The 72,089-nt window shown below is 38.1% G+C and overlaps 2 protein-coding genes across 2 annotated transcripts; one reads left to right on the forward strand and one right to left on the reverse strand.

Annotated features, from left to right (window-relative positions):
• The first annotated feature begins 1,181 nt into the window (after positions 1–1,181).
• LOC141343225 (uncharacterized) lies at positions 1,182–4,967 on the forward strand. The gene is made up of 9 exons (XM_073847825.1): positions 1,182–1,305; positions 1,716–1,994; positions 2,266–2,661; positions 2,975–3,134; positions 3,239–3,471; positions 3,583–4,003; positions 4,205–4,268; positions 4,314–4,473; positions 4,638–4,967. Exons 1-9 carry the CDS (start codon positions 1,182–1,184, stop codon positions 4,856–4,858), a joined length of 2,058 nt encoding a protein of 685 aa, XP_073703926.1. The 3' UTR covers positions 4,859–4,967.
• A 23,049-nt stretch (positions 4,968–28,016) lies between these two features.
• ptprb (protein tyrosine phosphatase receptor type b) lies at positions 28,017–57,803 on the reverse strand. The gene is made up of 30 exons (XM_073847251.1): positions 57,364–57,803; positions 56,918–57,206; positions 52,669–52,932; positions 51,698–51,961; positions 49,531–49,800; positions 48,870–49,142; positions 48,394–48,660; positions 47,442–47,702; positions 47,050–47,313; positions 42,417–42,680; positions 42,033–42,296; positions 41,627–41,896; positions 38,985–39,248; positions 38,596–38,844; positions 37,928–38,197; positions 36,659–36,937; positions 36,186–36,335; positions 35,826–36,087; positions 33,513–33,619; positions 32,170–32,275; positions 32,010–32,090; positions 31,295–31,376; positions 31,029–31,119; positions 30,812–30,888; positions 29,923–30,057; positions 29,715–29,837; positions 29,186–29,349; positions 28,957–29,092; positions 28,498–28,607; positions 28,017–28,405 (listed from the first exon to the last, which is right to left on the reverse strand). The coding sequence occupies exons 1-29, from the start codon at positions 57,415–57,417 to the stop codon at positions 28,500–28,502; spliced, it is 5,688 nt and encodes a 1,895-aa protein (XP_073703352.1). The 5' UTR covers positions 57,418–57,803; the 3' UTR covers positions 28,017–28,405; positions 28,498–28,499.
• Between the last annotated feature and the right edge of the window lie 14,286 nt (positions 57,804–72,089).

Here is a 72,089-nt window from a genome sequence, read left to right on the forward strand (position 1 = left end):
AGCTAATATATGAACTGAAGTTTAATGACATTTGTAAGCATTTAAACGTACATTAACAAATAAACTTAATTTTTCAAATCATTGTAAAATTTCTGTTAAAATCATTTGTGGATTTTTAAAACGCATTGAAAGATTAATGACATTTGTAACCATTAACTAATGATACATTAAACATATTATGTTTGTGAATGATTCATTAATAAAGCTTTTAATCATTGTAAAAAATGTAAAAAGATGTAAAAAAAAAAAAAAAAAAAAGCATTATCATATGAAAAAAATGTGTATGACATTTGTAAGCATTTCAATATACATTAAATCGCGATCTATTGAACATTTGGTAATGTTTAATTGGAAGAATTAGTTAACATTAACAAGCACATTATCTCATATTTACAGTATAGATATGTGAATATATATTAAGTAATGGTAAGTTAAACATTGTATAATGTGTGGTAGTGTTATCAAAAAAAAAGGAAAACAAAACTGGCGTAGTTATATCACCAAAGGTTGTTATATTTTGTTGTAGATCTTTAATCCGTTATGCCTCCTTGCAAGCATGCCCGAATTTGTGCGCAAACGGAAAGGTCCTATCTTTCCAAAACCATTGTGAGTAAATGCGTTACGTTTATTGAGGAATTCGAGCTGTCTGGCTTATCACAAAATGCAGAACGCAAAACAAATGCGTGTAGGCTGAACATAATTAACGTTTTTTACATGTATTCTCTTAGAAATATGTGTAAAGCAGTAATGCGTTTATTATTCAATTTAACACAAATTAATCACTATAAGATCGAGCAATCGGTGATAACCGTAATACCTAATGTCCGGTCTTCTGACCAACCATATGCTTCTGAGTTTCGCCGCTTGTAGTAAACATTCCGTTTCTATGGCAACTGTGGAACTTCAAGGATACGCGCCATTTAATTGTTTTCGAACACTTGCAGTATCTCTGAAGTTCAGTGATATTCCGAGCGAAAGCGAAGAGTCACGGAGCAAAGACTTGAGTCAATACAGATACAGTCTATATTCAGCGTGTAGAAATACATAGTTTATAGAGAGAATCTGTAAAGTCAGTCTCACACACAGTGTGTATTAGTAATAGTTCGACAGCTGTACATCTGATAATATCAGATACAGTTTGACAACAATATCTGACAGTACTAAACAGTACATCAGACGTCATGTCTACACAGAAGAGAGCTGAGCAGCTGAAGGCTGACATTAGCAGCACCATCTCAGTGAATGGGAAAGATCAGGGCAGCATGGATAATTCTTCTACAACCAATGAGAAGACCTGCCCAAAAGGTGAATGTCAAAAGAAATACATTACAGTTGATGCAAACACCGATGTGCAAAAATATAGCGTATTTATTAAATATGTAAAAGATCCATTCATACAACAAATCTAATGTGTGCCACAGAGCAACTATTGCATGTTGACTCTGTTAAAGTCACCAATGTCAAACAGGAGAACATTAGCACAATCCTCTTAGTTAGATGGATTATTTATGTTTAATCTGTGGTTAGCGATGTTTCTAATAGCTTATTATTTGTTATTCTTCCTTTACCTGAAAACACTAAAGTGAGGAAGAGCAACAAAACCTGTGCATTCTTCCGAAGAACATGGAAGGCTTTCAAAAACTCCTTCCAGAAAAACAGAGTGGAGCCTATTGGGATCTCAGCACAGCCTGATCCAGAGCCACCTTGTGTCCCAGGTCCTAAACCAAAACCCGAAGTGGATCTGGTTGATGCAGATCAGTTGTGTGTCCCAGCTCCAAACAGACTTCAACCAGAACTTCAAGTGGATCTGGTTGATGAAGAGCAATTGTGTATCCCAGGTCCAAGTGGTCCTGAACATCAAGTGACAACAAATTCCACACAAAAGAGAGATGTGCAGCTGAAGGCTGACATCAGCAGCACCATCTCAGTGAATGGGCAAGATCAGGGCAGCATGAATAGTTCTTCTGCAACCAATGAGAAGACCTGCCCAAAAGGTGAATGTCAACAGAAACACATTACAGTAGACGCAAACACCAATGTGCAATAATATAGCATGTTTATTAAATATGTAAATGATCCATTCATACAACACATCTAATGTGTGCCACAGAGCAACAATTGTATGTTGACTTTATTAAATAAAGTCACCAATGTCAAACAGCGGAACATTAGCACAATCCTAGAAGTTCGATGGATTATTCATGGTTAGCGATGTTTCTAATAGCTCATTACTTGTTTTTCTTCTTATATCTGAAAATTCTAAAGTGGGGAAGAGCAACAAAACCTGTGCATTCTTCCAAAGACCATGGAAGGCTTCAAAAAAATACTTCCAGAAAAACAGAGTGGAGGCTATTGGGATCTCAGCACAGCCTGATCCAGAGCCACCTTGTGTCCCAGGTCCTAAACCAAAATCCGAAGTGGATCTGGTTGATGCAGATCAGCTGTGTGTCCCAGCTCCAAACAGGCTTCAACCAGAACTTCAAGTGGATCTGGTTGATGAAGAGCAATTGTGTATCCCAGGTCCAAGTGGTCCTGAACATCAAGTGACAACAAAGTCCACACAAAAGAGAGATGTGCAGCTGAAGGCTGACATCATTAGCACCATCTCAGAGAATGAGAATGATCAGAGTGGCATGACCACTGAGACGACCGGCCCAAAAGGTGAATGAAAACAGACCATTTGAAATACATTACTGTGAGATATCATATTTATATTTATTCTGTAGTTAGAAGTGTTTCTAAGCTTATTTTTTGTTTTTTCTTCTTTTATCTGAAACAACTACAGTGAGGAAGAGCAAAACAATCTGTGCATTCTTCCGAAGAAGATGGAAGACTGTGAAAAAATCCTTCCAGAAAAACAGAGTGGAGCCTATTGGGATTTCAGCAGAGCCTGTTCCAGAGCCATTGTGTACCCTAGGTCCTGAAGCAGAACCTGAAGTGGATCTGGTTGAGGCAGAACAATTGTGTGTTGCAGGTCCAAGTGCTCCTGAACCTCAAGTGACAACAGAGTTGTCAGCGTTAAACGACCATTTAACCACTCTAAACATTTTCCGACTGGAGCGCCGCATGTGCAAATGTAGAGTGCAGTGGACACCTGTCACTGAGGTCTGGCCCAATGTCTTCATTGGAAATGAGTAAGTGCAACACACTACTACCCATATGAACAAGAGTTGATTTATAATTCTACATTGTAAATTCTTAATGCAAGACTAATCTAGGCTGTTGTGTTTTTGTGCAGAGAGACAGCGATGGACCGAATCAAACTGAGGGAGATGGGTATTACCCACATCCTGAACACTGTGGCATATAAGGAATATCTCGAAGGAAAGATCGACATAAGAGCGGATTATTACATAGAAATGAATATCACGTACAACGGTGTGCTTGTAATGGATAAACACAGGTTTGACATCAGCAAGGACTTATTCCCAGCTTCAGAATTCATCCACAAGGCCCTGAGTAACACAGAAAGTAAGAGCTGACACACACAAACACACAATATATCATCCATCATTTATTGTACTGTGACAAACTGTGTATGGATGAATTTGTTTTGAGTGTTTTTCTTTTTTATGTCCCCAGATAAGTTGTTAGTGCACTGCATAGATGGTGTCAGCCGCTCCGCCACATTTGTTTTGGCATACCTGATGATCCACCATGAAATGTTATTAGAGGATGCCATTGACCATGTCATAGACAAGAGATGGGTCAGGCCAAGCAGGAACTTCTTGAGGCAGCTAATAGCCCTCAATTCGAACCTCATAACACAGCGGAAACAACAAATGGAAAACAAAGAGGACCCAGAAGCACAGCTTGTTCCAGAGTTATGGTGTGAGCCAGGTCCAAGCAGACCTAAACCCGAACCTCAAGTGCGGAAAGAGCTTTTAGTGTTAGAAAATCATGTCCCTCAAAGCGTCCTTCAACTTCGGGATCGCCTGGATGAATGTATATTGGACTGGACACCTGTCACTGAGGTCTGGCCCAAAATCTACATTGGAAATGAGTAAGTCTAAAACACACTGACTGCCACATTTATGACATATAATACCAAACCTTGTGTTAATATAACAATGTAATGCAGCAGTATGAACACGAGTCAAACACACTAGTTATATTTCTCTCACTGTCAGAGTTGTTTAAAAATTCTACATTGTGAATCCACTTATAATGAAATACTAATTTAATCTATTGTGTTCTTTTGCAGAGAGACAGCAAGAAACCGAGCCAAACTGAAAGGGATGGGTATTAACCACATCCTGAATGCTGCAGCAGTGGATAAGAGCTTGAATGTCTTGTTTGAAATGCCAAGCAAGAAAAGCCTAAAAGGAAAGGTTAATACAGGGGTGACATATTACCAAGGCAGGAACATCAACTACTACGAGGTGCCTGCAGTGGACAAATGCTCGTTTAACATCAGCGATTACTTCTTCCCAGCTGCACAGTTCATCCACCAGGCCCTGAGTAACCCAAAGAGTAAGAGCTGATGCGCGCACACACACACACACACACACACACACACACACACACACACACACTTTTTATATTTGCTTTTCATTGATCAAGTGTCCTACACAGTGACAAGCTATCTAGGAAATTACTTTGCTTTGACTGTATTTCTGGTTTCTTTATTTCCACAGATAAGGTGTTGGTGCACTGCAAAATGGGTATCAGTCGCTCTGCCACACTTGTTCTGGCATACCTGATGATCCACCATAACATGATGGTAGAGGATGCCATTGACCATGTCTTAGAGGTGAAATGGATCAGGCCCAACACAGGCTTCTTGAAGCAACTGACAATTCTCAATTCAGACCTCAAAAGTCGGCGATTACTGCAGTTAAAACAAGAGTACAGTTAAAAACAAAAGAAAAAAGCATAGGTAAAAAACATACAAGCAAAAAAACCCAAAAACAAATGTGGAGTAGCATTACGTTACTAAAACAACAGAAATGCTAGTACTCTGTTTTAATACTGTAATTCTTAGATTTTTGTGTTTCCGCGAGTGCAGTGGGTTAGCATTCCATTGGCCGGTTAGCTTGCCATTCACGTTTCTATTTATTGCGTATACTACTGTTTTCTTTTTTCTCCTGCTCCATTGTTTCTCCCCCTGATCTGTTCTTCAGGAATTAATCAAACAACAGTGGTAAGTTGGAACCATAATGCAATCACATTGAGTAATGGCTTCTTCTCCTGAAATTGTTGTTTGCACCACTTGCCACATGTAAAGCGTGATGACGTCACCGACCAGGAAGCTTAAAAGCACGTTCGGTGAGAACAGCACCAGCTTTCTGCCATTCAGCAAGCGCTCTATGCGTGTGTGTGTGTGTGTGTGTCACTCTGTTTTTATGTGCCAGTTTGCACAGCTTTTATTTGAGAGTGTCACTATGTCCTTCAATTAAGCAGCAGCATTTCATTCTGTGTCACTGTGTTACGCTTGTGACAGATGCGTCCCTCACTGGCTGGAGAGCGGTCATGAGTGGCTGCTCAGCCCGCGGCCTTTGGCCCTGCACTCTCACCCAGCACTTTCGCGAAGTGTGTGGATGCAGCTCTGGCTCCTCTGCGATTCCAGGGCATCTGCATGCTCAACTACATCAACGGTTAGTTGATGTTGGCTCAATTTGAGCAGTTGGCAGTTCAACATCGAGGTGTTGTTCTGTCTTGGAAGTGTTGGGGTTAAGACTAATAACGCCAAGAGAAGTGTGCTTTCTCCATTTAGAGGACCACTTATCTGGGCGTGGTGTGAGATTTGTCCACAATGCAGGCACAAATGTCTCCTGCTCGTATCGACTCGATCCGCACCGCGGTCGCGAGGGTGAAAGAGGGCTAGTCACTCACTGCGAAGCAGTTCCAGAAACTGCTGGGTCTATGGCAGCTGTGTCCAAGGTGATATATTTTGGCCTGCTGTACATAAGACACCTACAGTGGTGGCTCAAGACCATCTTGGCCCAGTGTGGGGAGCTCTTTGTTGCCGTGGCATGCTTGCAACAGATGCGTCCCTCACTGGTTGAGGAGCGGTCATGAGTGGCCGCTCAGCCCTTGGTTTACGGAGGGGTCATCATCTCATGTGGCACTCTTTGCCTGGAGATGTTGGCCGTGTTTCAGGCTCTGAGACACTTTCTCCCAGACCTAAGAGATCACCATGTGTTGGCGCGCACCGACAACACAGCGGTGGCCTCTTACATCAACCACCAGGGAAGTCTGCGTTCGCACCCCTTGCACAGCTGGCGCACCAGATCCCTGTGTGGTCCCAGGGGAACTCCTCCACCGAGAGCAGTTCACATCCCTGGGCATCTCAACTTGGGAGCAGACATCCTGTCGAGGCAGGGGCCGGGGCCCGGGGAATTAATGCTTCACCCCTATGCGGTGAAGCAGATTTGGAGAGCACTTTGTCTCTCTGAGTCATCCAACCCTCCTGGCTGAGGCTACATCTGTACGCCCCCGATTGTTCTGCTCCTGGGAGTTCTGGCGAGAGTGTGCCAGGACGAGGTCCACAGCCCCGTACTGGCCAGGCCGAGTTTGGTTCTCGGACCTGATTTCCCTTCTTGGCGGCTCTCCACAGAGTTTCCGTCAGGAGGGATCTCCTCTTACAGGCAGGGGTGATTCCTCACCCCCGCCCGGAGCTTGGAAGCTGTGGGTGTGGCCTCTGAGGGGGCCCAGCTCATAGCTTCCGGTCTCTCAACCGAGGTTGTGGAGACCATTCTCCTTCCAGAACTCCCTCTACGAGGAAACTGTATGCCTTGAAGTGGAGACTCTTCACTTATTGGTGCGGAGACCGCCAGCTCAACCCAGTTAACTGCCCGGTTGGTACAGTGCTGGAGTTCCTGCAGGCCACCTCTTCGCAGGGTTGACCCACTCCACCCTGAAGGTTTACGTGGCGGTTATTTCGGCTTACCACACCCCTCTCGGTGGCTCTCAGTGGGCAGACACCCTCTAGTTACATGTTTCCTCTGCGGTGAGCTGAGGTTGAGGCCTCCAGTATGCTCTCGCGTCCCTACGTGGGACCTGGCTGTGGTGCTAGAGGCTATGTGTGAGCCTCCCCTTGAACCTTTCCCAAGAGGGTTGGGGACCTTTAGGCCCTCTCTGTGGCCCTTTCCTTTTTGACTTTGTGCCTGGTATGGCCAAAGCATTTCGGTATCCCAATGCGGGATACCTCCATATGGTCCCCACCTTTGCACCACGCCTTGTCGTTTTGCAGGCTTTTCATCCTCCTCCCTTTCGGGAGCCTGGCCATCAGAAGCTTATTTGTGTGTGTCCAGTGTGAGCACTGGGCGCATACATTCACAGAACTACTCTGTGGAGGAAGGCTGACCAACTTTTGGTCTGTTTTGGCCCTCCTAGGAGAGGCAATCCTGCTAGCCTTCCATAAGCCGGTGGATTTTGGATGCCATCTCGGTAGCCCTTGAGTCCTCTGGTCTCCCCTCACCCTGGGAGCCAAGGCTCACTCTACCCATTCAGTATCTGCCTTGAAGCTTTCTTCTCGGGACTTTCCCTGGAGGAGATTTGTAACACTGCGGGTTGGTCCATGCCCGTAACCTTCGCTAGGTTCTACAGCCTAGATTCCGAGCCTCCTGGCTCCTTCGTTCTCTCGCCCTAATTCTGGGCAGGGACACTTCTTCAGTATGGTGGAGTGGGCATCTCGTTCCCAAAGCGTTTTGACGCAGCTCGAAATTCCTGGAAGGGAACGCCTCAGGTTACGTATGTAACCCTAGTTCCCTGAAGAGAACGAGACACTGCGTCTCGAGGCCATACTTCCGGCATCCCTGCAGCGCTTGCTTCATTCGAAAGCTAGTGCTGTTCTCACCGAACGTGCTTTTAAGCTTCCTGGTCGGTGACGTCACACAATTCCATTGGACGGATTACACACGTGATTCAGAGCGTGGTCACTTTGGTTCCCAAAGCGTCACTAATCATAACCTAGATGTGCTCTGTTTGACAGAAACCTGGCTAAAACCAGATGATTACATTATTTTAAATGAGTCCATCCCCCAAGATTACTGTTATAAACATGAGCTGCGTCTAAAAGCTAACATTATCCAGAGAAACAAGTGTTAATGATAAATCTCCCGTGACGTTTGTACTGGCTACTTTTTACAGGCCACCAGGACACCATACAGACTTTAATAAAGAATTTGCTGATTTTCTATCCGAGCAGTGTTGTTTTTGACAACCATCTTAGATTTAGTCTTAGTCTTCGTCTTTTGGACTAAAATGCTTCTTAGTTTTAGTCAAATTTTAGTCACTTCTATATGTGATAGTTTTAGTCCAATTTTAGTCGACAAGAAGTCAGAAAGGTTTTAGTCTAGTTTTAGTCGACGAAAAGTCAAAAAGGTTTTAATCTAGTTTTAGTCAAAAAAAGGGGAAAAAGTAGTATTTTAACAAATTAATGTAGGTCAGTAAGTATTTTGCTGCTGGGTAGTGTCACTTATAAGTTCTGAAAATAGCAGATCTATAGTTCAACACAATGTGAGCTTCCGGATCGACTATTTTCACCAATAATTACAATGATGAAGGAATGTTTTAGAACATAAAAGACAAACAAGGATGGTATGCTAAAACGGCTTGCCATACTAGTATAGCAAAGAGTATTTAATGCAAAAACGGCTTGCCATAGCGTCAGATACTTTTTAAGTTTTTATTGGCATGCACAATAAGCAGAAATGTCATGCATTTTAAATGTCTGACGGACCACCCACTAACATTTTCGTCTATTCTCGTCTCGTCAATGAAAACTCACACACGTCTCGTCATGTTTTAGTCATCAACGAGCCATGTTTATCTCGTCATCGTCTCGTTATTGTCATGAAAAAAAGTGGCGTCAACGAAATGATTTCGTCATCATCATCGTTGATGAAAACAACACTGTATCCGAGTTAGTGTTGGCCGCAGATAAAGTATTAGTAGTGGGTGATTTTAACATCTATGTTGATAATGAAAAAGATGCATTAGGAACAGCATTTATAGACATTCGGAACTCTTTTGGGGTTAGAAAACATGTGTCAGGACCTACTCATTGTCAAAATCATACTCTAGATTTAATACTGTCACATGGAATTGATGTTACAGTTTTTTTCAATCGCTAACAAGCGCTTACCCATACTTCAGATACTTTTTCTAAACTCTTAACACAGACTCACACCTACAAAACACAATTGGCCAAATGGATAATTTTCTTCTCAAAAATACATTTTGTTAAATATATACTAACTCTTCATTTCAAAATAGAACACATCTTTCTCTGCACACACTAACTTTACCAAAACACTGGAAACCTGACTCAAAATGAAATTATTCTGTCAAAGAATAACACTTGTTTTCACTTCAAAAGGTACATGCAGTCAATCAAAGTACACCAGGTTTCAAAATACTGGCTATTGTCAGTGGTGGAGGTAACGAATTACAACTACTCACGTTACTGTAATTACAGTTTTTTCCAATTGCTAACACACTAAAATGACATACACAGCACAATTATTTAAACTGACACACAGAGAGCAAAACTTCTTCTCAAGTCTCCAAAAGTCTAAACACATTTTCTGCTTTACACACATTTTGCAATTCAAAATGACACTTTTTAAATGCACTGAAAACAGTTCTCTGCATAAGACACAACAATCTGACATAAAGTCACATGCTTGCCATTTCAAAACCCTGCTATTCAAAATGACACTGCATGAGCTAATTGGCCAATTACATGTGCCACCTATCCAAACACCTCAATGGTTAATTGTGAACACTTCAATCAGGATGTAAGCACTATAAAAAGACCACAGCTGAGAACTTTTTGGTAACACTTTCTATGAAGCCCCTATTTATAACACATTATAAGGGTATTTCTAAGGCATTATAATAAATGCATAATGCATTATAAAAAACCTTATAATATGTTATACTATCTCATGAATAATCATACAGTTTTTTCCAATTGCTAACACACAATTTTTCAAACTGGTCTGGTTTTATCAAAATACTTAACACAATTCACAAAACCACACACCCAAACTGCAAAATACCTCATATATCCTGTAAAATGAAGCACTGCAACCGAAACTACACATAGCATTATCAAAATCAAACTTTTGCATGAAATGGCACACACTTCATTCATATTACCAGATTTTTGCCTAACCAACTACACACTCTTGGGCATAATGAAAAGCACCCCCATCTTTAGTATGCTTTGCCATAATACTAAAATATGTACCAGATTGTTCACATGCACAGAAATATGCAGATAAACACACATCCTGTTGCAACATTTTTTTATTTTATTTTTTTTCACTACAGTAAACAAGTCAGTGCAACATATGCACAGCAGATATATTTACATGGGACTGAACAAAAATATTCGGTAACACTTTCTATGAAGCCCTTATTTATAATACATTATAAGGGTATTCTTAAGACATTATAATGAATGCATAATGCATTATAAAAAAAACTTATAATATGTTATATCATCTCATGAGTATTCATAAGAACAGTTTTAATGTATTATAATTTGTACTTTTTTGTGGTTATAGCTTTTAAGAGAATGATTACCTCCTCATAGTTATAACATATTATAAGTCTCATATCTTGCCATGTTTCTCATGTCACTTTACTTAAAGCATACAAAGACCACTTATAAGTAATTATAATATTTCCCAAAGAACCCTAAGATCAGGTATCAGTTTAGATAAATGTGTAATATGAACAGTTTGATGATTTTGATGGTACCCTTCAGACAGCTTTTGATAACTGCAACTGCATGTCAGCTAGCAGTAATTGTTATTATGCTGAATATATGCTAACACTAAATTTCGATGTTTCCCCAAAAGACAAACTATTATGTTATATTATAAGTAACTTTGCAAGTACATGAACATTCTACCTAGCCCAACCATAACCTAAGCCTACTAATACTCTAAGGAGTGTTGGTTGGCATGTAGTTAGAAAGTTTAAGCTTATAGTCAATAGACTTAGGGGACCATCAAAATAAAGCGTAATATAATGTAAAAAAATAAATGTAATATGATATAGTCCATTATAAATTAAAAAGATTTAATATGCCGTTCATTGTGTGTTATAAATGATCATAATCTTAAAAGTTATAACCTCAAATACTCAAGTATTATAATGTATTATAATTGTTATTATGATTATTCATGAGATAGTATAACATATTATAAGGTTTCTTATAATGCATTATGCATTTATTATAATGCCTTAGAAATACCCTTATAATGTGTTATAAATAGGGGCTTCATAGAAAGTGTTACCAAAAGTTCTCAGCTGTGGTCTTTTTATAGTGCTTACATCCTGATTGAAGTGTTCACAATTAACCATTGAGGTGTTTGGATAGGTGGCACATGTAATTGGCCAATTAGCTCATGCAGTGTCATTTTGAATAGCAGGGTTTTGAAATGGCAAGCATGTGACTTTATGTCAGATTGTTGTGTCTTATGCAGAGAACTGTTTTCAGTGCATTTAAAAAGTGTCATTTTGAATTGCAAAATGTGTGTAAAGCAGAAAATGTGTTTAGACTTTTGGAGACTTGAGAAGAAGTTTTGCTCTCTGTGTGTCAGTTTAAGTAATTGTGCTGTGCATGTCATTTTAGTGTGTTAGCAATTGGAAAAAACTGTAATAACAATTATAATACATTATAATACTTGAGTATTTGAGGTTATAACTTTTAAGATTATGATCATTTATAACACACAATGAACGGCATATTAAATCTTTTTAATTTATAATGGACTATATCATATTACATTTATTTTTTTACATTATATTACGCTTTATTTTGACTGTCCCCTAAGTCTATTGACTATAAGCTTAAACTTTCTAACTAAATGCCAACTAACACTCCTTAGAGTATTAGTAGGCTTAGGTTATGGTTGGGCTAGGTAGAATGTTCATGTACTTGCAAAGTTACTTATAATATAGCATAATAGTTTGTCTTTTGGGGAAACATCGAAATTTAGTGTTAGCATATATTCAGCATAATAACAATTACTGCTAGCTGACATGCAGTTGCAGAGTTACTTATCAAAAGCTGTCTGAAGGGTACCATCAAAATCATCCAACTGTTCATATTACACATTTTTACACATTTATCTAAACTGATACCTGATCTTAGGGTTCTTTGGGAAATATTATAATTACTTATAAGTGGTCTTTGTATGCTTTAAGTAAAGTTACATGAGAAACATGGCAAGATATGAGACTTATAATATGTTATAACTATGAGGAGGTAATCATTCTCTTAAAAGCTATAATCACAAAAAAGTACAAATTATAATACATTAAAACTGTTCTTATGAATACTCATGAGATGATATAACATATTATAAGGTTTTTTATAATGCATTATGCATTCATTATAATGTCTTAAGAATACCCTTATAATGTATTATAAATAAGGGCTTCATAGAAAGTGTTACCGAATATTTTTGTTCAGTCCTATGTAAATATATCTGCTGTGCATATGTTGCACTGACTTGTTTACTGTAGTGAAAAAAAAAAAAAAAATTAAACAAAAATGTTGAAACAGGATGTGTGTGTATCTGCATATTTCTGTGCATGTGAACAATCTGGTACATATTTTAGTATTATGGCAAAGCATACTAAAGATGGGGGTGCTTTTCATTATGCCCAAGAGTGTGTAGTTGGTTAGGCAAAAATCTGGTAATATGAATGAAGTGTGTGCCATTTCATGCAAAAGTTTGATTTTGATAATGCTATGTGTAGTTTCGGTTGCAGTGCTTCATTTTACAGGATATATGAGGTATTTTGCAGTTTGGGTGTGTGGTTTTGTGAATTGTGTTAAGTATTTTGATAAAACCAGACCAGTTTGAAAAATTGTGTGTTAGCAATTGGAAAAAACTGTAAGTACATTTTTTGGGTATTTGTACTTTCATGAGTATAATTTTAAGTCTGTAATTTTACTTGTACTTGAGTACAAATTAACCTGACTAATTTACTTAATTACTTTTAAAATCACAATTCGTTACAGAGTACTGAAATTTGAATATTATATTTTAACCACTGACCGGCATTTCGGTAGCCAATAAAAATATCTCTTCTTAACGGACCAATGAAAAGCCTGGTATAGTATTTGAACCGAAAAACAAGTTCCGTTTCTATGTGTTTTTACAACGTAGAGTAATGTATCACGGACATATCTCACGAATCCTTTCAGAAACAGTGTTGAGAGAGTGTAAATAAGAGACTGATTGTACAGTATAGCGAGCATCCTTGATTATAATAGAGCTTTGTGATATTGCGATCCAAAATGAGTAACAGCTTTTAATATTTTTTAAGGGAGTTTGTAAATGAGATATTGATTTAACACAACAGTTAAATAAACAAGAAGTTATTATTAAGTGACTTACATTGTCTAACTATAACACTATTGCCTAATTTTGCTCTATTTCGTGGTCAAAAGTAGTCTGAAACAAGTCACATCTGAGCCGCTGAGCGTTTATGAATGAACATGCGTTTTTAAACGAATCTAGTGAAATGATTCAATTTCCCATTCATAAAAACAGCTCGCTTATTCTGAGTGAATGAATGATTTGATCCAGTCATTAAATCAGTGTCTTGCTGCCACCTGCTGGCAGATTGTTTCAGTTATTTAAATCATTTAATATTTCTGTATTCAAAATTTAATATTTTTATATATGATATAACTGCAAGAGAAAAGCATGGAAATATATATTTTCCTCCCATCTCATATTTATTTGTCTTACAAACATTTACTGTGTCCGGTATAATAAGAATGGGGACTGGTGGAAAGCAATCACGGATGCAGATGCAATGTATATTGCAAAATATATGGTGCCCATATGTTGTGGAAAAGCTGGGGTTTCTTTACAAGCTAAATGTCTTAAGGGGGAACAATCTATTTTAAATCGTAAATCGGATTTTTTGTGAAAAAATCTGGGATTTTATTTTTAGGACTTTTCACCCAGCTCTAACTAGAACATGCAAATCAATCATCATTGTAATACAGACTGTATTAATTAATTCCTAATTTGCATTGCTTACTGTGTACTTGTTTTAATATCTTAAATATATATTAGTAAGGCATACTGTTTTTTTTTTCTTATTGTGTTATGTAATGAATGGAACCTATAATTTAATTTGTATAATTCCTCTATTAATTTTCCCCCCAGAGGAAACAACCATCTAAGATTGATCAGTACCATGATATCATAAAAGCAGCGTGTGCTTTATTGTCTGGATCTTGTCTGATTCAGCAATTATGGCTAATTCAATAACCAGCTAAAAAGTAATTAGTACTCTGAGTAGTTTTTATGAAGAGTAATTTGTACTTTTACTTAATTACTTTTTTAACACCAGTACTTTTACTTGTAATTGAGTACAATTTCAGCAATGTAACAGTACTTGTAATTGAGTATACATTTTCAGTACTCTTTCCACCACTGGCTATTGTTGACATTACAAAAACTGCATAGACTTTTTATGTTTCAGTTTTATAGGTATTTGCATGCAAAACATGCAATCCACCATTTTGACACTAAATTTCTTAGTTGGGAACTGTCTGTTCACATGTACAGTAATGTTCACATTCAAAAGCATTCCAGTAAAAAGCAAATAAGTTTCTTTTTCTGTTTATTACAGGAGCTACAGTAGAAACATGGTATGATAGAACAGAAAAGGTTTTACTGTATTGCTTACAGTGAACAAAATATCCATGAAACACACAAGAGCATTCTGAACAAAAAAACAACAGCAAAAAGCCCAGATAAAAAATAAGGGGGGGGGGGGGGTCTAAAAAAAGCACAAAATTACTGTATCTAATCTATGCAATCTTGCAATGAATTGAATTGAGAATGAATGGTAAAGTCCAATTCACTTCCTGGAATGTAATTGGATTAGGAATTGGAATGTCAGGAAACAGAATTGAAATCAAATAAATTCCAAAAAATTCCACTTGAGTTGCTAGTTTATAGTACATCAAATATTGTAAATCACATAAACAACAAACACATAAAAGAAATACAAAGTACTGCATGTTTAGTTGGTTAAGCATGATCATTTCACATGCCAAATTTCAGGAAATGATGATAATTCGATGCAATAAAAAGTGAATGAAATACATGAATGAACATGACTCATTTTTTTTGTGAGTTGAGACATATATTATGTGCTAATCATATATTGAATGTATAGTACATCCAGAAACGTATCACCACTGTCATTCAATTATTAATTCATAATGTACAGTTCTCATTTTTATTTACTTGCATTTGATAAATGTTTGTCTCTAAATGCAATCACACATAAATGCTCAGAAACAGCAATAAATGTAATTCAGTGGAATTTCCCTGAATTGAATTCCACTTCCTGTAATTCCAATTCAATTCCAACTCTGTTTCCTGTAATTGTTGTTGAATTCTAATTCCAATTCCAAGTCCTTCTTTGAATTGGAATTGTTGAGTTCATTCCTGATTTGACTCCAACCCTGTTTCCAAAACTTCACTCCTCAAAGTCCACATTTTACTGTAAAAGTGTAAATGTAATAGAAAAAAATAACCACTGCCTCTGAGTGTAAGCCAGACTGGAATCAGCTGTGGTTGGCCCAATTTACCCAACATAAATCAGCTGTGTGTCAATTATTCAATTGTTTGTTTATTATCAGCTGAGATATATTTTTGATATTGATATTGTTTTTGAACTGATTTCATTGCAGAAGCAGAGGTTTTTATACTGTATCTAAGGTTTGGAATATTGTTTTTGCTATTGTGGGATGTTGTGTGTTAACATTTGTAAATACTACAAAAACAATCCATAATTTTGTTGGGAGGTATAGCTTGTCTGTTAAGAAAATGTAAGCATTGTGGAAATGTGTTCACTGACTGCATATTGGGTGAAAACGACATGAAATGCATGAATGGTATGGCCACAAAAGACCGATGCTGTGCTAATTGTGTTTAGAGTTTTGAAAATGTGACAACTGTTTGGACAAACGCTTGTTAGCAACTGAAAAAAACTGTAATGGCGTTGAAATTCTGCAGCAAAGTGATGACATCTCAGATCATTATCTAGTCTTGTGTATACTTCAGTTATCTAAAACGGTAAATTCAACTCCTTGCTACAAGTACGGTAGAACCATCACTTCTACTAAAAAAGAATACTTACTTAATACTTAGAATACTGTAAGTAATCTTCCTAACTTATCTGAATTCCTCAGCATATCCAATAACTCAGAAAAACTTGATGTAATAGAAACTATGGACTCTCTCTTTTCTAGCACTTTAGATACGGTTGCTCCAGTGCACTTAAAGGTGCCATAGAATGCATTTATTCAATATTTTAAATTGTTCTCTGATATCTACATAGAAGGTATATGGCATAGGAAAGGGCAAAAATTCTCCAGAAACGGTTTACAGGTCCATTTACAACCCTAGGAATTGTCCCCAGAAGGAAATGATCTGTTATTACCTTATTTGGAAGGTTCATGAATAATAATGAGGAGCTCTGCTCTGATTGGCTGTCTCATAGAGCGGCTCACTCTCACACAGCTGTAAGGAAACACATGGAGGAAATAAATATTTAATTACGGAGCTCGAGCTGCAATTAATATGCGGGACACTGCCGTTTTGAATGCACAATAACTTTTTAGTTTCACTTTTGAGATTGGCAATTGCAAGTGCAAGATCGACACTATTAGAGATAAAATTGTAACCATACAGCCCCCGCTACAGTATCGTATCAGTTAGTGCGCTATAGATCTCCTGAGGAACAATTCCATGCATTCTCTACTATAGGAGAGGAAGAATTGTATAAACTTGTTAAATTATCTAAACCCACAACATGATGTTAGACCCTATTCCATCTAAGCTCCTAAAAAAGGTGCTTCCAGAAGTCATAGATCTTCTTCTGAATATTAAATCGTCATTATCAGTAGGATAAGTATCTCTTCTGTCAAAGATACTAGAAAAGGTAGTATCCTCACAATTATGTTTCTTCTTACAGAAAAATGGTATCTGCAAGGATTTCCAGTCAGGTTTTAGACCTTATCATAGTACTGAGACTGCTCTTATTAGAGTTACAAATTACCTGCTCTTATCATCCGATCATGGTTGCATCTCTCTATTAGTGCTACTGGATCTTAGTGCTGCGTTTGATACTATTGACCACAACATTCTTTTAATGCTTTATTGGGTGGTTGTTCTGCATGCTTAATAAACAAACTCCAGTTGGTCCAAAATGCAGCAGCAAGAGTTCTTAGTAGAACCAGAAAGTATGACCATATTAGCCCGGTTCTGTCAACACTGCACTGGCTCCCTATTAAACATATAGATTTTAAAATCTTGTTAATTACTTATAAAGCTCTCAATGGTTTAGCTCCTTGAGCCATCTCTTATCACACTATAGTCCCTCACGTCAGTTTATGAGCTCCAGAGATGGATCATCAGTGAAGACCTCGTCACCTAGACTGGCATCTGCACTACACCAAGGGAACCAGATGAGTCCTCTGTAATCTGACATTGGTACAAACTGCTGGTTTCGTCTGGCCAGAGGAGAACTGGTTCCCCGACTGAGACTGGTTTCTCCCAAGGTTTTTTTCTCCATTTCAACACCTGTGTTTTTGGTTCCTTGCCACTGTCGCCTCTGGCTTGCTTAGTTGGGGACACTTTCCCGCGATATCGTATACTATTTAAACTGAACTGGATGATGACATCACTGAATTCATTGATGAACTGCCTGAAAATTGATTGTTTAGAATACTGCGTTATTGACACACTATTGTCCTGTTTAATAATATGAAGTTGCTTTGACACAATCTGTATTGTTATATAACAATGAATATAAGCACTATATAAATAAAGGTGACTTGACTTGAATTGATTTGACCTGCAATGATGCTAAAAATGTCAATAAAAATAAAGTCTTTCTAATGGCCTTGTCATGATTTTGTCACCACTTCCTATTAAACTCTTATTTTGTCAGCTAGCATCCAGCTTCCTGTTCCTGGTCTTGTAATTCCTCCTTTAATTATTCTCATTGGTTTCTCCTGTCTCACTAACTATATAAGCCAGTCTCACTCTTACCTCTCTGCCAGATTGTCTCTTCTGCTCATTGATGAACATTCCAGCCAGCATCTGAATCTGATCCCTGAAGTCTGTGTGAACTTGATCCTGCCTGGAATCTGTTTTCTCTCTCTCTGCCCCTGTCAAGAGTCAGTAAGTTTGACTGGCTGTGTCCGAAATCGCCTACTTCTCTACTATATAGTAGGGGAAAGCAGTAGGCGAGGAAATAAGTATGTCTGAATCCTTAGTATTTATAAAAGAGTAGGCGAGAATTAGTAGGCGAGTGCACTAATTCTCGTGAGATTCGGGCGTACGTCTACTTAAAGTGCGTCCGAATATGCCTACTTGCCTACTATATGGTAGGAAAAAATAGTATGTGAAGAAAGAAGTACGTTCGAAACCTCAGTATTCATAACAGAGTAGGCGAGAAATCCCTGGATGTCCAACTGCTTCAGCCCAGATTCTGAAGTGTTCATCGATGGATACTTTTCAATCCCAGGAGGCCACAGGGGATCAATACGTCATCATCGAACGTGATTGAGAACCGCGACGAGGCTGTTTACAAATGTGAGTATTACAAACCAAAACACGGTTAAAGTCGTATTTGTTGCGCTACTGTATAGTAAACTGTTGATTTGCAGTAGGTGCCTAGATGTTATACAGTAACGTTATAGTATATTTGTGATTTCGCTGTTAAAACACGTTTTATGACGTACAGCGAACATTAAGCTCCAGGTAGCACACGCACGTCTTCAAAAGCGGATTTACATAAACCATATACATTTTAAAGACGTTTAATAAATGTCTATTTAACAAATGACAGGAAAATGTTCTAGAGCACATCACAACACCAAACATCTGAGTGAGTGATGGACGTTATGTGAGATTATTATGTAGAATTCACTGTCACTGCTTTACATTAATGTAGGTAATGTAGATAAACACAAGTACATATAGTAACTAAACTTCAAACTAATTTCAAACAGAGCTATTACAGAACTTTTCTGATTTTTGATTTCTGTGTCTTTGTTGCAGATCTTTTGTGGTGGAGCAGGACCTGAAAGGAAAGGTGACAGCAACATTTTTGGGGAAAAGTAAAATCCGAAACTTAATACAAAGATTAATCATTTTGTTACTTCCAATACAGAGATCAAATGACATTGTGCTGTTAAAATGGCAGCTTTTTAATTATATTTCTGCATCTTTGTATGATCTGCAATGTCTGCAGACTGGTGTGTGCAGTGAGAAAGGAGAAATCCATAACAGCATCCTGGAAATGGTCTAGTGCCATCGATGAGACCTTCCATCACAGAACTACATTTCCCTCGGCCCAAGTACCGCAAAGAATGACGGCCCTGAAGTGGTCCAAAACTGGATAAAAGACAAGGGCCACACATGCGCCATAACTGGCCTGAATCTCAGCCAGCTAATCACCCTTAACTGGCCCTGAGCTGGGCCAAAACAGGTTGTATTATTGATACCAATCCTCAGCCTTAAGTATACCAGAATCCCCAAATCTGGGCCACACCTGAGCCTTATAAAACCCAGACCCAATACAGAATCTTAATATTTGATATCACTGCATTGTGTATTACTATAATCACCATTATTCATTTTCAGTTTTATGTTTTAATGTACACACAAACTTTGCCAATAAAGTACATTAAACTGAATAGAATCAGCCTTTAAATTCACAAATCATTTAACTTTGCAATAAAAAAAAATGTATTGCATTAAAAAATGTTACTTATTTATAAATAACAAATTAACCAGAGTGTATAAAGTATACAGGTCCTATTAAAAAAATTAGCATATTGTGATAAAGTTCATTATTTTCTGTAATGTACTGATAAACATTAGACTTTCCTATATTTTAGATTCATTACACACAACTGAAGTAGTTCAAGCCTTTTATTGTTTTAATATTGATGATTTTGGCATACAGCTCATGAAAACCCAAAATTCCTATCTCAAAAAATTAGCATATCATGAAAAGGTTCTCTAAACGAGCTATTAACCTAATCATCTGAATCAACTAATTAACTCTAAACACCTGCAAAAGATTCCTGAGGCTTTTAAAAACTCCCAGCCTGGTTCATTACTCAAAACCGCAATCATGGGTAAGACTGCCGACCTGACTGCTGTCCAGAAGGCCATCATTGACACCCTCAAGCAAGAGGGTAAGACACAGAAAGAAATTTCTGAACGAATAGGCTGTTCCCAGAGTGCTGTATCAAGGCACCTCAGTGGGAAGTCTGTGGGAAGGAAAAAGTGTGGCAGAAAATGCTGCACAACGAGAAGAGGTGACCGGACCCTGAGGAAGATTGTGGAGAAGGACCGATTCCAGACCTTGGGGGACCTGCGGAAGCAGTGGACTGAGTCTGGAGTAGAAACATCCAGAGCCACCGTGTACAGGCGCCAGGTCAAGCCACTTTTGAACCAGAAACAGCGGCAGAAGCGCCTGACCTGGGCTACAGAGAAGCAGCACTGGACTGTTGCTCAGTGGTCCAAAGTACTTTTTTCGGATGAAAGCAAATTTTGCATGTCATTCGGAAATCAAGGTGCCAGAGTCTGGAGGAAGACTGGGGAGAGGGAAATGCCAAAATGCCTGAAGTCCAGTGTCAAGTACCCATGGTCAGTGATGGTCTGGGGTGCCATGTCAGCTGCTGGTGTTGGTCCACTGTGTTTTATCAAGGGCAGGGTCACTGCAGCTAGCTATCAGGAGATTTTGGAGCACTTCATGCTTCCATCTGCTGAAAAGCTTTATGGAGATGAATATTTCATTTTTTAGCACGACCTGGCACCTGCTCACAGTGCCAAAACCACTGGTAAATGGTTTACTGACCATGGTATTACTGTGCTCAATTGGCCTGCCAACTCTCCTGACCTGAACCCCATAGAGAATCTGTGGGATATTGTGAAGAGAAAGTTGAGAGACACAAGACCCAACACTCTGGATGAGCTTAAGGCCGCTATCGAAGCATCCTGGGCCTCCATAACACCTCAGCAGTGCCACAGGCTGATTGCCTCCATGCCATGCCGCATTGAAGCAGTCATTTCTGCAAAAGGATTCCCGACCAAGTATTGAGTGCATAACTGAACATAATTATTTGAAGGTTGACTTTTTTTGCATTAAAAACACTTTTCTTTTATTGGTCGGATGAAATATGCTAATTTTTTGAGATAGGAATTTTGGGTTTTCATGAGCTGTATGCCAAAATCATCACTATGTCAAATGACGATATGTCGCAGTCCTCTCTGGCGGAATATAGTTTAGTGTGAGGAGCAGGGCATAATTTCGTTTGTTAAACGCTAAAAATACTATCCCGAATACTCTGTAAATGCGCGCGTTTCTCGTTCAAAACATGCATCACCGGAAACACGGCATGTCGCAATCTATGACGAAACTGGCGAGAGCCAATGAGCGTTTGATATCGCTGCTGTAAAACTTGTAGTAAAACTTCTTAACGGCAAATTTTACTATAGCTACAGAGGAAGGAGAGAACAACGGCTCTGGGAGATACATATCGCAGATGAATGGTTTAAATTTGGATCCGTTTCTCACACAAAGCATCACATGGATATCTAGGATTTGAATAAAATAAAATGCCTTTATAATAATTTTAGTTAATGCTTGTGCATGACAGCATATTCATAAAATTATGTGCCCCATTGTAAACTCTCTCTCTATATAAGGATTTTAAGATTATTTGTACTGAGAGTAAGATAAAATATAATTAAATTATGATTAAGTTCAGTTTAATGCAGTTGACTGGTTTACTGATATGCTTATTAAATGATAATGTTTCATCCTGTTTTGACTTGCCATTTCAAAGACATTTAAACAATCCTACATTTCACTGAATATTCTGTGATCATTTAACCATTACCATGCAATATTTTGTTTATCTTGTTTAAATGGGTCACATATGCTGTCATGTCACAAGCCTGATATGGGCCACATGATGACTGGACTGATCTGGGCCACACTCCTCCCACCAACAATCGGCCCTCATACTGTTTGCCGTGATCCACGTTGTGCCATCATTGCCACACATGGCCCAGCTCTGGCTGAAAGGGAACATGCCATTGCCGACATGAGGCCAGCAGTGCCAGCTTGAGGCCACATTTGGGCCAAGAAGTTCTGTTTGCTATGTGGGTTATTCATGTTTCCTGTTGTTGTCAGTAAATAAAATATAACAGTTTCATAAACGTATGCATTTATTCATTACTTCATTGAAAAAAATATGCTTGTTTAACTAAAATATAATTAATTATTAGTCAGCATTTATCATTATTATTGTTTGTAAGTGTTGGAGTGGGATAGCAATGCATTCTGAGGTAATCTTAATTTCTAAGTAGTAATACTTATATTTTCCGAGTGTAAAATCAACAGTCTTCTCCAAAGGTAAGATCTTTGAGCAGCTGATTGATGTCTCCTTTGTGCAGATGTTGCAAACATGGAGGAAAGCGGTTGTCATGTTACTGATGCCATGAGGTGTCGCTGTCGCTCTAATTTTTGTATTATTACTGCAGAATAAAGAATTGCATACAAACTCAGGGAAAGACTTAAGTATCTTTAACAAAGAAGAATCATGACAGAAAACATAACTATAATGGGTTTGCTAAGTACTAATTGAAATTAAGTACCTACTTATTGAGTAGGCAGTTTCGGACGCAGCCACTGTCTTTATCTGCTGCTCTGGAAGCTGGATTGTCAGTTCTTTGTGGATCTGGATTTGAATTGAGGAATTATTTGTTGTGGACTTGGGACTGGAAAAGGATAAAGGAACTGGGATTGTGTTGTCTTCAGTACTGTTTGTTCTCTACTCTTCTGTTACTCCTCAGAACACCTTCTAGAACATTCTTGTGGGCTCTCCTGTGTGGTACAGTGGACTGTGTCTCTGCCTGTCACATGGTAGACCGGGGTTCAGTTCCCAAGTAGATCATTCCCTCCACCTCATGAAACCACCTAAACCCTGTCAGCTGATTCAGTGATCCACTCAATTCCTGCTTGGAAGTGCTCAGCTAGCATACTAGCCTCTGATCATCTTTATCTATCTCTGATTCATTGTCACCTCACTGTTGCCACTCTCTGGCCTGGAGAAGACTTGCTGGTATCCTGAGAACTTTAACATTAGGAAAACTGAAAATAAACTTTCTAAATCTTATCCACTTGTGTTTGTCTGTGTTTTTGGGTCCAGTACTAATATCCTCACAGGCCTCATATTTGCTGCACTTAGTAAAAAGGAAAGCCCATCCCAAATCTGCAATCAGTTTTCATTCTATGCAAAACTTCATTGGCAAAGGATAAAAGTATCAAGTGGCTTCCAAAGTACATACACTTTTGGAACACCGTCTTCGTGGTGGTACCAAAAAGTCCAGTAGGCAAGAGCAGGGGATCAGGGAGTAAAGATCTTTCTTTCTCCTTGATCTCTGAAACATTTAGCCACGTATGCTGCTCGGTGGCAAACTGTGCAGCCGATTACACAGGCCTGTGGTGCTATTATTTCTTTAATTTGCACATTGTCAGAAGATCACCCAGAAAACTTTCCTCTTACATCGTGCTTTTATAGAACACTTACATAAAAATAAACAGGAGCTACAGATATTAAATCTGGTTGTTGTTTCAAAATGTAATTTTGAATTAAATAATTATAATCAATTAGGTTCAAAACTAGATGAATACTGTTTCCAATATACCTGCCACACATAAATCCCAATCCCAATTTTTGCTATTGTATGACCTCAAATGTTCTAGTAGACATGCAAGGTTATCTTTTATCTCTTTATGTTATATGTTTTCTCATCAAAACCATTTTTGATCCTGGACCACAAAACAAATCATAAGGGTCAGTTTTTGGAAATAGAGGTTTCTACATCATCTGAATAAATAAGATGTATGATTAGGATAGGACAATATTTGAAATTAGAAATATTTGAAAATTTGAAATCTGAGGGTGCAAAAAATCAAAATACTGAGAAAATCACCTTTAAAGTTGTCCAAATGAAGTTCTTAGCAATGCATATTATTAAGTTTTGATATATTTACAGAAGGAAATTTACAAAATACATTGTGGTATGTGTGGTGGAGCAGGGTTGGAACTAATCTTTAGACGGCTTTTGCCCTCCAGGAATTGAGTTTGACACCCCTGCATTAGAGGCTTTTCATGACTCTGGTACTGATCACATTCGCGGAATTAGAAAAATACACATATCAATAAAAGGTGGTTAATTGATTGTATAACACTACAAAGCTGTATTCCAGTATTCTATTTCAAAGCTAAAGCATTTGACTGTAAAGACAAGGAAGCAATTTAAGAAAAAGAAAGTAAAGCCTGTTCCAGAACCACCATGTGTCCCAGGTCCAGAAGAACCTTAAGGGAAAACAGAGATTCCTTCAAAACATGATTCAACTGAAGCAATGCCTAGAAAAATGTGCACTGGACTGGACACCTGTCACTGAGGTCTGGCCCAATGTCTTTATAGAAAATGAGTAAGTCTACAACATGTTGACCGTCACATAAGTGTTAGAGAAGCAGACGGACAAATGAGGTAAGTGAAGGTAAACGGTATTTTATTTACAGCTGAGCAACAGATGATGAATGACATGCAGGAATGGTAAGTATAACAGTTCAGATTTGTAATAGTTCTTGAATGGATATCAACGTGATGAATAATGTTGGTTTCCTCTGCAGGAACGACGGGAGATGAACTTCAGATCTGACAGCACACACACTCCGCTTACTGACAGCTGGCAGACTTACGGCACACACACCGCTGACTGGAGACAGATCGACTGGACAGACTGAAATGAAGCAGAGATGAACTTAAGTATAATCAGGTAGGTTGGTAGTTTGTGAACTCCGAGAGAGAAGCACAATGAGTCCGCTTCGTAGGAATGAGTCCAGACAATGAATGGTGTGTGGCGTTAGCTTTTATGTGTGAGTGACTGATTAGATGCAGGTGACTGTGATTAGAATTCAGGTGAGAGTGATCGCTGTGTGTGAGTGGTGGAAGAGCCTGGCCAATCCGTGACAATAAGTGATCATGAATTTTTCCAAACCATGTGATAAAGTAATATTGCAATGCATCAGTATGAACAGGAATTAAACACAATGCAGTTATGCATTTCTAGGGAGCCATGAACTGAGAAAACAAAATTGCCTTGATATTTTGACATATAAAGCCGAGTTCAGACTGCATGATTTTAGCCCCGATTTTGACTCGCCGACAGGTTTTGAGAAATCGCCGACAAATGCCCGAAATAACAGGCAAATTGGTGCTCGTTCACGCGAGTGACAATCATACAGTGTGAACTATCAAAGACGCGATCTGAGAGAATCGCCGACGTGTCGCCGACACCCATGAGATATTTGGCATGCTAAATATTTGGACCTGTCGGCGATTCAAAATCATGTCGTGTGAAAGGTGATCTGACTGAAAATAACATCGGCGATTACCTACAGCCAATGAGAGAGCAACATCCAGGCCAGCGGGAATTTGGGGGAGGAGTTACGAAGGTATAGACCACACAATATCAACAAGCATAGCTTCGGCTTCTTTTCTTTTCGCTGCAAATGAGTGCACATGCAATTTGTGTGACAAGCTGCGGGCTACCATTTTTTAAAAAATAATAATCCCAGTCTCACGTGAGAACTTGCACGCCTGACCTCGCATTGTTTCCATGTCACTTCTCGTGTGTGTTTGGTTGTTTGCGGACCGGGACAAAGTTGTCGGTGATTCTTCCTATTGTAAAGTCATGCAGTGTGAAACCCCCTGTCGCCGATCCATCGTGCAGCTTGAACACAGCAGCGACGGAATGCTACCCCAGATAGTCATGCAGTTTGAAAACATCTGTGACGCGATTGCTTTGAAAATCGTGCAGTCTGAACTCGGCTTAAGAGGTCATTGTACTATAAAACATTCTGTAAATGTCAAAAGTCAAAACTTTCTTGTTAGTCTAAAAACAACTTATATTGAAGCCAGATGGCCAAAACAACAGGTTGTGGAATGTGCCACTATATAATGTAATAGTGTGGCTAAACACTGCCTCTGCAGAAGATCAGTGCCTGCCTCTACAGCACTGCCTGTGTTAAAGGTTGTATCAGCGATTTCTAGCCTAAAACATAAAGTGTCAATTTCAGCTGACCTTTCTTCACGATCCGCTCGCTGCCTGCCCCATAAATTGTCTGTGAAAAAAACGCGTCTCTCTGGTCAGCCTAGGGTCCGAGATATGCCAAAAAAACAATCGGCACTACCAACCTTTCCACACATAAACAAACAGTGTTCCAACCAATCAGCGTCAGGAGTTTGGTGTTGTGGACTTTCCTACTGGTGCAGGGATGTGAGGGAGGCGGAGCGAAAGTCCACAACACCAAACCCCTGACGCTGATTGGTTGGAACACTGTTTGTTTATGTGTGGAAAGGTTGGTAGTGCCGATTGTTTTTTTGGCATATCTCGGACCCTAGGCTGAGCAGAGAGACGCGGTTTTTTCACAGACAATTTATGGGGCAGGCAGCGAGCGGATCGTGAAGAAAGGTCATCTGAAATTGACACTTTATGTTTTAGGCTAGAAATCGCTGATGCAACCTTTAAGCTAAGGACCAGCTTAAACCAGCAGCCTTGTTTAAAACATACCTAACCAGCATATGCTGTTTTTTTCTACAAGGAAGATGATGTGCAGTGCCAAGTTCTGGAAAAAATATCTTTTAATAAAGTTTTAGACTGTGTCGGTAAGAACTTGGTCCTTTGTTCCCTTCATTTTACTGCGTATTTGTTTACCCATTCAACGCTGGGTTTTTTAGAAAGATTGAAACTAAAAGACAATGTTGTGCTGGTTATATTAAATCCCAACAATAATGACAATTGTTTTTATTATGTGGTCACTATTGCATTGTTTGTTATTATGAATCAATTAATTGATGGTGTTGTTAGGAATGCCAAAAAAGGAAGACCTATTAGGAAAGACCTATACAGGGGCATATATTACAAAGGCATGAACATCACTTACTGTGGTGTGCCTGTAAAGGATGACCACTTGTTTGACATCAGCAAGTATTTCTACCCAGCTGCAAAATTCATCCACAAGGCCCTGAGTAACCCACATAGTAAGAGCCAGTGCACATACACCATTTATTGTCTATCATTTATCATCTATTGTTTGTCCTGTAATGACCAACTGTCCAGCACTGAATTTGTTTTGGATGTCTTTCTTTTTTTCCTAGATAAGGTGTTGGTGCACTGCACAGATGGTGTCAAAGGTCTCCTACACTTGTTCTGGCATTTCTGATGATTCGCATTGACATGACGGTGGAGGATGCCACTGACCGTGTCATAAAGGTGAGACCCATGAGGCCCAACATGGGCTTCCTGAAGCAGTTGATAATCCCCAAATCAAAGCTTTTAAGTCAGTGAAAACTACAGTTTAAAGGCAGACAGATATAGATAAAAAACACAGATAAATAAATTACATGAGCAAAATTATATTCAAAAAACAAATATTCAACAATTACAAATACTTCAAACCTTTGCACAGAAATTTCAATAAAAATAAATTTAATATTATAAACATTTTGCTTAAATTATATTCAAATGAGCTTTATTTCTTCAACCTCTTAAGCTCTGGGGCTATTTTGGGGATTTCCGCCTGCATTTGGCCTACCCAAATTCAAATGTTTACCCTATGCACATACAATGGAGAGAAAAAAAAAATGGTGTCATTGTATAGAAAAACATTTAACTGTTTCCTCTAACTGTTTGTCACAGCACTTAATCTTTTTTTGTTTTTTTCAGAGAGCCCTAAAGCATGTGCATTTGGGAGCGCCTTCACTGCTCCTTTGCTGAGTCCTATTAATGATATATAATTAAAAAAAAGACGATCGTAAAACAACTTCTTCAGGTCCATAAGCAGTAATTTCTTTATAAAAAAAAGCAGCAACTGTACATGCAGAAAAGCTAAAATGAGACGTATGGGGGTTTATAATATTTATTTTATTTAAAGCTTTTGCTAGTTAACTTAGGGAGAACAACTGTGTTTTTATATCCCAGCTACAAAAGTATAAAAGTTCACATTTCGTATAATCATGCATTAAGCATTGAAAAACATTAATAGTAAAGTCCAGTAAGTGCCAGTAATCTAAATACAATTTATTAAACAAAATTAGCATAGAACATAAATAATTACAAACAGAGGTACACAAATATGAACTGAAGTACAAAAGGATGTAATAATAAAGTTGTATAAAAATAAAGCATATATCTTTGTTATGCACTGCTATTAAAACTTTAGATGAAAAACAAAAATGTCTTCTCTGCTCTTTTTCAAGAAGGAGAAAAATCTTCATGATCCTATGTACACACTCTGTGAAGAAAAATACATACAATTACATAAGACCACATAAGTTCAGGACATCTATCTTCAAATGTAAAATCAAACCAAAAATTATTACTTACCTTTATAATAAGTTGTTGTAGATGGGGAAAAGAGGGTTATCTCGTTCACAGTGAAGTTTACGAGCCCTCAAAACATCCCGCACGCACTGATGGATATAAGCATACTGAGACTGCAGAAGAGAAGTCCATCATATTAGGGTACTTATAAACCAATTCACACATTTCATTAAACCTACAGAGGCAAAATAAAGTAACTACACATTTATTAATTGATTTCTGACTGAAATTGGGTTTTGTAAGGCCAATTCACACCAAACACAACAACTTTGATTCTATGAGAAATTTTTTTTTTTCAATTTGATTGGTCTCATTTTTCTCAGTTTCAGGGATGTAATAGATACTGTGTTTTGCCTGTGTAGGGCAGCAGTACTTCAGATGAACTTGTATTGAGCTGGAAGTATCTGATTAAGCAATGCTACTCTTGCATCAATATAAGTCACTATACAGACAGACTCATACCTCAGTCTGTACCATGTATAAACGATGCAGGCGTAGATCAAAAACACATCCATAAATGTCCACTGTGCAGTTCCTGTCTAGTTGTTGTAAAACACGATCCAGCACAATGAAAGTGCCAGTTCGGCCAACACCAGCACTGAAAGAAAGAAAAACACATCCAGAGTAAATATATTTTGAGTGTGAACACCTTGAAATGTCTGTTAAAGTTGTTTAGGTGATACACATATACCTGCAGTGTACTACAGTAACTCCAGGACTGGTTGTCCTGTCAATGTAATCTCTGACTGTTCGCACAAACTGAATGAGTGATTGGGTTGTTTCTGGTACGCCGTGATCTGGCCATATGGTGTAATGGAACTGACGCACTGTCCTAGGGTATCTCATCTGACCCTCCTGAAAAAAGAATTTGCATCATGTTGTTTTATTTTCAAAAACTATACCAAAACCAATTCTTTCAGACTACTACTAGTTGCCATTTTATAGTAATTCAGTCACACACTTTATTTCTTCATATATGCTTAAAAGAGTTTCTTTACCACTGAATTGCAAATTACAAAATTGTAAAATTAACTTTACAAACAGGTTTCCCAAACTGTCTGTTTTACCCCAAAGAAGAGAAGAAAAGATACTATTTAGCATGAAAATGAAGCAAACAGTCATTAAATCAATTAATTTGCCTTAAAGTAATAAATACCTTTACAGTTCACCTATTAAATCATTGTGTTTCCTTTCAATATATCAATTTGTTTGACACTTACACATGATATCCTGAAATCCCGAATGGTCCACTCTGGGAGGATCTTCTCAGAAAGCAGTTGCACGACAACATCACCGTAATACAAAGGCTCATTGTCGATTGGCCAGTATCGATCACACTTTACCTGAATCATACACATATCCACAAAAATATGACATTAGACCAGCACACATCACCAGAAAAACATTACCAGAAGCATCTATACTCACCATGCCCCTTTCCACACATTGGGTCACCATTACAAGGCTGTGCACGTTTTGTTCCCACACCATGCGCCAGAAATCATCCTTGGTACCTGGGAGAGGCCCTTGTGTGGCAATGTACTCCCATCTGAAATTGTTTCCCTGTTAAACAGACACAGAAATACTTTTGAATCAGAGGACAAAAGGGACCGTTGACTGCTCCGAGGCTTACAAATATTTAGTTTATTCTTTTGTAGGTAATTGTCAGGAAAGGGGTTGTTTGAAGATGCTGTAAATGTTGACTGTCAGCCATAAGGGTTGCTTTTTTGAAATTGAGATTTAAACATCATCTGAAAGACATTATTTGGCAGAGATACACTTTGAAAATCTGGAATCTGAGGGTGGTAAAAAATCTAAATATTGAGAAAATCACCTTTAAAGTTGTCCAAAGTTCTTAGCTTAGCTATGCATACTACTAATCTAATCAAAAATTATGTTTTGATATATTTATGGTAGGAATTTTACAAAATGTCTTCATGGAACATGATCTTTACTTAATATCCTAATAATTTTTGGCATAAAAGAAAAATCGATCATTTTGACCCATACAATGTATTATTGGCTATTGCTACAAATATTCTCGTGCTACTTGCGACTGGTATTGAGGTTCAGGGTCACATTTGTTTGATATTTTTTTCTTTTAATATGTTACTAAAAATTGATTCATATATTATTTATTTGAATGTTTTAAAGGGGGCTTTAGTAACTACTGATTTCCCTGTCATTGAGTATTACATCTTAGGCATCAAAATCCACAACCTCCATAAACCTCCATCTATAACTACTCTACCACACAACTCACAATTCCAGTTTTTAGTCAATGAACAATAAAATGAAGAACATATGTTCAACTTACAGGTATGTAGTTAGCGTTGATGTAGTCTGAACAGGGGTCATCCTCCAAGCAAGACAGTCTTACCCGCGTTGAGTCGTCTGCAGACCCCCCCAAAAATACCACATAGCACTACTTAGCATTCAACCAGCGCTAACTATACTGATATAATCAGTTTGAATGCGAGAACCATATGTGTAATAATTGTATTTTACTTACAATATAATTTGTCTCTACTTACAGGGCAGTATATTGTTGTAGCGATTTTTGCTTCGGTTCGCAAGTAGACGTGCAGCATTCTGAGTTTGGGTCCTTCCCACATCCTTTAGGCCCTTTTTAACATCGAGTAAAGGTTGATGCAATAATCAGTAATGTATTCAAATGATAAAGTTCAGCTTATTGCTGATAAATAGTTTATTTGGGTTAGAGCAACGACTTTCTTATTGACTTACTGCTTTGACAGACTTAGATATTTGGTTTTTGATTATGTTTTATGTAGTGCATTACCTCAAACTCTTCAGATAGAAGGTAACTGCAATCAGCTTGAAGTTTAGCAAGATGGGACTCAAAGTAGATTGCTTGGACTGGGCTAGTGCATAATAGAGAAAATTCTAGATCAGTGACATACACTCCTAAAAATAAAGGTGCTTCATGATGCCATAGAACGTCTCAGGTTACGTATGTAACCATGGTTCCCTGAGAAGGGAACAAGACACTGCGTCCTCTAGAGGGCACTAGCGGTTCCCCTAGCGCCCTCCAGAGGAAGCAGTAAGAGTTCCCTCGGAAGGGAACATCTCAGGTTAAGTATGTTACCATAGTTCGCTGAGAAGGGAAGGAGACACTGCGTCCTTGGAAGAAAACCTTTAACTTCTGAGGAACCTTTCTGTTTCACAAAAGGTTCTTTTTGGCGAAAGAAGGTTCTTCAGATTATAAAAAGATAAGAAAGAGAGATTCTTTGTGGAACCAAAAATGGTTCTTCTATGGCATCGCTGTGAAGAACCTTTTAAAGCACCTTTATTTTTTTAGAGTGTAATGCTTATAATAACAAATGCTAAAATAAATGCTGCAGTAATTCATTTTTTAAACAAACATATTTTTGAGGACTTTAGACCTTAGTCTTGTTTTGGCACAAATATCAGTCATACTTTACAAAATATGATATTTATATTATTATTTATTTTCCTCTGTCATCATTATGAAGAAAAATTAAGTATTTTGGTACCTCCTTATGCCTGAGCACATCTGTGATGTAGGCAACGCCTTCCACATGCACATTTTCATTACTGGACTTTCCTGCACAGCACTTAAAGAACACAGACACAAATAAACATCAGCACAGTAATAAACATTGTGTGTTAACCAAAGTGTTTGTGTTTACTCACATTTTGTGAGCCCTCTTTCTGTAAATGAGTAAGGCGGTCACAGCGAGCACCATGGTGACTAGAAATGTAGCAGCGGTTATTCCTCCTGTAAGGCCATTTCGTGGTGCTGAATGACAAAAGCAGTGAGAAACATTACACTACTTAATAAAAAAAAAGTACAATTTCAAAATTCAATTAAAGCTGCAAACAGCGATGAAAGAGCCCTCAGGACTCTTATCGAACGTGTGAAGTTTGAGGCAGAGATTTTATGGCTCAGTTATAACAACTTCTTTTCCATGGCGAAACATCAAATTTGTCACACCCTTTAACGAAAACTCAAGATCTTCACCATTTAACATCACAAAGCCTTTTAGATTAGACTTACCAAATATAATGTTGATATCATTAAATCTCTAGGAGGAGTTTGTTACAGCGTAAAACATGTCACTTCCTGTTGCCAGCAGGTGGTGCTATGACTATAACTGAATATGGGCATGTAGATGTCTTCAGGTCAGGTGTTTTATCACACATGTGAAGTTTGGGGCAGATCGGACACGGACACACCCTTCAACGAAAACTCCTCGCAATTTAACGTCACATGGGCCTTTAGATTACCCAAATTTGGTGTTGATCTAAATAAATCTCTAGGAGGAGTTCGTTCAAGTACGACACCTGAAAATGGCAAAAATGACATAAAATTTGCTGAGAAAATTAAAAACAACCGACTTCCTGTTGGGTTTCAGATTTTGCTCCAAGAGACTTTTTAGTAGGTTTTGGTGTGTTTCATGTGTGTACCAGTTTTCGTGCATGTACGTGAAGCGTTGCTCAAAGCGCACTCCACTGAACGTGTATAGGTGGCGCTATCGAGCCATTTCGCCACACCCACTTCTGAAACCCATATCAGATGTAAATTTTTCATAAAGTTTTTGAGCTCCAAACCCGTAAAACCTTCGTTGATCTTTGGAACACAAATTTAAATATTTTGAATGAAATCTAAGAGCTTTCTGACCCTGCAAAGACAGCAACGGAACTATCACATTCAAGGAAACATTGTAAGGACATAGCCATTCACGAGAGTACCACGTTTGTTTTTTGTGCACAAAAGGTATCCTCATAGCTTTATAAAATTACTGTTGAACCGCAAACTATTTAAACAATGTCTTTACTTCTGGGCCTTGATCATGGTGGTTCCATTGCTGTCTATGCAGGTCAGAGGATTTAATACAATTTGTGTTCCGAAGATGAACAAAGGTCTTAGGGGTTTGGAATGACATGAGGGTAAGTAATTAATGACAAAGTTTTCTTTTTTGGGTGAACTATCCATTTAACACAACAAAAATTTAACAAAAACAAAAGAGTCTTACCTGATTGAGTTAATATTGGGAGGGAAAGGTAAGTGTCAGTGTAAAGGGGATGTGCACATTCTTTGTTCTCTTCATCAAACAGCTGAGTGAAGGCACGAACGCTTAATCTGAAACAGTAAAGTGCGAATATTCAGTATTATACATCTTAAACCCTAGTTTAAGAATTAGTTCACTTCCAGAACAAAAACTTACAGATAATTTACTCACCCCCTTGTCATCCAAGATGCTCATGTCTTTCTTTCTTCAGTCGTAAAGAAATAATGTCATTTGAGGAAAACCTTTCAGGATTTTTCTCTATATAGTGGACTTCTATGGTTTCCGTGAGTTTGAACTTCCAAAATGCAGTTTAAATGCAGCTTCAAAGGACTCTAAATGATCCCAGCCAAGGAAGAAGGGTCTTATCTAGCGAAATTAATTTTCTTAAATAAAGTAATATTTATATACTTTTTAACCTCAAATGCTCGTATAGCTCTGCCATGCGCATTCACTTTGTAAACACTGGGTCGGTACTTCTGCAGCGATAGTATTTTTTTGAAGTTGAGATGGGAGTTTTTCCGATACCATAACTGTATTGAACCGGAGTGCACAGAGTACACATGCACATTGCATTTGAGGTTAAAAGTAGCCTATATAAATTGTAATTTTTTTTTTTAGAAAATAAACAATCGTTTTGCTAGATAAGACCCTTCTTCCTATTCTGGGATTGTGTAGAGCTCTTTGAAGGTGCATTTAAACTGCATTTTGGAAGTTCAAACTCATAGGCTTCATAGAAGTCCACTACAGGGAGAAAATTGCTAAAATGTTTTCCTCAAAAAACAATTTCATTACGACTAAAGAAAGAAAGAAAGACATGAACATCTTGGATGACAAGGGGGTGAGTAAATCATCTGTAAATTTTTGTTCTGGAAGTGAACTATATATAACTATATTTGATGTAATACATGAGGCGTAGCAATAGGGCAGGCAAGACAGGCAATTGCCTGGGGCTCCGCATTTTGAGGGGGCCCCCGACTGCTGACCATTTGAACAATCTGAAATGTCATTATTAAAAACATACACACAACATGGAGCAATATATCCGCATCCCCCCCTAGAGGGCTCCCTCTCGCGTTACGCTGGATGTGCTTGCTTTTTCTTCGTGATGCGTCAGCCGCGGTTTTCAAACTGGCACAGCAGAACTTATTACTAGGCTTTTTTTAAAAATGAAAAGGACTTATCTATCTGGCAGCCAAAAGCGGAAAAAAAAAACCAAGAAGAGGAGGAAAAGAGGAAACATGACAGCGGTAAGTTAAGTGATGGAGATAATGATCATTAATGACTTAATGATAATTATATGACAAACCAATGTTTTTGTTGTTCCAGCTTATTTTCATTTAATAATTTTCTAGATTGTCTAATTTCTAATAGGGTTACTAGCTAGGGTTACACTTACTGTAGCAGCAGCATGTATTTTATGCAGGTATTAATAGGCTGCAATAGAATAGATGATAATGTTAAGGAGGTGAACATCACCACTTGGCAAGTTTTGGAACTGTGTTTTGCTGCCAGTGGAGAGCTCACAAAACAATATCATTACATTTACTTAGTTGACATTTTTTATTTAGTTCTTCTACATTAAACTACATAGTTGAGTTAACATAATTGAAAAAAGGCCCAGTCCAAGTAACCAATGCAGTGTTTCCCCAAAACAATGAAACAGTTCCTCGACGATTCACAAAAGACAATTATGAGATTGTAATGAAAAATGGAGAGAAAATCAAGAGATCATGGCTTATATACTCTATCAGCACAGATGCGGTATACTGCTTTGCATGCAACCTGTTTGATAGAAGATTGTTCTGTATCTGTTCTGTAAAGATTTTAGATTAATATTTTGTTAAAGAATATGCACTTTGTTTTAAAAAATAAACTATTTATGTTATATTATGTGTTTTGACTACTTTTTGCATGTTGTATAAATGTATATTTAGGTAACAAAGATATATTAATGAAATAATCTTTTAGAAGGGCCTCATCTATTCATTTTGCCTGGGGCCCCCACTTCACCTTGGTTCGCCTCTGAATACATCAACAGTCTCTTTCAGTGTACAAAAAAAAGAGACATTATGCTAAACATCTCCTTTGATGTTCCACAGAAAAATAAACATCATACAAGGTTTTAAATACTATGAGAGTGAATAAATAATAAAAGTTTTGATATGATATTCAGTAGCATTTTTTAAATGTTCAATTTAAATCAATTTATTATGCTGCAGCGTTCAACGTACGATAACATACTACAAAAAAATGTTACATAAAGCTATTCAATAGTACCGATATGATGTTCTGGATCTGAGCGGGCCATCACATAAATGTGTTCCATGCTGGATAGATTCTGTATCCCATTTGCAAGCTCCCCCCAAACGTTTCATCCCTGCTCCGAGGTTTATCTCAAAAACACGGATCTTGCTGTCAGATCCCTCAGCACACAGGCTGTGAAAGTAGCCAGTCTGGTATGCTTTGATGGAGCGGTTTTGTCTGTAGTCCAGATAAGATGGCAAAGGATGTCTTTGCTCTGGCAGGACATTATCAACATCTGTACATGAAATGAAACAAGACTGGATTTAATTCTTAGATTTAAACATAATAAGAGACAAATGGTGATGACATTGCCATAAATTAAAATGACTGTACCATTTGACTCAGTGACGATTACTGTGAAGAAACGAATAGCCCCATTAGCATCACTGAACCAGCTGCAGTTGAACTTAAACAGGATGGTGAAATGGGTGATGACTGCAGACTCCTCAGTGACCCGTACTGTCAGTGGTGGGACAGGAGGCCCTAAAACACAAACATTGACCTTCTAAGATTTTGCTGTAGCATTTTGACAATAAAAAAAGTATCCTTTATATAGTTAAAAGCTGGGATACACTACAACGTTTAAATATGGAACAGAGTTTAAAACAATTAGCATCATACACCTGCCAACTTTGTGAATGGTTAAAGAGAAAAACTGTGTTCACCCCTCATTATGGCTGCCATGTTAAGGTCACATTATATAGTGAAGTGATGTGCAGCAACAAAGTGACCAGCAGTGATTAATTTTCAGTGGGAGTTGGTGATTTCAAGGAGAAAAAGCAAGCTTGTAGTATATTGTCACTTACTGTCGATCATAGTGATAACGCTGGTTTTTGTGGTTGAACTCTGCTTGTCCCCAGACATCACTGTGATGTAGATGGTATAGTTTCTAAAGGGCTCCAGCCTTTCAAAATGCTGCGAGAGAGCATCGTGTCCCAGTGTGTATGTGTACACCGGCATACTGGACCCTTGTTTGCGGCATTCCACAAAATAAGAGTCGTAATCGGCCTCTGGAGGTGCCCAGGAGCAGGAGACAGAGGTGGAGCTCAGGGGGAAACAGTGGATGCTTTGAGTTGAATGTGGAGCTATAGAGAAAAGAAATCTCTTGTGAACACTTTTGTGAGCAAATATTCCTAAATTCACTCTCCAAAACCCCACCCTCTCTGCTCCTCCCTGGTGGAAAGAGTTTCCAACCTCCACATAAAGTGCTGAGAACATCACATTTTTCAAGACGCACTTAAAGACACACCCCTTATGCAAGCCTTTTACCACCCCACAGGCTTAAACCAATTGATGAACTCCTTGTGATTTGCATGTCATGTTTGTCTAAAACCACAATCCAGAACTCACACACAGTTTTCCATATTTTTCTTCGTTATGAATTGAATAAGAAAGCAGCTTGTGTCCTTTAAAACCCAGGATAGAATGCTTTCAATTCTTGCACACATACCTATTTTTTATCCACACTCAAACCTCCCATATACTATGGCTGGAAGTCGATCCCGGAGAGAATTGGTTATTTTTCAGTGCCTAGGTATAGACTGTATTCATTATCGTAGTTATCAAACTACTACACATTCAAGAAAAGCTGCAATGTTCATCCCAGTGATTTGGCCCTTTTGATTCTTTCCAGCAAAAAAACAACTTCAGATTCATTCTCTGCTTCATTCTTTTTACTCTTTTTTGTTGGGTACATCATTACACCAGCAGATGGCGACTAGTTAGTGAGTTTTGGGTATACAGACAATTTGAACAAATACAGACTTTTTTCTTAGGACTCAAAACAATTAATTTGGAATTGACTCACTGAAATGATTCTGAAAAACTGGAATCAAGCCGGTTCCAAAAGTTCTGTAATTAAGGAGCCATATACAAAACAAAACCCACAGGTTTTTAGGTTTTACTGTTCTATCATGGTTAGATTTTAGTGTTTTTTTTTCATCAGGTTAATCACATACTTCAATGCTTTGAATTCATTTAAATACTATAGGATGTAAAACTGGCGACAAGTGACTTTCAACATACGTTTTGGCAATCCAGGTGTGATCTCTAGTGGTTGATGAATCTGTACTCACGTGTTCTGACGGTGTGGTAAACAGGACTGCTGTAGGTCACAGGACCATCTGTTGTCCCACTGACAGTCCGAAGGCTGATATTATAGAGCCGTCCTGGATAAAGTCCATCCAGTATCCGCCGAGTGGGATGAAGACCAGAAACATGAAGTGTATCCTGAGGAAACCATGTCACTTCAAATTCATCATAGTCTCCTGTATTTGGGACATGCCACTTTATCTCCACTGAGCTGGTAGAACTGCTGACAGACACTGATGATGGTGGTGCAGGAACTGTGGTGATATAAAAGTAAATTAGCTTTCAGAACTGTAGTGCATTAGTTGTGGTTTGGTTTTAGTAAGATGTCAAAGCTGCTGAGCTCCAAAAAGACCAGAAATCAGTATAACAGCATCATGAAAGTTTCATTCATTTAACTTAGGCATATTTGAAGTGTTCTCAATGTGTATAATGCTTTAAATGAGCAAGAAATACAAATTTAAGTCATTATTCACTGAAAATGAATTGTTGAAGTAAAGCTGAGAGCTGCAGCAAGGAAAAGATTTTAAATAGCATACTGTTTCAAATATAGAGACATTTTAAATGTAAATGAAATTGGCCTGTCACTATGGCATTAGATCATTTATAATGTGAAACATATCTTCAGGGCTTTATGATGCGCAGCAGCACTGACCTGTACGTCCGATTGCAGTCGTAGTGTTGGTCAGATCTTCACTCCAGCTCTGAAGCGTTGCAGAATAAAGTCGACCAGCCACCAGTGTGTGGAAGACCACCTGAGTGCTCTCTGGACCCAACCACTGTTCAAAGCCATCCACAGTGACTGAATATCTAGTAAGTCCTCCAGGACCACGCATCCAGCTCAGAAGAAGACTGTCCATTTGACCCTGATTCTCAACATGGAGGTTAATGACAGAGGCAGGAGCTGTAAAAACAAACAAACAAGCATCCATTTTTTAAGCATCCAAACAAAAAAATAAAGATAGAATATTTTTTATTAGAGAAATTAGAATAAGTAATTTTAACTAGGAAATATTACATATCGAACAGAGCTTCAGTATTTACCTGTACGCGCCCATATAGATGACTGACTACTCAGCTTCCCACTCCTGCTGGTGATCATCATCTTATACAGAGTCCCTGGCAGCAGGTGTGTAAAGGACCAGCCCAGTGCATCATTTCCCAGTGTGCTGTTAGACTGTATTGTCTCAAAATGATCATACAGATACAGATCAAATGCGTCCACCTGGCCCTCCGGTGCAGTCCAGCAGAATGAAAGTTCAGTGCTCGTGTTGGAGCATATGTGTAGCCTGGTCACTGCTGCTGGACCTGAGGAGATTAGGAGAACAAGCCTTGTAAACGGTCTTTGCCATTAAGTGATTCTAGGAAAGACTTGGAATCTTTGTTTTTCTCTGATAACTTGGTTGGAAAATGTATCTATTTGAAGTATAATTTGTTAAAAAGAGCTTTACCCTTAATGGTAGATTATAAGATATGTTATAATTAAGATAAAATACAAATGCTATAAAAATGTTCTATTGTTCAAATTAGTCTAAATAAATGTGGTATATACATTTATAAAACAGTTATTCTGGTCCTTAAATCTGATTGGCTGATTAGAGTGTTGATATTAAGCTGCGTTCACACTTTGTTGTAATTCCGAGATGATAACACGTGACATTCTACTCAAGCTAAATTATGTGTTTCTATGGCAAAACTATCAGTTTCAAAGCCCATACCTGCTCCTGTATTCGTAATTACAATTTGGAAACTTGGAATATTCTGAGATTTACGACTTGGACCAGTGACAGCTGTACCACGTGACTTCTGCCAGGTTCATTTTGGCACCACTTAGGCGCTAAATAATCTTAGTTCAATCAACTTAAATTTTTTAGGTGTTACCAATTGAAGAATTTTTTTTAAGTTGATCCAACTGTTCACTTTTTACAGTATACCTCTGAGTCCGAGAACATGGAAAGCTATGTGTAAAATGTCACGTGTTGTCTTTTCGGAATTACAGTAATTATGACATGGCGTGAACACAGCATTAGAGTCCAACAGAACTCCAACAGCCGTTTCACCTTTTGTATCTTTCCGCTTGCCGATGTCGCTGTATTTCTCACAGTGAGTGTCATGGAGGATGTCCAAATTCACTATAATTTTAAAAATAATACTATTGTGTGTCACAGAATGTTTAGACTTTGTTAATAAAGATAACGTCTATTTAAAATTTTTCTTAGACGTTTTCGGACATATGAGCTCCAGAGCGTCAGTGGCCGTTCAACGCTCATGAATCCGCCTGAGAGCTCCTCACCTCGGCTAGATCTTCTGGAATTTACTGCTAGTTCTGATGTCTCTATAATGGTTAAACATGATTTCATTTTGGGTAAATCTAACGGGCAGTCTTTGGTCTCATTAACCTATTAAATGTTCCAGACCAAATAGTTTGGGCAAAATCTCATCATGTTTATGTAAATTGAAAATCACCTTTAAAGTTGTCCAAATTAAGTTCTTAACAATGCATTTAACTAATCAAAAATTACATTTTGATATATTTATAGTAGGAATTTTACAAAAAATCTTCATGGAACATGATCTTTACTTAATTTCCTAATGATTTTTGGCATAAAAGAAAAATCAATAAATTTGACCCATACAATGTATTTTTGGCTATTGCTACAAATATACCCCAGCGACTTAAGACTGGTTTTGTGGTCCAGGGTCACATATATTATTACATTGTAGGGAATATAGAGAGGAGAGGAATAGACTAAAGCAAAGGATGAAAATGGAAACTTGGGAACAACAGGAGAAGGGGTTTAGGACAGCTGTTATAGGTAAGCTGTTATAGAATGCCTAAAAGATATCGGAATATATTATAGCACTGGTCTCAAACGCAATTCCTGGAGGGCCACAGCTCTGCACATTTTCGCTCCAACCCTAATCAAACACACCTGATCCAGCTAATCAAGCCCTTCAGGATCACTAGAAACTCCAAGCAGGTGTGAGATGGAGCTGGTTGGAGCTAAACTCTGCAGAGCTGCAGCCTTCCAGGAATTGAGTGTGAGATCTCTGTATTATAGGATTTTTCCGAGTCAGCATTCACCCTTAACAGATGAAAGGATAGTACAAGCCTATCGGACATTTAAACGAATGATATATTGTGAATTGATTTGAAGAATGTATGTCTTATCAGAAGCAGGTAATCACGATCGCTTAGTCAATCTCTCTCATAATACTCTACTATACATAATACACTGCTTTTAATACAGTAATACAATAAGCTTTCAATGAAGCAACTGAACGTTTCTTTGTTACTAGTTCTAAAGTGACATTTTCGAATTAGTAATGGAGGCCTGGGCTCAGCTGTGAAACTGTCAACTTTAGATTTGAATCTACGGTGGAAGGAAGTTTTTAAAGACACTCTGTTGCTATTTTATGTATTTACACACTCATGCCGTTGCACTGTTGTATAAATGCAATATCACACTTGTAGACGTAAGATATGACTATATCAGCACACTGTGATCACCTACGGACAAATTGCTCATATATATTCATGATAACTTAAAAAAAATAATAATAAAATAAAAAATGTGTGGGTCTATTTTTTTTTTATCATGTGAGAGTTTAAACTTAATTGTGTGGTGAACCAATGACATAACGTAAATACACATTAAAAACATGCTACATGATGTGTGTCTTACGCGTTTGTCCCTCAGCAGTGATGTCCTTGCTTTTGGCAGTGCCACTGAGAGTCTGAATGTGTGCTGTGTACCACCTTCCTGGAGTTAGATTTCTAAACAGGTGGTGGTTGTTAGTAGCGGGCACAGAGGCGTTGGCGATCACTCTGTCACTGTCATCTAGTAACTGCAGACTGTATCCATCATAAACACCCACAGCTGCCGTCCAGCTCACTGACAGATTGTATGTGCTGAGTTCATTATCTACCCGCAGGTTGGTGACTGTGGAGGGGTCTGAAACACATATAAGCACACATTAGACTGTAATTTCTGGTTTCAAGCATTTCTTGTCTCCCTAAGACAACGTTATTGTATTAATTAAATTCATGAAGTATCACATTTCCACTAGAAGATCTGTCATGTAAATTACCTGTTCTGCCACTAGTTGTACTGTTGTTTGTCTGCGTTCCACTGACTGACTGCACAGTAACTGAGTACAGTTGACCAGGTACCAGGTTGTGAAATTCTGCCTGTGTGATGTGTTTAGGAACATGTCTCATGTCCTGGACTTGTGTCCCTTGAAATAGATACACTGAGTAAAAGTCCATATCTCCATCACCAGAGGTCCAAGAGGTTCTGAGACTGCTGTCCGTGGTGCCAGTGCTGAGACGGACACTCTGAACTTGACTGGGTACTAGGTGGCAAAATGGAAAATTATGTTTTTTAAGGAAAAACAATATTGGTTTTAAAGTTTTCCCCAGCAACATGATTATTATACATGAACAATAAAAATCTTTCCTTTTCAAACTCTTACCTGTGCGGCCCTCAAGGATCTCTGCACGCTGGTATGACCCGCTGTGAGTAGACAGCACGATCTTGTAGAGCCGACCTGGTGTGAGCACAGAGAACAGGTGTTCCCTAACTGCACTGCTCAGTTTCACAGCTGGTGACACCTGCGTGTCATTAAAGAGAATCTGAACCTCATAGTTATCAACATCTCCTGGAGCAGACGTCCAGTTCACCCTCAGAAAACTGGTTCCATACTCTGTTAGGGACAAATTACCCACAGCACCCGGGACTGAAAAACAGAAGTGTGAAATATTTTTTTTTTATTGTAGTCCACTGATTACATCTTTACTCATACTAGAAAGTGAATGAATGAATGAATTAATTAAGTAACAACAACATGAATTTAAAGGGGTTATGAAATGCTAAAATCAAAATGTCTTTGATATTTACACATGGGCTATATGAGAATTTTTTCTGAATGTTATTTAAGTATAGAAAAAAGAGCAAGAACATTTACATAGATATCTGCATAAAGAGGATGCAGTATACTCACATTATTGTATGAGCATTAAAGAAAAAAAAGGAGGGAAAAAGAATAACTAAAAAAGTTAGATAAAATAATAATAAAAAGTTTCAAGGAATTTATGCAATTATTTTGCCTTAAAGGTCCCATATTGTCAAAATCGAAATTTCCTGGCTTTTTTCATGATAACTGAGGTCTAGGGGCTATGTAACTACCATATGAGTTTCAAAACAGTCAATCCACAGTAAACTGCACACAGCCTGCTTAAAGTAGCTGAACATTTTCACGAGCCGCTGTGACTTCCGTAACGATGTGACGTCCGATCTACTCAGTCACCGCCTTCAGTCACCACCCCAAGCACCAACCACCGTCCCACCCTCCTTTTGTCAAACCCAGACAACATCGTGTCCATAACATTGCTAAGCAACAACGACACGGAAACTAATCTAGAAAACCCTGTTCAGTCGATAGATGTCGAAACTATATCATTGCACAGGCTTCAGAACAACGTGAATATAAGAGACCAGTGGCACGTCAACTTCAGCCTCTTTCACACAGCGATTCCGGTAAATACACAGATAATGTTTCCCATGATTTGTTCCGGAATTGTTTCAATTTGGTTCATTCACAGTTGTTTTCCGGAATCTGTGCGTAACAACCCATAAAGACATGTGACGTTTGGATGTGAGATGTAATGCGACGCGTACGTTTCACTAAACTGAAACTAACCTGAACAAACTGTGCTTCAGCGCTGATAGTGAGGAGTTGGCTCTGCCCGATCGCCGCTTCATTCCACTTTGCACGTATTTTTTTGTCGTGAAGAGTCGCAGGGTAAACCATAAAGGCAGTGTTGTAGACTACAACACTGCCTTTATGGTTTATGGTTTAGGCTTTTGTTCACATAGCGCTCGTTCCCGTAATTTTCCAGAATCAGCGCGCATTGTGAAAGGGGCTTTACTAAAGCAACAGTTATGTAGCTTACTGCATTCGGTGTTTGAAAAAGAAAAAAACATAAATGATCATTCTGAAATATCCTGTTGAGTATCAGCAGGCTAAGCTCTCTCTATTGCTCTGGGTTCGGCTACAACGATACGTGACCGTAGTTACCTGTGATTGGCCTGGCTGTGCGTCACTCAGAAAACAACAGGCCAATCAGAAGAGAGGCTCATGAATATTACTTAGATGGGCCAAAATCGACCTGTTTTTGACAGAGCTCCTAAAAAAAATAGTTTGAGATGGATTTTGGCACTTATACCGCAAATATATATTCTTAAGGACATCAACAACTAAAATAAACCTCCAGAAATGTGTACAATATGGGACCTTTAATTAATTATTTATTTGTATCTTTCAGTGTCACAATATACTCCTAGGCTGTATAGGTTGTTTTGATGAGACTATGGGAGCACATTCGCGTTAGATGTTGTGCCGTGACTGATGACAGTGAACCACAGAAGCTATAAAAGATTTATCGACCTAACAGCGTCAACTTCAAAAATCAACCAGGAAATATTCCCTTTGGTAACGGAGAAACTAAGGCAATGTTGAAGAAATGGCAGGAAAGGTGGGACATGGATAATAATGGAAGAACATATTACAGAGTACAGCAATCAATTAATGTACAGGGTGTGAATAGTCTCAGCCTCAGGCGTCACGCCCACGGAACGTTGGCTAAACGTCTGATGCATATGGTACACTTAACTGGAAACACTTCAGGAATGTCGAAGTAGTGATCTGATTAGTTGAATTTGATCGGATATCCGGAACACGCGAGTGTCGCGTTTATTTTCGGTCCGCCGGGAAACAAAGCGCAGACTGATTTACTCGCGTTTTGCTAAAAGGTGCTCATGCAGACGCCGTTGTTGTTATACACATTTGCGACGTTCGCGAACAAATTACTGACTTACTGCTTGTTCTCCCTCTTCTTCGTTAACTTTCAATGCTGGTTATTTCAATGACTGACTTGTTGCATGCCAGTCTGTTGTTGTGGGGGCATTTCTACACCCCGAAACGTGACGCTGAACGAAACGAACTGTGATTGGTTGTTTGACATGTCGGTTAAACGGCCTTATGGGTGGGCCTTGGCCAATTAAAGCTGCCATGAATTCCAGACCTTCAGCCGTCAGTCTGAAGGTCTGGCTACGCGAGACTAGGGTGTGAATAGAAGGAACAGGAAGGGAGGAATCAGTTTTAAGCAATTTCAGGTTCGAGCACACAGGATTAAACAAAACATTGTTTTTATTAGGTAAAAGTCAATCAGATGAGTGCTTGAAATGTAAAATCAAAGAAAGTGCAGAACATATATTATTACATTGTAGGGAATATAGAGAGGAGAGGAATAGCAAAGCAAAGGATGAAAATGGAAACTTGGGAACAACAGGAGAAGGGGTTTAGGACATCTGTTATAGGTAAGCTGTTATAGAATGCCTAAAAGATATCGGAATATATTATAGCACTGGTCTCAAACTCAATTCCTGGAGGGCCACAGCTCTGCACATTTTTGCTCCAACCCTAATCAAACACACCTGATCCAGCTAATCAAGCTCTTCAGGATCACTAGAAACTCCAAGCAGGTGTGAGACAGAGCTGGTTGGAGCTAAACTCTGCAGAGCTGCAGCCCTCCAGGAATTGAGTTTGAGATTTTGTCTAAACACAATAAACTCTAGCACAAGTAGTGGACTATAAGCTGTAGCTTACGAGGTACATGGTCTTCCTCTGCCTCATAAGAGCTCACTCTACGAGGGGTATGACTGCCTCTAAGGCATTATTATTAGGGGTTTCCTTTTACAATGTTTGTGATATGGCCTCCCTGCACACCTTGATCAGATTTCATGTCTTCATCAGAGTCCATGTCATGATCTCAATGCTTGCTACTTAAGCTTTGTGCACAATATGACTTAAGATGATGCTATGTCACCTTCCCAGGTGAAAAAGAATTATATTAAAAATATACTTTATTAATGTGTACTAAAGTATATTTTCTACATTGTGTACTATTTTCGTCAAATCCAAGTATAGTTAAGTGTATTCAATTATGTATTAACTTCAACTTAACATCTACTTGACTACACTTCTAGTGTAAATAGTATACTAAAATGGAACAACTTTTTTAGACTTCAAGCGCACTAAAATACACTAATGAAAATCAAGATTCATGAGCAATTAAGCACACTTACAGTACAATTGCATTGTATCGCCATTCTAATGGAAATACACTTAAAAAGGCATTGCAGTGCAAATATAGTTGTGTTTAAGTACAGTTTGTGCATACTGCTACCATACTTCTAATTACTATAAACTGTTAATTTAGTATGCCTCTGTAATATTTCAAGTGATCTACAAATGCACTTCCTACCTATATTTAGTGCTTTATACACTTATTTAAGAGTGTACTGTAAGTGTACAGAAGTCACACTTCTAATGAAGTGAGATCATAGTACAGTTTAAAAAAGTATACTAACAATTAATTTCCAAAAAATATACTTTCCATAAGTACAGTAAATTGCCACTCTATGTCAAATTTAATACACTTTAAAAAAATAAACTTCTAGACAATTTAAAATACATTAACAACAAAGTACACTTTCAAAAAGTACATTTAAAAAATAATTTGATTACTGGTAAATTAGTATACTTACTTTTTGGACTCTTAAGTTGAACTTAATTACATATTTTTTGAAGTATACTTTTAAAAAGTACATATTAAATACTCTTTAAATAAAGCACAATAAGTAGAAGCATACTTGTTTTATACTTCATGTACTTCGTTCATATTTATAATACACTAAAGTATACTACTTTTTTACCTGGGTTGCCATACTTCTGGCATGCCTGAGAGCTTCTTACTTCAGCCAATCAGAAGCTAAACCCTGTTTGGTTATGATATCCTTTATAGCTTCTGCATTACGCTATCATCCACCATGGGATGACGTCTTGTCAATGACATTGTCCAATGACAAGACTATGATTCATCAATATATTAGAGCGTATGTGGCACATTAAATTAATTGATGTGATACATTCATTTTTAGTAAATTTAGCAGATGCTTTTATCCAAAGCGACTTACAAATGAGGACAAGAGTTAGTGTATGTCCCTGATAATGGGTAAAACAGATGCTTAAACATGTCACTCACATGTACGGCCATAAATAGAGAGAGTAGAGTTGTACTGGCCACTCCAGGTGCTGATGGTCACAGTGTAGAGACGTCCTGGAACCAGATCGCTGAACTCACATTCACTTTGTGTCCTGTTGAGCTTCTGACTTTGAAGACGTGTGCTGTTGTATTCGATTGCAACTTCATAATAATCATAATCCCCAGATGCATGGTTCCAGTAAACCTTTAGAAAGTCATCTCTGGCTGAGTGGATGGCGGTGGGGTTTTGGACAGTGGATGGCTCTGAAAGAAGAAAAAGTGCAATTTTATTATTCTCAAATTATCGAAGTGTCAGAAGTTTTTATTTTTATTTTGGTATTAAATTTCTCAAAATGTAGAACTGTAAGACAGATGCTACTATTATTGCTTACGCGTTCTCTCCTGTACAAGTGTTTGGTTCCGGTAACTGCCGCTGTGTGTGGTAATGGAAATGGTGTACAGTCGACCCGAAACCAGACTCCTGAACACACACTCTGTGGTTATTTTAGACGCAGCAAGCGTGTGTACGATCTTCTCCTGGTCCTTTAGCATCACCATGTAATTGTCCACATCTCCTTCTGCTGCCTTCCACGACACATTCAGAAAATCTGGGCCGCTGTTAGTGACTGTTATGTCAGAAACAGCAGCGGGCACTAAAAACCACAGAGAAGGTTACAATACAGCAAGAATATCAGTAAATAAATTTTTAATAGGTTAGTCAAATAAAGGTGCTCAATGCTGTTTGAAATGAATTTTTTTTTTTTGCTTTTTCAAACAGACAGATCAATGTTTTGTTTGAGCATCCCATATAGTCAGAGCGTTACACTTTTAGAGAAATCAGCTTACATTTGGTTAACTTATAACTGACTCCTACATCACATGTTTAATCAATTAAAAGGCTTTGGCTGAATGTGCATATATGGTGTCTAGCTGCTGTAGAATGTGTAAATATCCTCCATTGTTTGGGCAACTTCACAAGAGTTCATTAAACACTGGCTGAAAATAGAAAGAGCATTTGAGCCCGACAGGATGTGTTTAATACGACCCGCTCCTTTTATGCAGAGCTTCCTGAAATTCCATAAACCCCCTTTGTATTGAGCTGCAAATTGTTTTGCAGTTCTGTCATGAATTTAATCTGTGGGAAAATAGTTACGGGGAAATATAAAGTCTATATTAGTAGTTTTTTAGTTAATCTAAAATAACATATATACACACAATATAAACAAATTAGTTTTTGTCTTAAGGGTTAATACATTTAAGTATTTAAATAGTTAGGAAGTCCTGCATGACAAGAGAGTAAGAGATGTTTTTGTTAAACACTTATTTCAACTGGGTTAATGTTACCTGTACGACATTCTGCCTCAGCTAGTTTGGAGGTCTGTGATCCGCTGACAGTGGTAACCAGCAATTTGTGTAAAGCACCGGGTCTGAGGAAGGGAAGCAGGGTGGAGGTTGTGTTTGCTGAAACAGAAACGTTGTGCACCGTCTGTCCAACCCGTAACAGCACTACGTTGTAGAAATCCAGATCTCCAGATGGTTTCTCCCAGCTTGCATTCAGACTATCTGATTTTCCCTTGTTACTTAGTTTCAGGTGATTTACCTTGAAAGGCACTGAGAACACATAATTTAATTGCAATTAGAGTTCTATTTGTTAACATTAGTTAATGCATTGAAATATAATTTGATTTCAAGTTCAATTTACTGTTCATTGTTTAATTGATGTTAGTTCATAATGTATTGTAACTGTAATGGTAACTAGCTAAAAATCTAGAATGTAAAAAACAAGTACTTTTTCTTAGAAAATTGTGAGATAACCTTACATGTTCTTCCTTTTACTGTAGCAGAACTACGGAGGTTCTCTGTTGTAGTGGTTACAGTAATGTCGTAGAGGCGACCAGGCGTGAGGACATTAAAGGTGCACTCTCTCATGTCACGGCTTAGGGTTCGTGTTTGAATAGCAGTAGATGTGTTGCTTTGGAAAAGCTGTACAATGTAGCCATCACGGGATAATGAGCCAGAGGCGTGAGTCCACAGAGCGCTTAGGGAGGTCTCGTCTGAGTGACGGATGTGCAGTTGTGATACTGGCGGAAGACCTAAAACATAAACAGACCAATAGCAAAAGAAAGATGTTACAAAAGCAAAACCACAATTTCAAATAATTGTATGTTACGAAATAGCAATTCACTTTTAAAGGCTTGTACACAAGTATAGCTATGTTAAAATAAATTATAATTAATATAGAGCAATTTCAAAAACAGTTATTTAGACTGTTATTTCAAAACTACGGTGTGAATGGGGACAGACTGTGCTGCACATTTTGTATGTTTCTCTTTCTTGCTTATCTGACACACTCAGATAAGTTCATGGAGCTTACTCCTAACAATGCAAAGATCAGGTGCGTTAAATAAGGAAGACATACAAAATGTGCAGATTGGTGAGACTCCAGGACAGGACCGATTTAGAGAATTGACACATGGTTACCTATTTCCCCCTCGTAATAGACTGTATTAGCCAGGCCTCCATTCTCTACACTGACTGCCAGGCTGTACACTCTGCCAGGCTGCAGATGTAACCATGACATGAGTATTTCCTTTGCTGTTCTGTCCACAGTTTGGTTAACAAGGATTTCACTTCCATTTAAAAGCACCACACGGATGTGCTCCCATTCTCCGGAAGGGGGTGTCCAGGTGATCTTTAGCGTGTCACGGTCAGACAGGTTCTCCATCACCAGATCTGACACCTTTCCTGGTTCTAACAGGGAAAACACAATGTTAAATGCAAATAATAATTAATAGTTAGTATAACGATATATATGTATGCTTAAAAGCAGCATTCAAGAAATTGATTCTTATTAAAGCTACTAAAGTTATTCAGACAAAAACATTCTGTGTTCTTTTTCTATTTTTCTCTTCGTTTGATTCATATTAACAACATAATTAGCAGCATTTACAATACATTAGGTTGCTGTTTTTTAATACACAGATCTAACATACAGATACACATGCTACATGATACACATTTCTTTCCTGTTTATGTTTACTTAAGACAAACCTACTGTGTTTATGTGAACCTTGTGTGATCGGAGTGCTCTTAGAAAACCTTATATCAGAAAAGCGTTTGAAAGTTGAAACAAGGCTGTACAATGCATGAAAATAGTACAATTTCATGGTGAGGAAGAACTGCAGGGTTTTTTCACATTTTTCTATTTAATGGATGGAAAGTACTCACATAACTTCTATATGTGACCCTGGACCACAAAAGCAGTCTTAAGTAGCACAGGTATATTTGTAGCAATATCCAAAATACATTGAATGGGTCAAAATTATAGATTATTCTTTTATGCCAAAAATCATTAGGATACTAAGTAAAGATCATGTTCCATGAAGAAATTTCGTACTGTAAAAACTTCTTTTCGCACTATCAAAACTTAATTTTTGATTAGTAATATACATTGCTAAGAACTTCATTTGGACAACTTTAAAAGCGATTTTCTCAATATTTTGCAGATTGTCAAATAGTTGTATCTCGACCAAATATTGTCCTTTCCTAACAAACCACACATCAATAAAAAAAAAAACTTATTTATTGAGATTTTGTGATGTAAAAATCTCAAGATTTTTAAAAAAAAAAATCTCAAGTTTTTAAAAAAAAAAAAAAAAAATTACCCTTATGACTGGGTTTGTGGTCCAGCTGTCACGTATCTGGTCTATCCTGTCATCATGAACTCTTGCACCACACTTCATGGACTTCATTCCCCACAAGCCACTGCACTAATCACTGCATTCACCTGCTCTCACTTTACTGATTACCGCTCACAGCTGCAGCTCATCACACTGACTGCATTTAAGCCACTCACACACACAGCCACCTTGCAAAGTCTTATTGTTCCTTCTGGTCATTATTTCCGAGCGTTTATTCCCGTGTTTGATTTCCTGTGTTTTTGATTCTCGCTGCCAGCCCCGACCTTTCTGCCTGTTTTGACCACGATTTCTGCCTGCCCCTTTGTGTTTGTTTATTTGGAATAAATGCTGCGAATGGATCCGCACGTATCTGGCCCCTCTTTGTTACACCAGCGTCACATATAAAAATGAAAGGAGGTGGCATAAAAAGAAAAAGAGAAGAGCAGCTTTTGTTTTTGCTTTGATAGAACTGGACCATAAAAAATAGTTGGGATTCTTTTTGTTCTTCAAACTAAAGTTATGACTTCAGCCAGCCAAATTTAAATTCTGAGTTACACATGCCATCAACATGTCCCACACTATTTACATAGTAGGTCAGACTGCAGAAGTGGTCGAAAGTGGACAAAACATTTTAGACCCTGTTTACAACATTATTTAGTGTTATTAATGTTCTTTTTGGTAAAAGAAGGTTCTTCAGATTATAAAAAGGTAAGAAAGAGATGGTTCTTTAAAGAACCTTTGACTAAAGAGTTCTTTGTTGAACCAAAACTGGTTCTTCTATGGCATCGCAGTGAAGAACCTTTTAAAGCACCTTTGTTTTTAAGAGTGTATGATATAGCCTACTTCTCCACCTACATGATGTAGTAATATTTATGAATTATTAATTCTCTATTGAAAAAAAAAAGTGTCTTAGAGCACTTACAGCATAAGGTGCACTCATAGTAAGTTCTTAAATAACTTGTACCTACCAGTTTTTGCTGTGATCCATGTCTTATTAGAAAGTGTTCCACTACTGGTGCTGACTGACACCTGGTAGGTCTTTCCAGAACTCAGACCGTCAAACACCACATCTGTACTGTTAGCGGACATAGCTTTCTCAATAGATTTTGACCCAGGTAATGTCAGACTGACAAGGTAACTGTCCACATCACCAGAGGCTTTATCCCACAGAACTCTGAGGGTGTTTTGGTTGCCGTTGTTCTCCACTCTGAGGTTAGAGACAGCAGCTGGTACTGTAAAGGAAGAGGGAGCGGTCAGTTACATTACTTGCTAAAGATGTTATAACACCCATGTTTCAGGTCCAAGAGAGAAAGAAAATGTTTTATCTTCATAGTTTTATCTTTCATTAAAATTTAATGTAGCTTGTTCATCTGTGGTATTTAATGCACACTTTTTTCACCCAATTGCTGGATAAAATCAAGCCTGCCTTTTTTGTTCTACATAGAAAAACGCCACATCACAGAAATAACTTTTTCATGTTGGCTTTGAAGTACTGATCAAGGTGACTAAGGACATTTTTTTAAAATAAAAAAATTCAGTTAAGTTCATGTTTGTGTAATGATTTTCGGCAATACAAAGAGACAAAGATGGTATAATTTTCAAAAGCATATAGAAACCTGAACAACTAAAAAGGGCAAAAAAAATTATGAATGTGGGTTTTTACAATCAATGCAACATGTTTTATGATTGAGACAGCATGACGTAATGTGACATAACACTAGGAGACAAAGGTGACCTTTCAGCGCTCAAAACAGGAAAGGGTGTTAACATGTCTGCCTAAAATACAGCAAAGGAAATTATACAGGCACAGATATATTATCACAGCCACAAACACACACAGAGATAAAAGAGTGTTGACAGAAGCAACTTTTTAGTGTCTGTATTGTCAAATCTGTTCATTTGTTAGTTCATTAGTACTTGATGATCCAGTGCAAAATACCTGTTTGTGCTTGTCTAGATGCTGAATTCTGTAGCTCTCCAACCTCTGCAATGACACTGATGTTGTAGAGTCGTCCAGGAATCAGTCCTTTTATTGTATATGAGGTGGCCGTGTTAACAACTGTTGTGTTCCAGATTGAACCCATACCGCTGCTGCCTATAAGCATGATCCAGTATTGTTCTCTTTTGCCTGGACCAGGCTGCCATGAAACGTCCAAGCTGTTTATATTCCCAGAAACCCAGAGATTGTCCACTGCTGAAGGTCCTAACCAAAAGACATATACAAATCCAATCATCAGTGTGAAATATTTACAAATTATAAAGAGACATTTTTTAGGACTTTTTTTTTAGGCTGTAGCATCTCTGTTTATTGCCATGACTGATGCCAATGCATTTTAATGGCATGTCAAGTTAAAAAAATTCATGCTAAAAACCACTAATATTTACTTGACTAATATCATATTTTAGATGTGTATATAAGGCACACATATGTGACCCTGGACCACAAAACCAGTCTTAAGTCGCTGGGGTATATTTGTAGCAATAGCCAAAAATACTTTGTATGGGTCAAAATGATTGATTTTTCTTTTATGCCAAAAATCATTAGGAAATTATGTAAAGATCATGTTCCATGAAGATTTTTTTGTAAAATACCTACTGTAAATATATCAAAATGTAATTTTTGATTAGTTATATGCATTGTTAAGAACTTAATTTGGACAACTTTAAACGTGATTTTCTCAGTATTTAGATTTTTTTGCACCCTCAGATTCCAGATTTTCAAATAGATGTATCTCGACCAAATATTGTCCTATCCTAACAAACCATACATCAATAGAAAGCTTATTTATTGAGCTTTCATATGATGTATACATCTCAGTTTTGTAAAATTTAACCTTATGACTGGTTTTGTGGTCCATGGTCACATATAAGGAGCAGTTCACTTCAAAAACAAAACAGTAGGAGATAATGTACTCACCCCCTTGTCATTCAAGATGCTCATGTTTTTCTTTCTTCGTAAAGAAATTGTTTTTTGAGGAAAACATTTCAGGATTTCTCTCCATATAATGGACTTCTATGGTGCCCCCAAGTTTGAACTTCCTAAATGCAGCTTAAATGCAGCTTCAAAGGGCTTTTATTTTCTAAAAAAAAAAAAACTTTTTGACCTCAAACGCTCGTCTAGCTCTGCGTGAACTCTGTGTATTCCGATTCATGACGGTTAGAGTAAGTCAAAAAATAAAACTTTCTCTACCAACTTCAAAATCGCTACAGAGCTAGACAAGACAAGCATATTAGGTTGAAAAGTATACAATAACCAATAGTTTCGCTAGATAATACCCTTCTTTAGAGTCCTTTGAAGCTGCATTTAAACTGCATTTTGGAAGTTCAAACTGCGGGACACCATAGAAGTCCATTATATGGAGAGAAATCCTGAAATGTTTTCCTCAAAAAATATAATTTCTTTACGACTTAAAAAAGAAAGACATGAACACCTTGAATGACAAGGGGGTGAGTATATTATCTCTAAATTTTTGTTCTGGAAGTGAGCTACTCCTTTAAATTCATTGCAATGAAGTAATATTTATGCTTTAAATCTTGCAAATCATGCTGATGATAAGCAGTGATCTCTTTAGTTTTGTAGCTTCTCAGCCAGGGTACACTCTTAAAAAGAGGAACCTTTTTTGTTTAAATGGTTCCATAAAGAACCTTTAACACCTGTTTCACAAGAGGTTCTTTGTGGCGAAAAAAGGTTCTTCAGATTATAAAAAGGCAAGAAAGAGATGGCTCTTTAAAGAACCTTTGACTGAATGGTTTTCTATGGAACTAAAATGTTTTTTTCTATGCCATCGCTGTGAAGAACCTTTTAAAGCACCTTTATTTTTAAGAGTGTATCATAACCCTTATACAATGGTAGTGCGGTCTGTGAGAACTGTTACACAAAAACGAAAAGGCGTGGACACAATGTGTCCTGCTGTGAATTATTCTCAGAGAAGGGTGCAGAATGTCTAACAGCCTATGTGCAAACATGATAGCGCTGATCTTTGCTTTTTTAAGAAAGCTCTTCCTAATGAGGCTTTGTTGAAAGGGTATTGTGAGAAAACAGGATAAGAAACCTTTAGGGTTGAAGGTCAAATTCATGCACCCTCTTCTAATGACTTTTTCCACTCTCTTTCTTCTTGAGACCCAGTCATTGTTTATTTAACAATATATAATCATGTTAATTATCCAAATAACTAATGAAATGCAATATTAAATAACTAAAAAAAAAAAAATGAAAATAACTCCCCCTACCATTTTTAGTTTTTTTTTTTAACTTACAGTAAAACAAATCTGTACAGAAGGATCCTCTGTCTAATATGCCTAATGATATCTTTATGCGTATTTATGGCTACAGATTTTCCGTCACTTCCTTTTATATTTTGTCCTGAAATGCAATCATAACCTAAACATCTAAATACCTTTGGGGTCCATGGGACATGTTATATAAGTGTCACTGTAATCAGATCTCTGAGAGCTAACGAGTCTTTGTATATATTAGAACAAAAGAACAATGAGCCGGATGGGAGGGGGAGAACAGACTGAAAGAAATGACCCACAGTCAAACTCCTGTTTTGGAGATTAGCCCAGTCGCATATACACAGCACATTATCAGCACAGGCCAACCTTTCCTCATATTTAGAGAACATTTTGAAGCTTGGCCATTTGGATTTGCTCAGCACTTTAGATTTACATAATCTGTGTGGGTTTTTTTTTCCAGTTCTTTCATATATTTGTTCCCATGAAAAGGATTTAAATCACAAAATTGTGTTTATACCTCGACTTCAAATTCATATTTGAAACATTTTACTGTATCGATTTTTATGGAATTATAAATTCCCCAAATGTTTTTTATATATAATGTATTTCTATAATAAAAATCTTAAACATATGGATGCAAAATGGTTTCAAAAATCATAAAGGCATATTGTCTTTGGAATGTTTTTTGTTAAATTAACCTTTCTTTTTTTATTTATATATTTAGCATCAAACAAACTATATAAATCTTGCTCAAAAAAAAACAAGCACTTGTTTACAACCTGGTTACATTTTTGGAACTGATAACTATAAGTAAATAATCTTCGTTGTGGTTTATATCATGGTAAATTAACCCTGTTTTCTTAAATACCCCTCTGGGGTCACATTTCCGTGCCAGCCAAAAAGTGCATTAGATGAATGTTGAAGAGACAGCTTGTGTCTAGCTTGTCATTTTATTATATTATTATTGCTGCTGCTGCTGTTGTTTTACAGTGATTTTCATGAATTAGAATATTTTTTTGTCAGCATGGGTTACACAAACACAAATTCAATGTTCAAATTCAATAGTGTTTGACAACAATGCAATAATAATGGTGTTATAAACTACACTACATTGAAGAAGCCTTATAAGTTATAACAGCATTTTTTTTTTACTTTAGAATCGCCATTGTTTTGTATTTGTTTCACAGCATCTCTGTAGTTAGATGTAATGGAATTACGTAATTTAATTACAAAGTAAATATAACTGTAATCTGTTAAAAAAAAAGTGTAATTAAACTACAGGTACATATGAAAATGTTAACTGCACACATACAGATTTGATTGATTTCTTTCCAAAATTGCATTGACTGGTCTAAAGTACAAGACACCAATGTTTCAGGAGCCTAGTACACAGAACAGAACACATGCTTATTTCAGAACAGTTTTTTTTCCCTATTTGGTTGTATGTATATGCTTTATTTATTTATTTATTTAACTGTATATTAACAAAGCATTGTTAGATGTCAGTGTTTCATGTCATAGCTATGAAAGTTTGACAGTAATCACTGTTGAGTTCTGCTGTAAGGTTAGCTCTGTCTGCTTTAAATGTTTCAAAATAATTAAAAGTTAAAAATTATTCAAATTCATTGGAAATTTAGAAAAGTAATCATAAAGTAATCAAATGTAATCAGTTACATCTCTCTAATAAAGTAATTGAAATAGTAATACTAAGTAAGTAACCTTCCCAACACTAATTATCTCTTAGTAAAATAACAGCCTCTTAATATCATAATTTGACTAATTATTTAGTCTGGAAAACAAACGCTATGAGTTACACGCTCAAGTTGAACACTTTTAGAGGTTAGTTCAGCATTCAACAGTAGTGATGCTTGATTTGACTTGTATCAAGTTAGTATCAGACTAGACACAATGCAAATAATACAATATTTAATATTAAAAAGCAAGATTCTTACTAGTTGGCAGGGAGACAGTGTGTTGATTCTGTTGCTTTCCATCCACTTTTGATATTATTTCCAGGTGATGCCATGTTCCAGGGTCTAAATTTTCAATTTTGCACTCAAAATGTGTGAAATATTCCTGGTCTTGATGACAGTCTTTTGAGTCATTATGTCTGTCCCTAACAGAAAGTGTATATTGACATTTCACATCTTCGTTAATCAGCATGATCCGTATTGAGTCTGTGGTAGAAATGGCCTTCACGACTTTGATGCTACATTCCTGTGTGTCTACCACCACGGTACTCTTAAAAAAAAGTTAGAAATGCTTTTATTAGACTAATAAAACAGCATACAAAAGTCCCACATACAGAGAAGTATTTAGGAAGTAGGGTTTTGTAAGTAGAAGTTTTTAGAAAAAGACTGTTAGTATTATTATTTGTAAAAATATGTTTATTACTTACCAATATTCCACATGCTACCCAAAAAGCTACATGAATGGCTTTTCTTTTCAGCATTGTTATTTTTTCTTTATTAGATCATACACAAAAAATTCAGTTGAAAAAGGCACATCATTCCTCAGTATATATTCCAGAGTGTTCTTTTAAAGTACTTTTCTGAAAGTCCAGTCTGGAGGACCTCTGTGGGAACTGCTCACTTTCACTCATTAGTCCACAACAATCAGGAAAGTGTGAAGGAAAACAATCCCGTCTCTAAAGGATATCCTCAATCAAACGTCTAGAGCAGCATTGTTTTTGGTAGTCCAGTGGAGACGCATTGTACAGTCTCTCTGATGGCAGTCTTTTGCCTAAAATATTCAAACTCTACTAGACTAGCACAAAAATGAGGCAAACATTTTTTTTCTTCGCTGTGCATGGTCCACCAAAAGCGTTAAGGTCATAAATGCCAGTGAATTGGAACGTTTGCTGGAACAATAGATGTCAATGACTTTGGGCTCCATGAATGTTCAATATAGCCCAACCCCACTTCCTTCCTGTGTCCTCAGCGCTCCTGCAGAAGGATGTGTTGAGCAGAGAAATCTTGTACTAGTAATTGGCTTGTAAATGTTCGTGCATCAAGAAAATTTTTAAAACAATTTGTTAATTACAGATGTTAGAATGTAAAAATACAACTTAAGAAAACTGTTTTAGGAGACATGGGTCTAACATAAAGAGCAATGCAGCAATGGCAGACTTGTGTGTACCCCTAAAACATCAACATGTCTTTGCCTGGTTCCACAAAGAAACTCCAAAGAGCAGAAAAGAGGTGTCAATAAACTAGTAGGTGTCAGGGGTGCGTGCAGGAGTAGACGAGACGATAGACAATATTAACAAAGTACAATATATTTAATATAAATCTCCGAGTGGAACAAGGCTGGAACAAGGCAGGAACATACACACACATCACAAAAGGACCGACAAAGAACTGAACTCAAACACAGACTCTTAAAGACAGACTAATTAACAAACACAGGTGACACAGATGACTAATAATTACAAGGACAGGTGCAGGGAATCATAATGACGAAGGGCTAAACCAAATGACAGATCAACGGGGGGAAGACAAATGGGAAAAACCAAAGACAAAACAGACATAACTCTGACAGTAGGATCTAATTTGTAGTAATTTGTATGTGCTTACAGAGAGCAACCATTTAGTTGTGCTGTGTTTTTTCCTTGTTTTTATTATTCATTTATTTAAAATACATCTATCATTTAATCATATTGTCTTCAGTCTTCAGTGTCACACAAAACCATTCTAGTATGTTGATTTTCTGCTCAAGAAACATTTCCTATTGTTAATAATTAATTATAATTTAATTATATTATTATATAATATTAATTATATTGTTAATAATCTGATTATAAAAAGTAGTGACATTTAAAAACATTTAATACTACAAAATATTCTATTTTTTCTTTCTATTCATCAAAGAATCCTGAAAAAAATGTTTCCACAAAATATTAAGTGGCAAAAAACAGTTTTTAGCACTGGTAATAATAAGAACCATCATTAATAACTAAGCACATTACAATTATACTGAATAATAAATAAATAAAAAAGTATAAAATGTTTAAATGTTAAATAAGTTTTTGAAATCAATAAACAAAATGTAAAAAATTTAAATAATGTTTAAAAACAATAAAACATAAAATAAGTTACGTACAATTCAACACAAGTATTGTATGGTAAACTCTATTTAAACACTACATACAATATATATTAAATTATATACATTATTTAGAAATAGTTCTCTGCATTTCCTCTAACCACACCTCTTTTGTGACAGTCTCAGCCAGTACAAAGTACTGCCCACAGACTGTGTCCCGTTGCAGTTGTTTTGAATTGCCTGCACTTCTTACAAGTGTTCGCCTCTACAGTTTTCCTGTATGGTCTCTTGGGCATGGCTGCTACACAACTGCAGGCTGTAACAGTGGCTGTATTATTGCTATTCCTTGGACCATTGGCACACCCTGAAACATCAGCACACTCTGGAAACCTGGATCTGTTGGTACAAGTATTTTGGGTAACATCTGCAGTCCTGCTCCAGGTACTGATGGCCTAACCAACATCTGACTTTGTACTGGTGCCTTGGGTCGCCCAAAAGAATTCTTCCTCTGCTTTGTCTAACCTGTTGTGCTCTCTGGTATCTTGTAATAGTGCTGCTCCCCTGGTTGTTCTGGCTCAGTCTGTAGGCGCTTGGCAATCTGGAGAGGCTCCTGGGCTTCAGGCAGGGGCAGAAGCAACTTAATGCCCTGAAGCAGCACAGACAGCTCCTGTTTTTTCTGTCTGTTGGTGAACAAGTAAATTAAGGTGTTCTGGTTAACTTCCACTAGCTGCATTGATGTTCCTTCTATTACCAAGCTGTTGCCTATTACAAAAGCTGCTTTATCTTGCAATAGTCTGGAAGGATCAGAGAACAATCTCGGCAGGGTTTCCCTGCTTTTTTAAGGCTTGGGTGAATAGTGAAAAGCCTGATGTAGATGGTCTCTACCATATGGCAACACTCAGGCCACAGAGCTGGTGCATTGCTTGCACCCAGCCAGCACACACCTGGTGGTACTCTCTACTCCAGTGGTGTGAGTAGGCCTCTTTGGTTTTCTGAAGCATCTACTTAGCATTCACTTCTGGTATCAAGCTGCATACACCAACTGAACTGAATCAACAGTGAACTTCAACTGAAAAATTGATTGTTTACTATTGTTCTCTTTCCTCTTGATGTTTTACAGCAGAATTAAATTTTGTCTGCCTGCATTGTTTATACATTATTTTCCTGTTTAAAATTGTAAAGCTGCTTTGACACAGTCTGTATTGTATAAAGTGCTATGTAAATAAGGGTGACTTGATGTGATTTGACACCACCTGCTCCTTGTCCAGTAATCTACGTTTCCCCAAAGGGCAACTATGGTGTTGGCTTCCTGGTTGGTCAGGCTGAGGGCTGTGTGACCCCGAAACTCCACCAGATATTTGATAGCTTGGAACATTTTGGTAGTCAACTGCCTTTTGAAAAAGGATTGTAGATTCCTCTTCTAAATTAAAAAAAAAGTTTAAAATGGTGTTGCTTCCTGGTTGGTCAGGCTGAGGGCTGTGTGACCCCGAAGCTCCACTAGACATTTGTGACTTTATCAGGTCTCTATGAATACCGTGTCATGCCTTATGCCCTTGTCAGTGCCTCCTCCATATGAAGAGGGGTTCTGAAGGATTAGATTTGCTGTGTGTGTTTAAAAACCGGTTCATAGCTGTAAGGGAGCAAAGTCTGTTTTATAATGTTTCAGATAGATCGAAAAGTAGTTGTGTGAAAAAAAAGTCTTTGATTGAGAGGTTGTGAGAAGGGTCAAAAATTTAAGGAATCTAAGGAATCTGTAATAGGTGGTGAGGAATCTGTGAGAGAGACAGCGGTAGTCGTTTATCTGGAACTGCGGGGCTTTCCTTTATAGTCCGTTAAAAAGGAGGAGTATGGAGGGATTTTGTAACCGGCTTGGAGAGGATGGATTTAAACATCTGATATGAAATTGAATTCCTGAAATCATGATTTTATTGGTTGAAGGCTGGAGCTTCCTAGATTCGAAGCAATGCGTAATGAAAGCAGATAGGATAGGTATATTAACAGAAATCTGAAAAAGATAGCAATGCTGAGTCGTAAGCCCCGATCTCCTATAGCATGCAGCTGATTTTAAATATTTATTAAAAGTAGCATTTAATCTAGGACTGTTTGACTGAAGTCCAAGCAGGCCAGACGTGATGCAACAGCTCCTGGACACAGGCGTCTGAATTCCTGAAAATTAAACAGAGACAGAGAGTCAACTACGTTATTACCCAGCCCAGGTATATGAGTAACTTTAATTGTGAAATTGTTAATAATTAACATGCAGGTTTGTCGCCGAATTTAACGGTTAATGAAAGGCACTGAAGAGCGATCTTTGTTAATAATGTTTATGGTAGCTTCGTTGTCACAGAAAACAAGGGTATTTTTCCTAGTCCATTGATCAACCCATAATATGCAACCAATTACTATAGAATATAGTTCCATAAGTGCAATCAATTGGATTGAGGGAGCAAGATCCTTAAGTTCTTTTGGCCATTGTTACGTCCCTTAACCCTCCTGTTACCCTAAAATCCGCTAACACCTTTTTCCCACTGGGGTCAATTTGACCCCAAATTTAAAACCTCTAGAATATGATATTTTTTTGCTAAAAGGTTAGTGTCAGGTAATTGATGTCTTTGTTGACTACTTAACAACACTCTGAAACACCCCCCAACTTTCACTGTCAAAAACCTGTGACAAAATCTCACTGACAGAAAACCTTTGCGTAGAGGCCATTTTCGATTGAGAGAGCAATTCAACTGACAGTGGTTCTCGCAATACTACAGGTATGGTTGTGTTAGTTTTATTTTTTATTTTTATTATACTTAACATATAAAATTATAGTGCATATTATAAAATCATAGCATGTTATAGTGACCTCAATATCACCCAAAACAAATGTGTGTAAATTTTTTATATTTCTTATGTTTTATACAGCTAAAAGAACCTGGGGTCAAATTGACCCCAAAGAACACCGATGTAACAAAAATGTGTACAGGGCATTGAACAAATAATATCATGTTAGTTTTATGTTTACCAAGTTTTCCCCATTAAATTAGGAAAAGTCATTCAATCTGAAGCAAAAAAAAAAAAGTCAATTATATATGTACATACGTTAAACATTGAATGGGGTCAAATTGACCCCAAGGATAACAGGAGGGTTAAGATGGTCTAGGGGTTAAAAGGAGTAACATTGCAGAATGAAGGAGACAAGAGAAAATGCAAAGACAAAGGAACTGCCAACAAAAGTGGTTTTAATGTACAAAGTGAAAAGGAAAATACAAAAATATATAAAAATATAAAAATATATTTACAAAAAAAAGAGTATATTTATATAAAAAAGGTATAAATAAGGAAACAACCAATAGGTACAAAGTTTACAATGTTGGGAAAAGAAAACCAAAACAAAAATAACCCAAGAGAAAAGGGGACGCTAGTGATGGCAAAAAAAAAAAAAAAAAAAATTAAACAAAACAAAAAAATTCTACCTTATTTCTAACCTCTAACCTAGCTAAAGGGGAAAAAAAAAAAAAAAAACTTCAGCGCTGTATGCTTCCCTACACTCAGCTAACAACAAAAAATAAATAAATAAATAAAAACATACAGAGGGTGACATTCACATCTATACACAGTGTTACCTAAGTGTTACACAATGGAAGTCATACGACATCTTCCCTATCCACCTTTCTTCTTGGATAAATAGTAAACATCACAGAGCATTAGCTCAACAAGGCTAACAAAGTAATAGCAAAGCAAAACAACGAATTGAAAGGTGATGTCAACAGATGTCAAACTAAACACAAAAGAATTTCGACATAAATAAAAAAACAAAACAAAAAAAAAAAAAAACAAGCAAAAACCACAAAAGTCTGGGAGCAAAAGAAACAACGCTCTTCATTCAATCCTTTTAACTCTGCTGGTAGAAATTTCATTTGCTGCAGATAGATCCACGTCATGTCTAATAATGATGATTGACACTTTACTGAGCCAATCAGCAGTCACGGGTTGCAGCCTAAAAAGATCGACAGAGGAAAGAACGAACAAGAGAGAAAAGGGGGAAAAAAAGAAACACAAGCACTCCCACAAGGACATTTATGAACATAAGACTCCCACCCTTAAGAACAAACTTGTTTGTTAAAAAAAAAAACTAAACATCATATACCAACTAAACTCTCGAAAGAGCATCAGCCAAGACATTCTCTGAACCCTTCTTGTGTCTGATTTTCAAATTGTAGTTCAGGAGAATAAGAGCCCAATGATCTGTATATACCACAATCGGAAGACTGCTGGAACCTAGGTAGACTTTGAAGTGTTGTAATGCAAGCAATAATGCAAGAGTTTCTTTTTCAGTAGTTGAATAATTCAACTGATGTTTGTTAAACTTGCGAGAATAATAACTAATAGGATGTTCTATTCCATTCTCATCCTTTTGAATAAGAACAGCCCCAGCACCCACAGCACTTGCATCAACCTCCAGGTTAAAACTTTATGTACAGTTAGGTGCCATCAAAACAGGTGCATTACACATCAAAGTTTTGATTAAATTAAACGCATGCTGACTTTTCTGCAGACCATTTGTAAGTTTTAGTCGAGCTAAGCAATGAAGTAAGAGGACTCACCATGGTCGAGAAATTCTTACAAAAGCTAAGATAATAGCCTGCCATACCCAGGAACCTCCGTAACTCTTTACGGGTACTAGGAACTGGATACTCCAAAATGGCTGTAATCTTGGCTTCTACTGGTCACGCTTGGCCCTGACCAAGCTCCTTACCAAGGTAAGTGACAGTTGCTTTGCAAAATTCACATTTTGCTAGATTAAGTGTTAAATTTGCTCTAGCAAGTCGTTCAAACAGTCTTTAACAAGCAAATGTGTTCTGTCCAACTCAGGGAATACAACACCAGATCAACAAGATACGCAGTGCAATTTGGCACATCATGTAAAACTATATCAACGAGACCTTGAAAAGTTGCTGGAGCATTTTGAAGCCCGAAAGCCATTGCAGTATATTGGAGAAAATGATCTGGGATTACAAAGGCTGAAAACTCAGAAGCTTGTGAGGTGAGTGGAACTTGCCACTTTTTAGCATATCAAGCTTGGTAACAAAACGAGCAGAACCAATGTTATCTACACAGTCCTCCATTCGAGGCAACGGATAACTGTCTGGCACAGTCACAGCGTTTACTTTACGGTAATCTGTGCAAAAAAGTGCCATCGGGTTTGGGAACAAGGAGGCAAGGGGAACTCCGAGGACTACAACTGACTTGGCCAAACCATTTACCAACAGATACTTCACGACGCATAACTGATCTCTTAATTGAATTTACATGGTAAGCATGTTGTTTAATAGGACGAGCTCCATTCACATTAATATTGTGTAGCAAGACATTTGTTTGTGTAGAAACGTCACCAAACAAGCATTTCAAATCAGAAATTACCTTTATAATGTCTTTTCTCTGATCCACAATCAAATGATTAAGATATGAGTAAAGATCTTCTAAAATCTCTGAATTGGCTAACCTAGCACACTGCTGAAAAGCATGGCGAAACACCACACCATCTCGCACCCGAGATACCAGGAGATGGTGTCAGATCCACGGCTATCGCAACAGAAGAGACAGAGGGCCCTGCAGTCTGTTCTGTAGCACTTGCCGTTGGCTACTCTTTTGTATGATAAGCTTTTAACATGTTTAGATGACAAACATGGGTTTTTCAGGTGTGTACAACATAGGGACCAATGAAAAGAGCAGATAAAGATGCTCCTAGGACAGGTAACAACACAAGCACTTTGTCACCAGGCATTAGAAAGCGATTCTCGAGCTAGTGACCAAGCAGTTTGAAGAAGATCTCTGTGGATGATATGCAGTTGTGGCTTGGTAAAAAAATTCCTAGAAATTGAAGTACTTGTTTAAAAAGCTTTGATAAAAAATTTGTACCTTGATCGGTTTGCACTACTTTTGGCTTTGCTGACTTCACCAAGGCTTTGCTGACAACAGGGGCATGATTTTTCTTAACGGAATTGTCTCCGGAAATCTGGTGGCCACACACATTACAGTTAATAAAAACTGGTTATCAGACTTAGTTTTAGGTAATGGACAGTCCACCATCACATGTTCGAACGGTTCTCCAATCGCAGGTATAGGAAACAAAGAGGCGGGCGGAATGCTAGGTATGACAGGTACAACAGTAATGAGCAACATCTTTTTTTAGTCCTGGCCAAAATAAATGACTCAGAATCCTATTATATGTCTTTGTAACAAGGTTCAGAGGGTGGAAGGAAGAAGACAAGGTCGGCGTCACTGGGCCTCATATTTTATTTAGAGTATTTTAAACGCAAACAAATGTAAGTAGCGCTCACTGCACTCTTAGTCGCTCAGCGAATAATTCATAATACAAAGCAGCATATAGCACCAGCAACAGTCTTTCTCCTGACAGCACAAGTTCCCAGTCAGTCTCTCTCTATGTGGCTTCCGGCTTTCTGATCTTATTGCCAAACATTCCTTTTCTATGGTGCTGTACATCGTCTCTCTCTTTGAGGGTTTACAACTGATATACAGCACCGGCCGTTCCTCACTCTCCATCTTCTGGGACAGGGCCTCTCTAAGCCCCCTGTCCGACGCGTCAGTCTGCAACAAAAAAGGGAGAGTAAAGTCAGGGGAGTGCAAGAGCAGCACACCACACAGAGCAGCTTTTACCTGGGTGAAGGCCTGCTGGCACTGCTCCGTCCACTGGACCGGATCTGGTGCTTCATTTTTAGTGAGGTCAGTCAGTGGGCGGGTGAGGTCCGAATAATTAGGTACAAACCTTCTGTAATATCCCGTTAGCCCGAGGAACTGCCTCACCTCCTTTTTGGTCTCAGGCCTTGGGCAGGTTGCAACTGCTGCTGTCTTATCAATTTGGGGACGCACATGTCCGTGATCCAAGTAGAAACCCAGATACCTGACCTCCACACGCCCAACCGCACACTTTTTCGGGTTGGCCGTCAGTCCGGCCCCTCTCAGCGATCTCAGAACAGCCCGCAGGTGCTGCATATGATGCTGCCAGTCGTTGCTATAGATCAGTGGTTCCCAACATTTTTTGCCCAGGCCCCACTACGTCTATGACAATCGGAGCCCTGCCTCATTACATACACATATATATATATATATATATATATATATTACACACTATTTCGGTTTTCAGAAATGCACATTTGACAGTAGCAGAGTTGACGGCTGTTTCTGTGAGTATCTGTAAAAATAATAACAGCCTCATCTTTCATACATTTGTAGATTACCACTACCATGGTAAAGAATTTGCTATGAAAAACAGTATCCTGAAGACATTAAGCATAAGTACAAATGCACAACAAACAACTGTAATGACTAACAAACATACTGTGATTATATTCCATTACTCCTTTAATATATTTAGCACATTATTAATATAATACAATTCTATATGAATATTCTACTTTTCTGCCAAGCCATAGTTACAGTAAAACCATGGTAAATGTTGGTGATTCGTAGATTGAAACGTCTTCTAACTGGATCGTTAGACTACTGTCAATTACACTTGTTTAATTGTTTATTTTATTTAATTGCCTTATCTTGGCATTGCAAGCATATGATTTAAAAACATTTTTATATAAAATTAGTGGAACATTTTATACATCTTTATTTGATCTCAAAGTAGAGACCTGCACAGAAACAGTGTGGCGCGGGACAAAGCTTGATGTGCAAGTGCGGGTGCGGGTAGAGACGCGTGTGTGCGGGATGCGGGAGAATAAAATGATTTGCGGGACTCCCGCAGAATATAAATATATAAGCATAAATATCTAAACACATACAAATTGTCATTCATCTCATTACAACACACAAAGTGTAGACATTGTGAAAGATTCATTGTGCATATATTCATTGTCTTATATGAGTTTTATGAGATGGCTATGAACGGAGATGTCAGCTTTAAGGGCGTGTTGTTTGCTCGCATTCTGCCTTGCACGCACGCAGCCGCCAACGCTTGCTTTTGATCTATATAGGCAACTTAAATGCAGGCTTTTGCGGGCGGGAGAGGGACCAAACATGAATTTGACATGAGATACATGAGATAACATATATTTCCGCAGGAGCGGGCGGGCGCCTGACAGAATCTTGCGGGAGCGGGACTGAAAAATACGTCCCGCACGGGTCTCTACCTCAAAGCATATCAGCTCCCAGGTTGGGAACCACTGCTATAGATGATAATGTCATCTAAATAGGCAGCGGCATACACAGCGTGCGGACGAAGTATCTGGTCCATGAGCTGCTGAAAGGTGGCCGGAGCCCCGAACAACCCGAAAGGAAGCGTAACAAATTGGAATGAAATGAAATGAAAGATAGAACTGTGTGTCATCAGCATAGCAATGGTAGGAAAAGCCATGTGCCTGTATGATGTGACCCAGTGATGTAGTGTATATGGGGAAGGTTGCTGCATTAATATACAGGGATGAGAAATGGGTTGGAGAGGGAAGAGAGGAGGATACTACAGAGGGAAGTTCGGAGGGTGAAAGAGAGTACAGGTTTCGTCTAAAAGTAACAGTTGGAGGGGTTGGAGGCACACAAGTAGCAAGATGTAGGTTAAATGTAATGAAGGTACAAACCATAGTTTGTGGAAGGAACTGTGTCGGTGGACAACTGTAGTTTTACTGAGATTTTGATCTCTTCTTCGTAAAAGAAAGTAATACCATTCCAGTTGTCGCATTGTTGTAACAAGAATAATAAAGCAGAAATACATCCCTTATCTGGTGTGATCATGCTGTGCATTTTCTTGACCAGATCCAGATCTAAAAGTCTGGAAATAAAGCATTCAAATCAAGGTCTTCCAGATCATTAGAAAATCACAGGTAGGTGTTTGATCAGGGTTGGAGCTTAACTCTGCAGTGCATTGGCCCTCCTGGGTAAGATCTGAGGAACCCTGGTCTAGCGTGATCCCCAGGAAATGTTTTTTCTTCTGCTAAAGAAATGGTGAATTTATGGAATTAATGCTGTGTGATGGGTTGGCCTCTGGAAAGTCGATAAGCAGGAAGTCGTCCAACAGGTGAAGAACAAATGGCTTAAAATTATTTAGTAGGACCCAGCAGAGTGCTTCAGATAGAGTATGGAAAATCTTTGGGCTGCTTTTACCACCGAAAGTGAGTCTGACTGAATTTTTTTTTTCCAAAAAGATGCCACTCAGTCAGGTGTAAGGACATAATTTTGAAGGTGTCAGTGATATCCGCTTTACTAAGCCACGCTCCTTGTCGGGTAATTTAATGCGTTGTCCACTGTGAAATAAACCAGGGAAAAAGGGAATTAAACTGTTGATACTTAGAAATCCTACAGTGGAGTGAGGAGCAGAAAAATAAATGATTATTTTTTTTCCCTGAGTATTTCCCAACTGCAACTCCTGAAGGTTAATGTGGAAAATTTTGAAGAGAGGTTGGTTAAAGGGTCCGATCATGTTCCTCTTCTCTATTTCTTTCCCCATGAGATTGTCTATGGCCTGTGGGTCTTTGATAGCCGACTGAAGGTTTTTACAGGTGAAAGAGAATGTATGCATACAGGAGAGACCAGCTCGTGCAAGAACACGTGCATAAGCCCTAGAAAAAGGTAAGACACAAAACAGCATTTTGGATGTTTTGTCAGAGCTTTAGATAGCTCTTTAATGTTCACCAGCGTGTTTATATCTTTTTTTTTATTTTGCATGAAAACTTAAGGTGACTGTTCCTGCAATAGCTGCAAGCATGAAAAAATGTACAATTATTATGAGTACAGGCATTTTCACTGAAATTAAAGCAAAGAGCAGTCTGTCTCTCTGGGCTTTACCTGTTCTGACGCTGAAGCTCTAGTGTTGTAAGTTGAAGCAGTCTTAGGGCAGAGAGATGCGGCGTGGGAAAACAAACCGCAGAGTGAGCATGATAGTGCCTGGTGGGCCGTAAACTTTTAGTAAGTCTTGGGTCATTGTCTTTTAGAATGACTACCATATCCCCCAAATCCTTCTATCGTTAGCTTCTGTGTAGCCGGCTCGGCTACCCCTCTGCATTGTGTTGTGTGTAGGGAAATAAACACCGGAGTCAGTCTGCTGGTTGAGTTGTATTTTATGGTGTCTTTTCTGCATAAGTAGAAAACATGCAGTTAACTATTCGTTGTACAATCTTGCCTGCTCCTGCTCGCTCTGCTCAGACCTCCCGCGGACTGAAGCAAGAGTTCACAATACAGAAAATTTCATATAGACACAAGAAGTAATAATCACTAATAAATCACTTCAAGTACAACATGACTGTATCTGCATCATGACTGTAAATATATCTTGTATAAAACACTTTTTCTTAATACAAAGTTTCCAGCATTTTATATAAACAAAGTTTGAACACATACAAAGAAACCATGAAAATACATGAAAAACTGTGCCTGCATAAGTAGAAAACATGCAGTTAATTATTCGTTGTACAATCTTGCCTGCTCCTGCTAAACATCCACACACAAAAAAAAGAAATCAGCAGTCACGCTTCACAGGCCAACTTTTACACTGACAACGTCACACTGCATTCCCTCGATTAAAACTACACTTTTGCAGGTAAAACAACTTTAAACTCGGTTCCAAAGAAAGTCAACATATTCATGAAACTCATTTAGTCAGCGTAACATCGTATGTAGTGATTATTTCCATTTTTACATGTTTTTGAACAGGATCGAACAAAATGCATACCTCGCTCTGCTCAGACCTCCCGCGGACTGAAGCAAGAGCGTGCAGCGCGCCAATGACGTCACCGCGTCAACGCGCGTGGAACTCATCGAAAAATAAAATACTTTTTCTCCTTTTCTTTTCCCACATATAGAGATAAACATATTAATTACAACAGAGGAACATAAGGATTTTGAGTGAATTAATAAAAACACCTGCTACATTCACCCCCTTCTGAATTCACCAAAATCCCACGACTTAATCAGTTTCACTTAAACATTTGACCAAAGTATACAAATTATCTCATAACCTATTTCAGCTTGAAAAAGCTACCTTCTAAAAAGGTTGAGAGAAATTTAAGGGTGATCAGGCCTTAAACCCCCCCAGAATAAAATGATGCCTTTTACACCATACCAGGTTTCAAATCACAAATCGTGAATCAATTATATCACATCTGTAAATCATGTCAAATGAATTGATTCATAAATCATAGGGATAGAGCTGTCAGAAATATATTTTGGAGGACATGAACTTGGAATATAAAATAACTCTAAAACAAGGTGAGTAATGACTGGGACTTTCTACCCAATGTGCTTGTAATTGATTTAAGTGTTAACGGTCTCTGTGCCATAGATTCAATGAGACGATTGACTTTTTTGACCACTCTACCAGCACGTGTGACTTTTTCTTGAGTATTTTCAACTCCCTGGGTGTCTAGGTTTCCAGTCTCTTGATTAGACTGTTCTGGCTTAGACACGTCTTTCGTCTATAATGGGAGTGGTTCTGTCACCATCGGAATTGAAACAGTCCGTCTGATCATTACAAGGGTCTGTCATAGGACTTTCATCCCCAAAGGACCTCTCAGAGCAATCATCACCTTGGCTCTGCTGTTCTCCCTCAGTACAGGGTACAGAGTACTGCACAGATCCAGTTTCACTTTGTGAGCTTTGGCCCAGGGAACGTTCTGTTTCATCCAGCACCCAAAGGCTTGTTCGTCTCTGAATTTTCCCTCTCTAGACAATCTGCAAGATCCTGGAGCTGTGAGTTGGCGATGGACCCCCGTTCATCATCACTTTCATCAGGATGTGAATTACTGGTTCCTCCAGATTCCATCTGAACAGGTAAAAAACTGATGTCCAACAAGAGATTGCGATGTACAACTTTCCTAGCTCCTTTCTCATCTTGCACCACATAGGTATGTGTCTGAGGTTTCCGGTTGATGACTACGTAGACGTTTGCCTCCCACTTATCTGCAAGTTTCCTTTTACCTCTCTCTCCCTTATTAGCAATCAGTACACGATCTCCAACATTCAAGTGGGTGCCTTTTACTCTTTTGTTATAGCCCTGAGCTTGTTTTTGTTGCTCTTTGGCAGAATGCTGTTGTGCGATGGATGCTGCTTCATGAAGGTGAGAGAGCAGTGTCTTGGCGTGACTACTATAGTCTACTACCATGGGATCTTGGAGTACCTGTTTGAACATCACGTCTACCGGAAGTCTCGGCACGCGCCCAAACATAAGGTAAAAGGGTGGGAAGCCAGTCGTTTCATGCACAGTGGCATTATAAGCAAAGGTTAGAGACTGAATTTGTTGGGGCCAATGATGTTTAGCTTTTAATGGCAAAGAGCGCAGCATAGATCCGAGAGTCCTATTAAATCGTTCAGTTCCTCCATTGCCCATTGGATGATATGCTGTGGTATGCGATTTAGCAACTCCTGACAGCTTAAGTAACTCTGCAATCAAACCACTCTCGAAATTAGCACCTTGATCTGTGTGTATACGTTCAGGGAATCCGTAAACACAAAAAATTTGATCCCATAACTTTCTGGCCACCTGCTTAGCTTTCTGATTGGCACACGGAAATGCATGGGCTAATTTTGTGAAGTGGTCCGTTACTACCAACTCATCAACAGAGTTTTGTTTAGAGTCTTCTGCACTCCAAAAATCCAAGCATACCAGTTCCATGGGTGCTGAAGTTCTGATACTCTCCAATGGGGCTCTAGCAGATGGTTCAGGTAATTTAGCGAGGATACATCTTTGGCAACATTTTGGCAACATAGGACTTGATGTCTTGCTCCATCTTAGGCCAATAGAACCACTGCCTTGCTAAATAAAGCGTTCTTGCTTGACCTTGATGTCCTGCTAGGTCGTGGATGCCATTTAATGCTTTGGACTTAAGACTCTGGGGAAGCACGTACTGGTATCGCTTCTGCTTACTCATTGGATCTTTGATTACTCGATAGAGAATGCCATTCAGAAATGTAAGTCTATCCCATTGCTTACTGAGAGGGAGTGCACTTGGGTTGAGATTTGCTTTTTCACGTCTGGAGGGTCTTCTCCTGTGAGTCACAAAAGGGACAACCACAGCTATGCTATGGTCTTCTTCCTGCCTTTGTTGAAGTTCCTTCAGGGAGAGTTCTGGTAAC

The sequence above is a fragment of the Garra rufa genome, chromosome 9 (genome assembly GCF_049309525.1).
Source record: "Garra rufa chromosome 9, GarRuf1.0, whole genome shotgun sequence".
Lineage (NCBI taxonomy): Eukaryota > Metazoa > Chordata > Actinopteri > Cypriniformes > Cyprinidae > Garra > Garra rufa.

Bases quoted from the DNA above. Each gene is read 5' to 3' on its own strand.
- LOC141343225 (XM_073847825.1), top strand. From the start codon at position 1,182: ATGTCTACACAGAAGAGAGCTGAGCAGCTGAAGGCTGACATTAGCAGC. The intron at 3,472-3,582 runs GTAAGAGCTGAC...TTATGTCCCCAG, and splicing joins GGCCCTGAGTAACACAGAAA to ATAAGTTGTTAGTGCACTGC. The intron at 4,269-4,313 runs GCAGTGGATAAG...ATGCCAAGCAAG, and splicing joins ACCACATCCTGAATGCTGCA to AAAAGCCTAAAAGGAAAGGT.
- ptprb (XM_073847251.1), bottom strand. From the start codon at position 57,417: ATGCTGAAAAGAAAAGCCATTCATGTAGCTTTTTGGGTAGCATGTGGA. The intron at 36,938-37,927 runs GTGAGTACAGAT...TTTTCTCTATAG, and splicing joins TTACCACACCGTCAGAACAC to CTCCACATTCAACTCAAAGC. The intron at 32,091-32,169 runs GTGAGTAAACAC...GTGTTCTTTAAG, and splicing joins AGAAAGAGGGCTCACAAAAT to TGCTGTGCAGGAAAGTCCAG.